This window comes from Solanum stenotomum, chromosome 10 (assembly GCF_019186545.1).
Source record: "Solanum stenotomum isolate F172 chromosome 10, ASM1918654v1, whole genome shotgun sequence".
Classification (NCBI taxonomy): Eukaryota; Viridiplantae; Streptophyta; class Magnoliopsida; order Solanales; family Solanaceae; genus Solanum; species Solanum stenotomum.
Window position 1 is genome coordinate 38,458,778 of NC_064291.1, and position 72,089 is coordinate 38,530,866.

Below are 72,089 nucleotides of genomic sequence, written 5' to 3' on the forward strand. Positions count from 1 at the left end.
TTATTGTTGTGGGCCTCGAAAAATACCCCTGACGCGCCTGAATTGTGTCTCAATCACGCGTCATGCTAGGTTGGATTCGTGTGTTTTTTTGTTTAAGAATTGGATAGTTGAAGTGCCTACTTGTGCATTTTGAAAGTTAGAGGTCATACTTAAAATTCGAAGTCAAGTTTAGGGTCCAATTTATGTATTATGCCAATTAAAAATCTATCAAGCTATTACATTCCATAGAATTAACTTTAGCAAAACAAATTTAGTATCTTGCCGCATGTTGTTGTTGATAATTTTCTGACGAAATTAGTATCAAGAGACACACTTTTCTCAATTAAGAAGTACTAAAGGAGAGCAAACAACTTCATGTTACAGATTGAGAGGGATTAGGAATGAAGAAAGAAGAGAAAGCAACGCATTCATTTGCATTAAATAATAAATAAATGTGTGGGTCATGCGGTTACTTAAAATATTTGAATTTTAAATTTACAATAAAAGGATGTGGGGTTGCATGAAGTGGAGTTAGTGGAGAAACGTAGCAGTTAGTTGGGCTTTTTTTAAAGCGCTAAAAACTGCTCTAAAGTGAATTAATAATTATTTTTGTGTTTATTTTTTAAAATAACTAATATATTATTATTATTATTTAAATAATACTTTAAACTATTATTCTTAGTATTACAAATTTCAAATTTTATATTAATTTTGCAAATTCTGTTTTTTTTTAATGATGCCAACTTATTTCTTAGAATTCTCAAATGTATCGTAGTGATTTTTTTTGGTTGAATTTTAAAATTAATAAATTACCATAAATTTTTAAAATTTTATTTTATTTTAAATTTTAGTAATTTATTATTTAATTCTATTACATGTAATTAATAAGTTTAATTGAAATTGTCCTTCAAATTCTGCACTACTAACGCGGTGCATTTTTTTTTTTAATTTTAATTTTATATTTTAAAATTAATAATCACACTTTTAAAAAAAAATTAGTAATTTATTATTTAATCCTATTACATTTAAATAATAATATAGTTTATTATTTTTAGGTTGTTTGAATAAAAATAAATTATGTTAATAATTTATCAATTCTAACCTTCCAGATGAACTATTTGATATCATAAGACCAAATAACATGTTGAAACATTTTATATATGTTTTATTCAAATTAAAAGATTCAAAATATTATTTATTGTATTAGTTTGTGTAAAATATAATAGAAAATTGATATAAAGGTATAAATAATCTTAATTAGTACAACCACTATATTAGATTTAATCAATGTATGTAGAGGATATATTAAATTTTAATTTGAATATATCATAAAACATATAGATATAAAGGAGGGGCTATTTATTTGAATTTTATCCAACAAAAGCATATTACGTGTAATTATAGTTATCTTTGAATTCAAATTTAAAAAGTTAAAAATTGAAAATTAAAAACTTATCGTATACTTTAAAATCGAAATTTTCAACTTAATTTAATGTTGTTATATAATATTGTGAATAGTCTTAAATTTGCTAAATGACTTATAATAGTGATATTGTTCAAGATAGAATTTAGCGCTAGCTAGATATAGATAAATATTATTTATCTTAAATTCAAAAGTTTAAATTTTATTTCTCATAAAATTATTTTCCAATTTTAAAATTTGATTATCCTTTAAACGTAATATTATGAAAACACAACTTAATGCCTTGTATGTTTATGATAGTGATAGAGATTATCATTTTATAATTTTTGCTATGACAATTCCTCATTTTTCTTGTGTTAAGGTTGAAAACCTGCAAAAATAAATAAATAAATAAATAAATAATAATAATAAACATAGAAGACATTAAATTATGTTTATCATAACATTATACTTGGATTATTATTATTGTTATTATTATTATTATTATTAGTTCTATTTTTTAGATTATGGGTTATATCTTATTAAAAAATATTTATTTTAAAAAGCAAATAAAAAAATTTGAAATAAAACTTAAAATATTAAATAATATTTAAATGATAAATTTTAAAAGAAACTTCCATACTTGGGTTTTTTTAAATAAATAATTTTAATTTAAAAGTTTTTCAATTTGGTTAGAAGTAGGAGTGTAATAGAAAGTTTTAAAACTCCCTATTTAGTTGGGTAATTATTTTTTTTTTTCAAAATAAAAATTAAAACACCTTTTTTTTCCATACGTGGTTTTGTTTTTTTTTTTAAATAAATAATTTTAATTTCAAAGTTTTTCAATTTGTTTAGAAGTGGGACTGTGGGAGTGTAATGGGAAGTTTTAAAACTTCCTACTTAGTTGGATAATTATTATTTTTTTCAAAATAAAGATTAAAACGACATATTTAGTTGGCTTTTTAAAAATAAATAAATAAATAAATAAATAAATATATATAGATATAGATATTATAATTATTATAATTATTAGTATAGATTATTATTAATTATTAGTTCAATTTTTTTGATCAATAAAAGGTAGAACATAGAGATTATAAGTTGTTTTTTTCTTTCAAATATTTATTTTAAAATGTAAATAAAATAAATTGATATAAAACTTCAAAATTAAATATATTATTTAAATGATGAAGTTTAAATGAAACATCCATGCGAGGGTTTAAATTTTAATTTAGATGTCATTTTTAAATAATAAAATTAAATTAATTTTTAAATGTAATTAGATTTAATAATTTAAATTAAGTTATTTCAAAGGATAATACTTGATAGTTCCACAAAATTAGGCTCAAAAACTAAATTTCAGATGCATAACTTCCGTGTGTTTTTTTATTTTTATTTCTTATATTTTCAAAGTTTAAATTTTTTATTTTAAACTTGAAAACCACAAAAAATTAGCATTTCTATTATGAAATTTAATTTAAATATTTCCGTTTAAAAAAAATAAATATAGGATTCGAAATTTTATGGTAGGATTCGAAATTTTATAACATATTATTTAGTGAAAAAATTTACACTTTTTACAAATTGATTAAAAAAATTGTTCAGAAATAGCAAGGTAGTGGAGGTTTTAAAACTACCTATTTAAATTTAATTATCAACATAATTAATTTAAATTAAGAATAAAAATTGAAAAATTGAATTATAATTGTTTTTAAATTCAAAATTCTAACGGAATATATAAATAGAAAATAAAGAAAAAAGAAGAGAAAAAAACTACGTTTCAATATCTAAAAAAGAGGTGCTTTCAAGGATAAAGATAGGATTAGTTACTTATGTTTTAAAATTTAAATTTTAAATTAATTATTTAGACAATTTTGATAATATTTTATATAATTAGCATAAACAAAAAATTTAAATATTCGCTTATTTTTCTCCCTACACAACTCATCACCCACGTTTCCAAAATTATTGTTTTTAGAGTTTTATTATATATAATATAAATATATAAAATAATAGATTGGAGAACAATAATTAAAAAGATGAGTAGATGTAATATTTAATATTTTTTAAATCCGACAATTTAAGAATTTATGTGGTGCTAACATATTTAATTTTATATTCAATATTTAATTTTATATAAATATATTTTAATTCTTAAATCATTGCACTCTTATATGTGTACATGCAATATATTTTAAAAACCTAAATTATAGCATCATTACTTGTCAATGCAATTATCTACCAGATATTTTGTCGTAATATAATTTACATAACAATAGGCTAAATTGATTTGTTTTTTAAAATTTATTTAAATGTAAACATAAATTTGTTATTCCAAAACTTTAGCAGAGCATTATTGGGATAGTTATATATGTATTTTTTTTAAACGTGAGAATTCTTTTTTTAAATGGTACAATTATTTAATAGAGAAATTTGCACATGATCACTTCTTTACCTGATATATGAAAATGAGTAATAGGAAATGAATTTGCATTTACCATCACAATCGAAAAGAAAAGTCAAAGCCGAAATTGAGAAGATCTTCATCATTCTCAAGAATTATCGGCAAAAACACTTGATTTTGAGATTAACCATTCATTCTTGTCTTTTTTATGTGGAAACAACCTTCCAAAATTCAAATGGTCAGTACTGATGTAAAACTAAATCATCCCTTCGAGAATCTCAGATAAAATTGATGCAAAACTAATCAGTAATCACAAATTCTTGAACATAACAATAAAATAAAATACAAATTAAATTAATGAATAAAAATAAGAATTGAAATTTTATCTTCACATAGAAATAACACTATCTACAAATAATTCAATAAGAAATAATGATCAATTATACTATATGAACAATTATTTGGATGATAATTACATAAAAATTCAACCAATCACCACAAAATAAAAAGCAAAAAAAAAACGTGAGAAAAAAATGTCCGTGAGAAAAGGGAATGGGGAAGTAGGAGGAGTGGTGGTTTCCAACGCTGCTCTGTCATTTTGATTTTATAAGCATTTAAAATTAAAAATAAAACGGTCATAAATCACTATTAAAACTGCCTTATTTTAACTCTCATAAATATATTATCTTTTAATGAAGTTAAAATCAAATTCATAATTCAAACCACATAACTGTTATTTATTTTCAAATTAATTATCTAATTTTAATTAGTTACCTTTATTTTAGGAATCACTACTGCCCTTTTTGTAACTCAAAATTTAAAAGATAACAATATTTATCTAAAGTTTAAACTGATCCCACTAATTTTATACTAAATAAAATTTTAAATTAATTTAGTTAATTTAATTATAAATTTAAGTTTAATTCTTTAAAATTGAGACGTTGTAAAATTTTGATTTTGTCCATAATATGTATTTTTTTATTTTTAGAAAACGTGGGAAGTTAGACTTTTTTTTTTAAAAAAAATAACTCAAAATCGTGTTTTCAATTTTTTTTCCTTTTTCGTTTGTAATTTTTCATTTTCATTTTTATTTTCGGATTTTAATTATAAATTCAGATTATTATTATAAAATACACTATTCAGTTGGATGTTTTTTTTAAAAAAATTATACTATTAGAACTATTATTATTATTATTATTATTATTGTTATTTATTAAATAGATACTTTTTATTAATAAATTTAATTATTTTTTTTCAAACTCAAAATTCAAGAATAACACGTTTTTTTTTAAAAAAAAACAATTTTTATTAAGTGAAAAACTCTAACTTATCTTCTAAAATAGTAACTTATTTTCTTTAAAAAAACAAATTAATTATATTGAATTAATTGATAATTTAAAAGTTAAAAAGTAGAGATTAATTGTGACGCTGATACGTAAGCGCTATCACCGTATATATATAAATCTTGTTTTTTATTTTATATTATCTTCTTCTTTTTTTAAAATAACTTTAAATTTAATTTAACTCTTTAAAATTTCCAAGTGGTAAAAGTTGGATTTTGTCCTAGTATATATTTTTTTCTTTTTGAATAACGCAGGAAGTTATACAATTAGTTTGTTAGAATTGGTGTAGTTAACGTAAACAGATTTTAAAAACTGTTTTTAATTTATGTTTTATTTTTGAACTTTTTTGTTTTTTAAAATTGTTTTTTATTTAATATATCTATAAATTTTGTGGTGTTGACACATATGCGTTTTTTCCTCTCCTATTATATATATATATATATATAGATAGATTATTTTTATTAATATTATAATATAATTATATATTTAATTGTTTTTTTGAAAACTGAAAATGAAAACTATAACATGTCTTTTAAAGAAACTGAACCCTTTTTTTAATTTAGAAAAACTAACAATTTCAATTGGGGTAAAATAACTTTAACTGATCTTTTAAAACAACAACTTTTTTTTAATATTGAATTAATTCTATTTAATTAATTGATAATTTAAAAGTTAAAATTAGAGATTAAATGTGGTGTTGACATGTAAGCGCTATCACCTCCCCTATTATAATATAATATATATATAGATTTAGATTATTTTTATTAATATTATAATATAATTATATATTTAATTGTTTTTTAAAAAAAAAAACTGAAAATGAAAGACTATAACATGTCTTTTAAAGAAACTGAAACGTTTTTTTAATTTAGAAAAACTAACAATTTCAATTGGGGTAAAAAAGCTTTAACTGATCGTTTAAAACAGTAACTTTTTTTATTTGATTAAAATATTGACTTAATTCTATTTAATTAATTGATAATTTAAAAGTTAAAATTAGAGATTAATTGTAGTGTTGACACGTAGGCGCTATCACCTCTCCTATTATATTTATATATATATATATAGATAGATAGATAGATAACTTTTTTTCTTTGATTAAAATATTGAATTAATTCTATTTAATTAATTGATAATTTAAAAGTTAAAATTAGAGATTAATTGGGGTGTTAACACGTAGGCGCTATCACCTCTCCTTTTATATATATATATAGATTATCATTTGGTCAATGACCTTTCAATATCTTATATAGTTATATAACTGTTTTATTGGGATAATTTTTTTATTAAATAAGTTGTTTCATCATGCAGATATTTTATTAATTTAATTCAGAAACATGATCCAAGAACTAACAAATTTAAATATATTAATATAGTTTAGGACTTGGTTACGAACCAGTCATATAAGCACATTAAAATAGGAGCCAGCGGCCATTTAATAGATTATGAAGGAATTGACCATCAACAATATAAATTCCATAATCCAATAATCATATGCGAATTTGTGCTCTCTAATTTCAAAATCTTTAAAGCGTTTTTACATTGAACTTATTATATTGTTATAACTTTGGAGTCCAAATTTACTACTTATTTGTTATAATTTTAGTAAAGTTATGTGTGTTCCGTACGTACTAAAAAGTTTTTTATCTAGATTTTCATTTTTCTGATTGTCTCATTGGCATCTTTTGACATAAAGTTAGAGGTGCGTGCTCTAGAGATAATAACATTATGACAATCCTTTTCCTTTCTTCTACCAATATGGGAGAAATACTTTTCATTTTCAAAGATTTTCCATTTAAAATAACTTTTCATTTTTTACCCAAATTTGTTTCCCACATTTCCCAATTTCTCATTCATACTTTGCTAAAACCCAACTGGTTGGTCATTATATTTATTTAATCATATACTTGTAGTATCGTCCATCACTGAATCTTGCGCATAGCAAAATCTTAACTACATTGAGCTACCTTTTTCGTCATTCCATTAATTTTATTTTTTATCGAAAATTAGTCCAAATTAAAGACCCACCCTCTGATCTACTGGCTACCTCTTGTAATCTTAACATTTCTTATGGTTAAAAATATATAATATTAAACTAGCTAGGTTATTTAATTTTTTATTTTCTTGTGATAAATTATATTTTGAATGATAAAAAGAAATTATAATATCCCAGGACGGTGCTTTAATTTGTGTTGATTATTTGTGCTAGTTTTTACAACACAAACAAAACTTACAGGAATATGATAACTACTAAAAAAACATTGCCATCACTAATAAGCGACGAATTTTAGTGTTTAGCTACAAAATTTATCCGTCGCTAAATTCAATTTTTTTTAGAAGCGACGCTATATTGCAATTGTAGAGTTTGTTGAAGTAATATAATTTCTGTATCTCGGATAATTGTGAAGGGAATAAATTCGTAAGGAAACATAATCATTTGTTGGGTCTGAACACAAGGATTAAGTAATGTATTGAAATGTTACTTCAGGCATACGGGTCTGAAATTGGGACTATCTAGTATATTGTTTCTATTATGCGATTAAGAGATATTTTATATACGTAAAGTTTGACAATTCCCAACTTCAAACTTGTATAATTAAAATTTTGAACTAGAGAGTGAAAGATTAATGTAGTTTTTATTATGACATCGATCTATAGTACTTATTTATAAGAAATATACTTTATTGTACATGGATATGTGGTGAATAAGTAATAATTGATGTGATGGAGTCATCTGTCGTCAACCATTGATGAAGAAAAAAACAGAAAAGAGCTTTAACATTTATTTTTACTGAAATGGTTATTTTCTTTAAGTATGATGGCTAAATATTAAAGGGAAAATTGTATATAATAGCAACCTATTAATTCAAATTAAATATTATAACTATAGTTTGATTTAATTGTATCCCATAGCAAACTGTTGCTATTTCGCCTCTCTCCTGGTGAATCTCGCTCGCCACTCTCGCTTTTACACAAACCCAAATGTATAAAATGTGTTTGTGTTTGTATATAGCGAGAGAAAATTGTGTATATACATATATTTTCGTTCCCCTTTCGCCACTCTCCCAGTTCTCGCTCGCTCACTCGCCTCTCTCACTTTATACAAAAATGCAAATGTATAAAATGTGTTTGTATTTGTATAAACCGAGACAAAATTATATTTATACATATATTTCCGTTCCCCTCTTCCAGATCTCGCTTGCTCACTCGCCTCTCTCACTTTATACAAATATAAATGTATAGGTTGCGTTTGTGTTTGTATAAAACGAGATAAAATTGTATATACAAATACAAATGTATATATTTTCGTCCTATACACTTATGATTATACAAATACGATCTTCCCCTGCCCAGTTTTCTTTTTTCTTTCTCTCTCTTTCTCGCTTTATACAAACACAGATTATACAATTGATCATTTGTATATGTATACCAAAGCAGATTATATAACTGCTTTCTTTTGTATATGTATAGTGAAATTATACAACTGCTTTCTTTTGTATATGTATAGCGAAATATACATATTTATGTTTGTTATGGAGCGCAATTATGCAAACTATAGCTATAACATACAAATATGATTTTTATGTTTGCTAAAATTGTTCTATATTAAATAGTGACCCAAAAACTGGCCAGCCCACGGTTACACTTAGCAATCCATTCATTTGTGGGCCTTCTAGTTGGAAGTGATCCAAATCGAGTTATCCATTGGGCCAAAGTGAACAAAAATTCAACTTTAGAACAACCTTTCAAATCAAAATTCATATATCATAATTCATAGTTCGAAAATATTTGTAAGTCTAATCACTTCGGAATACTTCCATAGTGGCGTATGCAAGATTTTTAGTAAGCGATGTGCTGCTCATGTCATGCGCCCAACCAACAGGCCAATATTAGTTATTTGTTCATGTATTATGATTTATTTTAATAGTAGTAGTGTTTTGTTTTATTCAGGTTATTTATATATGTAATTTTAAAAAAATAAACAATGTCGGCTGACACGTCTTGGTATAAGGTGGGTCCTCCCCTGGACTTCCATATATATATGAATGAAGTTTATGCACGTATAACTAATTTCAAACAAAGGCACATATGATTAAACTTCAGCCATTTTTTCCCTAAACTGAACAGACCAATTGGAATACAAGATATTTTGGCTATCAATTGGAAGAGTTATAAATAAGGAAAGCTACATATTTGGTTGGCTGGCCAAAATAATTACATTCGCCTAGCCAACTATATATATATATATATAAAAGGATACACTATTTGTATCAAAATTGTATATTATGTGTATATCATACAATAATATACAAAGAATATATACATTTGCTAGGGTTTTAATTTATAGTTTGATTGTAGGACCATCATATGTTCTTCCTACACAACAAACTGGTCATCATTTCGGTCTTCAAGCCAAGCATACGATCTTATCTCATCTTCATTTCTTTATTAACATCTGCATGCAGATCCATTCACAAATTAATATAAGTAAAAATCAATTTATTGTGGTACATATCTATTCGAAAAATTATATTATTTCATACCGGAAAAACTTATGTGATCATACGAGTAATGTTGATAATATGTACAATGACGGCCTAAAACACCAAGTAGGATACATGGTGTTATGGCCTTGAAGCAATGCATATTTCCTCCTGATTCTGGAAACAGGACTGAAGATTTGCATGGTGCAGTGAAGTCTGCATGCGTCAACATGTACTTTTGCCAGCCTCATCCTAGATTCTTGTTGCCCGCGATCTAGCTATAAAGGACATACTTTTTAAACTTATCGTTTTAAACATGTCATGTGAATAACAAAATGGAAAAAAGACGGATTAGAATATACATATACAACTAGCTAGCTATAATAAATGGTAGTAATATTAAAGCAACTAACTAATTGGATACATAATTAAATTTTTAGTGCTGATAGTACTGTAAACATTATTTATACTAATACTATGAGTATATATAAAAATCGACGCATGCTCTATTAATTAGTGCCAATTGTATGCACTAAGTCCACCTTCAATTGTCAGGTTGCGTTTTTTCAAAAGTCAATTTGACTAGTTAAATTAGATTACAGTAATTCGATATTTTAAACAAAAACTGTAGATGTTCAAAAACGATAGAAAAGTACTATAAATTGCAATTTTTTGTATATCAATATGATGAAGAGATACATCGTAAAATATTAGTTATAAGAACACTCTAAAAATGAAAACCATGACAATTAAATGTGGACGGAGGGAGGGAGTAGTATAAATAACTTAATTATCATGTTAATTAATTCTATATATGTAAAACTAAAGATTTTTCTTACAATGATTGGTGATTGTGCACCCAATCATATGACGTGGCGTGCATGGTTCCTACTAGAAGCTTGCTGAACACATCATGCCTGGATGATTATGAAGAGGAATTACTCCTGAAGGTGGCAAACAGAAGATCCCAATCTACACTTGAAAAAATGAGTTCAAACTAACTAATTAAATTTCTTCCCAACACCAACAAACGTTTTTTAATTAATTTAATTAAAATAGTGTGAAGGATAAAAAATACACCTAAAATCTCTCAATTTTTTGAGTTTCATCCCTGAACAAGCTCGTGTTTGCGAGTATATATCTTACCTGAACTATCACGGAATATTTATTGATACAGTACCTCTCCACTATTAGTAGTTCACTTTTCCCATGTGAAATATTAATAATGATATTTTATGTAGGAAAAGAGAAAGCTGATAATTGAGGTATGTTTCGATAAATGATTGATAATAATTTAGGTAATTAGAAAAGTAAAACATATGATAATTAGCATAGAAAACTCAAAAAATTCAAGTACTAGATGAATTTTTGGCGTTTCGACTCGTTAAAATTAGTACGAAAATTTGTTGCATTCGTGAATCTTAATGTAGGTAACAAGAGGAGCTTCCACCGTTCCAGGAGGATTTGTACTCGAAAATTCCAAGCTTGGTGCTGTAAACTTGAAACCTTTTGGTTCCAAACTATCTGCCATACGTTATAAAATAATAACACAAAGTTATGTATAATTAGGCAAATATAACAAACTTTCGTCACTCAAGGTTATCTGTTATATCATACGACGTCTTTGACTAATTGCTTATGAATTAATTTCATAAAGTTATAAACTAAATCATTCACATAACGAAGTATATATATGTGTTCACATCTCGAAAAGAAATAAGAAAACAAGAAGGAAATATAATGAAGAGGTAATTGAGAGATTAAAACTGAAAATATAAAATTAGTACTGGAATATTTTTACTTTATAATGTTCGGTTTTGAAGTAATAAGACTCATCTTCCATAATATATTTTAAATAAATATGTCATGAGTAAGCAATTTAGTAGAGATATATACAAACCGACACAATCTGGCGTGAGGATAAAGTTTATTTAGGTGTATGTAACAAGCTTCATTAGCTGATTAATTAATAAATTAATTAAGCCACGTAGTGAGATTTAAAATTTTTGAAAGAGAGTACGTACGTAGTCAACAAATAGAGGAAATTAATGGCTCCTAAATTCCAAACACTTGTAATAAATCATCACTTGGTAAAATGTCACATCAATATCCAATTAAAATAAATGAAAAGAACAAGACAAGAAAAAGAAAAAGAATAATAGATTCAAAACTTAAACTTCAGAAAAAGAATAATAGATTCAAAACTTATGGAAATGTATATTTAACTCATCCATACTTCTCTTTTTTGTCAAGCGGAGCCGGTATTACGAGTTTGAGGGTACTAAATTTCCTTCCTTTTTCTTAACATTGAATTGTCAATCAATTTTGTTAGGGGTACACAACTTATTACTTAGTTTTTTAGTAAAAATATAGAGTCTACAGAAAAGCTATTGGGTTCGTTCGAACCCATGAACCCCACCTAGCTCTGCCCTTAGTCTTGTTAATATTCATAGAGTTTGAACTCGAAATACAAATTAAGATAAATAATTGCAATATTAAGAGGTTGAAATTTTAAAACTTTTTATGTATGTTTATTTTGATTTTTTGAAGTGAAATCTTGACTATGATCTCAAATAAGTAAAATCAAACATAGGTACTAAATGTTGAAATTTTAAAACTTTTTTATATATGATTATTTTAAATTCTCTCAAAGTGAAAATTCTGACTACGACACGAGCGAGTAAAATTAGAGATAGATACGTACCTAATAAGGAGGTTAATCGTTGGATGTCATGAGGAGGAGGAACATAGAAGAATTATGTCCTGATACACTTTTTTTACTTAGCAAAATCCTCCCAATATTCATGCAGGAAAATTAATTAGCACACAGAGAGAACTCAACAAAATTAAATTTGAGAACTAGTCTTCTAATTTACTGTAAATTAATCTTGATGAGGCATCGGTCTATATATATATATTTGGGGACTGGTGAAGATAGGTACGTAGCAGCCAGTTGGTGGGGATGTTGTTTGATAGCCGTAAAACTAGGATGATTTTATAATGACTTTTTCGCTCTTAATTTATATGATACTAAAATTATCTATAGACGGATTAGAAAACAATTTTAAAATTAAGTTTTTTTTTACCATAAAAAATAAAGAATAATACTTTTTAAAAAGAAAAATATATTGGGGGAGACAGATTTAATTTTACGTTATTACTCAACTAATTGTGGAAGTCAAAGGTTACTAAAACCATTACTATGTACTACAAGAGGGAGGAGACAGTGGATTTTTATCAATTTGGAATGGTCTCTCCAATTATTCTGAGACAAGTTTCATGACTAGTTTTAACGGCTTTCGCACACCATTGTGACAAAAAAAATTATATACGTATTATTCTAGAAATTCATCTGAAGCCAACCCTTTAATTGTAACGCTTATTCTTGTACAATCATTACTCCAAGTGAAAAATGAGTTTTTGATGCTCAAAATTCAATTGTGCTGTATCCACTTGTGTATTTCTTTGAATTATTATCAGACCTTATGGCCATAAACCATAGTCTATAGCCATATTATTTGTTAATTCAGTTTATTTTTCCAATCTCCCTTGTGTGTCGTGCTTTTTTCAAACGTCATAGACGGATTAATACGTACGTACGCACATACAAATGTTAATGCGTTTACATTTGCCCTCTTGTCTGCATATTTTATTAAATAAAAATCTGCCAACTACTATCACTTATCTTTCTTGGCAATTTGCCAGATCTTACAAAGCATTTACTAATTTTTATGAGACTTCCAAGTAATGAATCTTACTAAGGTCTTAGACATTTTCACTCCCAATAATATCCCAATGCCCCAATTCCATTTAAAGTCACTGGTATTGCAATAATAAAATAAAATAAAATAAAATCCAGATATCCCCCGAGGACCAAAATAAATCAGATTGAACTGGCTCTGGCTTAGTTTTAAACTATTACTACAAGCTAACTTCCATAGCAAAAATTTTCTTCATCACTACTGCTCTTTGTGAAATCAGCCAAATCATAGGGGAGGGGAAAGGAAAAGGAAATGTCCACCAGATAAGTAGATTTGGCGTTGCATCAAAAGCCTTCTGTAAGCGCAAAAACTCTGCCTGCCAAAGGCGGAGGTATTGCAGAAATAGCCTCCTCAATAACCTGATAAGTGAATTTTTTTTGTTAGAATGGTATAAAAGCAATGAAACAAGATGGTCCTAGAATTAGATACTTCCCCTACTGGGGGGGAAGATCGATTAATTGGTAAACCTTAAGAACATGAAATGGTAGGAAGCCACACTTTCCTAACACACAAATGATGATAGGGTTCCAAAATGATGTACAGAAGCACTAATGTTGTAAAAATATGATAAAAATTACTAAATTGCATGTTACTAATTGGTTTTTGGGAGAATGAAAATAGTCCACAAGTAGATAGTTACGAACAACACAGTGAAGACAGACATAAGAAATTAAACACGGTTGAATTCCATTTCTATCCTATTTACCAACTTTCCACAAACCAGAATAGTACAGAGAGTAAAAATTTGAGACTATGCCATCCCGTGAACGAGAAAATATTGCTGGACTGCTTAGGGAAGCTCAACCAGAGTAGTTTCTAGAAGTTCTGAATCTACGACACTTGGTTAGATTTGGTGACAGCTTGGTGTGTGCATCAAGAGAGAGAGAGAATCAAACTTACATCCAACTGATAGCGGGCCGAAAAGTGGATTAAAAGGATGGCTTTGTTCTGAAACATGTCTGCGAAATTGATAATCTGGTAGGATGTCATCAACGCATAAAGAAAAGTATATCAGACTTCTAATAATTTTATAGCACATTCAGGATTTTATTTTTCTATCTTCCAGTAAAATATTGAGGTTAATCAAAAGAGATTATCAGGAATTAATGCAAAAAGAATCACCTCAGACAGATGAGTATGTCCATATTCTCTTGCATTATCTGCTGTCGTTTTGTCCTCCACATAAGTGCTCTGGAGAAGAATCACAAGGAAGAACTTAAATCTCTGGAACCAGTAATGTTGAAAAGGCAAATTGAACTAAAGATCTCCCCACTGCCAATTCTACTGTACCAGCTATGATGTTATTTACATAAAAGTAAACACAAGTAACGATGCTCTCCAAGCGTAAGTTATTACTAAGAGAGTAATAGGCTAATTAGTTAATCCAATTGTGTCGTTGTCATAAGGATAAGTGATCATACTAGACGGCAACTTTGTTAACTCCATAAGTTGATGAATTCATGTTGTTGATATTGTTGGATTATACAAAAATGCATAGGAGACCTCCTAAAAATTAACTCAGGAAAGTGTCATAAGTTGAAGATGACACGATAGGCAGTAAGGATGTTAAAAATCAAACAGTGGTCCTCAAGGCCTTATGTCATGCTCCTTGGAGTGTTTGGTAAAATTTAAGAAAGATACTGGAGTCATTGGATGTCCAGATAGTATATATTAGATAGACCAGAAGTAGAAGAGCCACATAAACCTCATTCTGAAAATATTCTTTCAAGGGAGGAAAAAATGGCTACAACGAGTCGTGGAAATTGAGCGTCATGTTTCAGACGAGGTACATTTTTGGCAGGTGTTGAAATCAGGGAATTTACCTCCATTATGAGGATTTTTGCCCTCAAAACATCAATATTTTTGGGATCCTTAATGAAGTCTGACATGGTATCACCTGTAAATGCAATTTCAGGTGCTGTTGAAGTGTTCGTGATCTGTCAAAACCAAAGAATCTTTGTCATACTGATATTGTGATACATAAGATATGCAGGAAGTTTGTTGCAGATGCATTCTTGTGCAAGATTATATAAAGGCAGCACAGATGCAGGGTGCACCTGTGTCAAAAAGAAATTGATCAATGTAAAAGCACCCCTTGGGTTGGAATTTAAACCAACATTAAGAAACAAATGCAATCAGATAAATTCCTAACCAACTATGATATCATGACAGACCTCCACACCTGATAACTTTAACTTCTTAATCTCATCTCCTGGAAGGCCAACATATTCTTGCTTAAGTTTCTGCTTGATTGAATATACTATATAACCCTGTACCATAAAAACCAGGTGATTAAAACCTCAAATAGACACCAGTAATATAAGAAGAGATCAAAATGCAAAGGTCCTAACATCCGACTGTAGCAGTTGCTTCCTCTCGTAGAAAGTACAAAGCACATTTTTTGGATCGAATCCACTTAATACCGGCAAAAAAGAAGAATGGGCAGGGAAAATAAGCAATTGAAACTCAGAGCATTAAGGAAAGTACTCAACCTGGCTAGGAATGACATGATAAGTCTTAAATGCTCTAACTTTAAGATCCTTCCTCAAGTAGAATTCTTCTCCTGTGTATGCACAAACACATATTCACTTAAATTGTGAAATTAGAGCTAACTCCAACTTTGTAATAACTAATTAGGAGAGCTATATAATCAATACAAGAAGATTTTTACCCACATCCAACCCAATCAAAGTATGGTTCAGTTCTGAGTGATCCATAGCTCGGTGAGCTTCAAAAAGCTTCTCTATACTTTCTTTGATTACTTTTGGTACAATAATAGTAGGAGGTCTCATTCTGTAAAGGGAACGAGTCGCAACATACATAGGTAGTCCTCCTATGTGGTCCATGTGGCCATGAGAGATGAAAAGGAACTGCTGAGAGATGGCACGCTGAGGACACTTGCCAATATCAAAGGCTAAGTTAAGCGAGGGAACTATTATGCACGTCTCATGACCTGCTATTGATATCCCTTCTAGCGAGTATCCTTCAATCTGCAAGCCCCTTTCCCTCTTCTGGCTACTGTTACCCCTCCGATTTGAGTTGATCGATTCAGAATATTTTGTTGTTTTAACATCCATTTTGCATAACACTGATGGACTTCAACTCTGGAAGAGATTAGAACAGAGGGGAGGATAAAATAAGACTTTAGGACACTCTACACTTCCTTTTTTAGTTAATGATACAAGTAAAATGTAAATATTAGTAATGAAAGCCATTCAGTACGAAACTAGTACTGAAACATTACAAAGTAAAGGAATCCTTTATATCTATAAGGATTCCAGAATATAAAAAATAGCATCAGTCTCATTAGAAAACTCAGCATTGCATAACACTTTTAGGACACTATACACTTTCTCACAATTAATATTCTCCCTAGACAAAAATTCACTTCTACAGAATATGTGAGATATTAACTATCAACTTGTCTAATACACTCATCTTAGCTCAAACGTCCATTAGGGTAGATTAACTTGGATTTAAGAGGCATTTGAGATCAAATAAATATTAAGATGACTAAAAATTACACCTGGAATTTATGTAATCAGAATTATTTGGTAAATGACTTAAAATTCAACATTTCCACCCATGTCCCTAATACAATGATAAATAGACTCATAATTCTACTTTCTTAAACTATGTATCAAATCAAAACCAGACAAACAAATTGAAACGGTCAAACGGATTGTGAACAATTATACAAACTTCAACATTTGTTTAATACAATTCTACACATAAAAATAAATTACTTGTGATACTCATCATTAAGCTCAATTAAATATTACTCCTAGTTTTTTACCAATTTACAAGAACAAAAAAATCATGAAGTACCAAACTGCTTGAATAAATAGAATCGATATTAATCATTAGAAAGAGATGAGGGTAGAGCCTTACAGTATACAGTGACGAGGGACGAAGGAGAAGCTTTGAATGTAAGTTGGTTGCCGCAGGTTGATTTGAGGTGTTTTTCCGGTAAGGATTTCCCGGCGAGGGTAGGTGAGGGTAGAGCCTTATAGTATACATTGACGAGGGACGAAGGAGAAGCTTTGAATGTAAGTTGGTTGCTGCAGGTTGATTTGAGGTGTTTTTCCGGTAAGGATTTCCCAGCGAGAGTATGGGACTAGGGCAGAGGTCTCTAATGCGGAGGATGAAGAGGGGTTTGGGTTTTTGAGGGTAGGTGATGGTAACATTAGCACCTCAACTCAAGCTTATGGATGAACTCTATCAAATTGCATAAAACTTTGAAGCTAGCTTAAAACATGAACCCATGATAAAAGTTTGTTTACTTTACAGAATATTGAGTCAAAAATGCATTATATTTGAATAAATTACTACTAAAGGGTGCTACTTCTTCAAAAGAGAAAAGGTCAACAGAGCTAAATAACAAACAAATTGATATCATATTTACTATATTCATTCTTAGTGTCTTGCTTTAGTGCATTAAATACCAAACAAGTAATTGATTGGTTTCTAGACACTTCCCCACAGGTATTTACACAGTCCCACAAGAGAGTTATTCTACCATGTCCGAGTTTATTACCCAAATTTGTAAATTGGAGAATATGACACTGGTGCGGCATCAAAAGTGAGGCCGTGCAACTAAGTAAATTAAGTATTGATAGATCAATCAATCTTTGCCAACATCATACCCTCCAAGTAAAAAAAACACTAAAATCTATGTGGGTTGCATGTGACTGTCTAAGAAGGAACATAATGTTTGAAACTCCAACACAAAGTGATGGGAAAGGTGTATGCACCCCAAAGTATAATCAAGTCCTAACTCAACCACCTGACGAAAATGACTCAAAACGCGAATTTAAGCTTAAGAGGAAAAAAGGGCAGCCCTGTGTAAGGTTCGGGGAAGGGCAGCAACCCAAGAGGTGTGATGTAGACAGCCTAAACTAATTCAAGCATTAGTGGTTGCTTCTACGGCTCAAACTTGTGACCTATGGATCACACAGAGACAACTTTAGCGTTGCTCCAAGGAGCAAAGGAAACCATTAAAAAGAAATTACGACCATAAGTTGAAGATATAATACTGAAATGATTGGAGATTAGTGCAACAAATTTCAAAAATCATGTTCTAACTGAGATAGAGAGGACATCCCAAACATCTTAATGAGCATACTTACTATGAAAATCAAACGATAAGTCCACTACTATAACCAACAAAAATTGAGAGAACTTTGAAGAAACATAATGAATAAAAAATACATGTATGGTTCAACCCTGAAACTGAATCAACCGATAATGCTCTATCCGCATCCATAATCGAATTCGAGGAAACCTCCCTCGTACAACACTTATAGCCATACTCCCTGCAATTACCTCTATCATGACATACTCCTCCATTTCTCCCAATTCCACCACCTAATGAATTTCTCCTCCTCAAAATAGGTACTTGAATTCCCAAAAAATGAACCACTCTTCCATCCTTCTCACTATAAACAAGACACTTATGAAACAACACCCTTTCCAGGACCTAGCAAGAAAAGCTAAAATTCAAAAATATAATTTACTATGATAGGTTCAAAATTCCAACAACATTTGCCCATCTCTGATGATGCCTATGTTTCTCTGTATAGGTGTCGACTCAAAGAACAAGGGAAGGGAAGGAGAAAAATGAGGTTTCAGCTCGGTTTTAGGTTTGGCCGATTCAAACTCAAAAACATGTGCAGGGAATCGGAGGATAGCATTGAAGCAGTCACAATTATTTGGGTCTTTCATTTCCCAACTTTGGTTTTTACTGTTTGCTTCACTAATTAATTTTCCGATGGGTTTTATTTTTGTCATCGTGTTTCTGTATTTCACTGTTAATTTCATGCTATGCATTTTTGTTTTCAATTGAAACTATAGGCAAGCAAGATAAAACTCAGAAATACAAACAACTAAGCTCCAAAATCCAGCAAAGTTCAAAGTCAAGACAAGAGGAGTTAAAGAAGACGGAAAAGAAAGCCAAAATCGAAGAAATCCAAACCCACCATACAAAGAAAGCACCAAATATTGCATCCACCAAGCCAAAATCGAAGAAACCCAAACCCAATACAAAGGAAGCATCAAATATTGCAGCATCAAAATGAATTCAAGTGTAAATTATGCTAACCTGGACACAACTATGAAGGAGAAGAGAAGAAGAGGAGAGAGCAGATGGAGATGGCCGATGGTTAACAAGGGGGGAGGCGTTAGAATTGATGCAGAAAAGGGAAAGGACAGAAATAGCCTTCAACTTCAGTGTTTTTATGGAAAAGCACACGCGTTGACGGAGAAGCGTGTGCTATTCCCTCTCCTTATATAGTTAATGAAGCGTCGCAACAATTAAAGCTGTTAAAATGGGCCAGCTCAACCCTATCCCACCCAAGCCTCGCGGGCCAAAGAATTTGATAAGTTGGGACGAGCCGGCTCTTCATTTCAAAGGGCTGTAAAATGGTCAACTCAGTCCAACCCCAGAAGGGTTAAGGGCTGGGGCGGGCTGACCCTTTATTTTTTTATGTCAAATCAATGTCACAAACAGTAACATTGTTTTAATAATTCTAAATAAAATCTAGCAATAAATATTTAAAGAAACAAATAATAATCTCTTAAGTAAATAATATCTGAAAAATAAACTAGTAAACCAAAGAACACTTCTGACTAAAACTTTAGTTAGCAATACATAATTACTTTAAGTATTTTGTTAAATGAAATCAAGAAACTAATTAATTATTCAAGCCATAAAACATTTTATCAGATATAATATAAATAGTGTTTACTATCCAAGTTTTATATTCAAAACTAAATAATAAAGAAATTCATGAGGTAAGCTCCTTAGAAAAACTCCACAAACACTTATTTAGGTTTTCTAGTTTTTTATTCTTATTTTTTTAATGTTTATTTTAATTAAAATTAAATAATTTGGCCCATGGGCCGACCCCGACCCGGCCCCGATCAAGCCTCAAGGGCTAAGGGCCTAAAAGGGTTGGGCTTATAAGCCCCAATTTTAAACGGGCTTGTAAAATCCTATCCCAACCCTACCCCAATAACAGGTTGGGTTGGGCCGGCCCCATGGGCTAAGCCCTTTTTGACGGCTCTAGCAAGAATGAAGAGAATAGAAATTAGGGCTAATAGGTAATGAAATCGGGTTAATGGGTCTTTATTTTACTAAATGGGTCGAATAGAATACTAAAGAGAAAGTAAATTTTTAATTATAATAAAAATATATACACAAGAATAGTTCAAGAAGAAAATTAATGAAGGTTTTGTTTTAGGTCTCCAAAAATTTGAGGCCTCATTAATAGTGAACTTTTATGAAAAAATATTAAAATTTTGATTAAATTAAAAATTAAAAAATTAAAAAAAATTGTCTTCTCTATAAATTAGATAATATTTTAAAATTTAAAATTAAAACATTAACATCTTCATATTATTAAATAAAGTTTTATACAAATATTATTCAACCGATTGCATTGCAAATAGATGATGAATAAAATTATTATTATGAACAAATAAAAATAAAAATAAAAATTCAAGCATATAATATAAAAAAAAAGCAAGAAAATACTAACATGATGTGGAGATTCGAGATGCCGAATAATGATGATTGATGAACAAGAACCGAAAGAAAATTGAAGAAGCTCACAACTGTACAAGGATAGGAGTCAACACTATTTTTATTTAGCTATAATTCTAATTGATGAAGGACTCAAAGGTTTTGAGTTTTATTTTAATTTTAAAAATAAAAAAGAGTAATTAGATTTTGAATGAATTAGAGTGGGTCAGTAGATTTTTAATGAACTGTTTTGAATTTAAAACAAAAAATTAATAAATTTGAGAAAAGAAAAAAATGAAACGTGAAAAAAACAAAAAAAATGCTAATTTTAAAAAAATTAATAAATTTAAGAAAAGAAAAAAAATGAAACGTGAAAAAAACATAAAACAAATGCACCCTATTGAGGATCGACCTCATGACGTGGAGGTTAGCATGCAACGAGAGCTAGGAGCATTCTTTTGTAAGGGGTGTCCTTTTAACACTTTTAACTTTAGTTTTTTTTTTTTTTAAATAGGTATATTTCGTAAATAATTTCAACGAAGCCCTGTCACGTGACACACCTTCGATATACTTAAATTCGCCCATGTCTTCGGTCCTACCAAAATACAACTATCTAAGGTGTTTCTTAAGAAAATAACACAAACAGTGATATGATTAATGACACTAAAATATTCAAAATAATAATAATAATAATAATAATAATAATAATAATGAAATCGTGTAAAACAAATATTGCAAATTAACAAGTCATAACGAAAATGATCATAATTTAAAAGTACTAAATCATGCTAAAAAAGTTTAATAAATTTTAGTTACATGACTAAATATTAAAGGAAATTAAAATTAAATAATTAAAATTAAATTATATATTTTAATTGTCTAAACCAATGTAAAACTAAAGATCAAATATTCAATATTAAATTAGGTGACTAATCTACGCGAATTCAGCAAAGCATATCACTTATAGCCATTGAAAGCCCGTTGTGCACTATAGTTAATGCCAATGATTTGATTCAGTAATTTCCATCAAAATTTAGAAATGCAAACAAAATAACAAATAAGTGGTTATTCTACATAATATTACAAGTTAACAGAATATGAATCTCTTATAACACTCAATTCAAAGAGACAAATTAATCAATCTCATCTGGTGTTGAGTGATTTACTTTAATCTTAGCTTCTTTTATATTTTCTCTTTTACAAAATAAAAATGTTATTTTGTTTTTCCATGTTTTTCTACTGTAGTTTATAACGCTTGATTTTTTTTTAAAATTCTTTTTAGGCTTGAAATTTTACATGCCCATAAATAAGAGATGAATATATCATATTAATAGCAGTGTTGATCTAAGTTAGAGTATATTCTTTAATATGTTCACCTAGTCAATTACACAAATTTTTTTATGCAGCTTTAATTTTAAAAGAAATGGTAACGGACACTTGAGGCATTATAACATCATATTCAATTTCGAGTATTATTAATTAATTCCAATTGTTGAAATAATCAGAGATTATGAAATCTTGATTCTTGAACAACAAAGATTAAATTGTTTTATGTAGTTCAACATTCTATTCAAATAATTTTAAATAAATAACAGTAGTACTATATCAAACAACTTTTTATCTCTCTGAATTTCCACATGTTCGCTTTCTTTGTCAGGATTAGAAGTGGATGATAGTAAGCAATCTGCTTATGTCCATCAACATTAGTATATTGAATGCAATTTAAATTCAAATTTAAGTTACTACAAGCTATATAATAAAATTCAATCCTGATTAATATACTCTAAAATAAGAGCCCTGAAATTTTCCAGAATTCTTGGCTTTCTTAGCCAACGCCTTAGCCTGACCGTCTTGCCTCACCTCTTCCATTTTTTCACAAAGTCCGCCACTTCATTGAAGCTTCATTCTGCAGAAGTCATGTGAACAAACAATACTTGTAGCTCAGAATTCAACCCCCTAACAAATAGATGAACCCTCTCCTCTTCAATAGTCACCAACTGCGTAGCATATCTGGACAAAGTATGGAAGTTGGCCTCATAAGCAGCCACAGACATCCCACCTTGCTTCAAAGCCATAAACTCATCTTTCTTATGATCTCTCAAAGTTCGGGGCACATATTTCTCTAAAAACAGAGCATGAAACTTATTCCAAGTGAGTGGAGGTAAAGTCGAAGATCTGCATTCGACATAAGCTCTCCACCACTGCTTGGCCTCACCTTGAAGTTGAAATGACAAGAACTCAACCTCGTGCTGATGAACAATCCCAACTTGTGAAGCCTCTCATAGTAATCAATAATAAATTCATAAGCGTCCTTACTCTCGGACCAAGAAACACATGAGGCTTGAGCTTCAAACACGTAGTCAACATTTCATGCTCATTACCAGTCATAACAGATTCCAACAAAGGACAGAAGAAAACATCATTACCTCTAGTTCCACTCACCCCGGGGACAGCACTAGCTATAGAAGGATTAGTGGGAGCTTGAGTTGCTTGAACAGAGGGAAGCACTCCAGGACCAACTAACCCTTTCAAGAACGTCATGATCTGTTGTGCTAACACTGGATCCAAGGGAGGAACGCCGGTAGTTTCAGCCGGTACCTCTTCCCCTTGTCCAATTTCCTCAACATCTTCAACCTCAACACCCCCATCTATCTCTTTGTGGTGCGCAAGAGGGTTCTAATTTATAGTAGCATTATCAACCGGAGCTCCATCTCCAACTAGTGCTACTCTTCCACGACCTCTACCTCTAGCTCTTCATCTACCCTGCCTCGACCGCAATCTCTCGCTGCAGAGCCTTGAACTGGAACATTGATGGGAGGGACGAAACAAACACCGTTGAATCTTATATTAACCGTCTGGGGGGCAGAAGAGCGAAGGAGTTTAGATACCAATTTGTATCACCCAGATACCAATTAGACCCAATTTATAGCACGAAAGGAGACAAGAGAAAAATAGAGAGATTTTCTAAAGTCCTATAGCCCCTCGAAGAAAAGTAAAGAAATCTCCGTACCATTCTGCGAGACTCTGTTAGACTCGTTTCGGTACATCGAAATCAACGAACCTAGGCTCTGATACCAACTTTGTCATGACCCAGACCATCATGAGTGGCACACACACTTAACCTCCGGTGGGAGAACCGAAACTACAACCCAAACCAAACAACTACACAAGAATTAACACAATTACTAAAATAAAATGAAGTTCCCATAAACTTCAACAAGAATTCTAAAGAACTAACTAAACAAATGCAGAAGAAAACAACCTAGAACCTAAAAGTCAATATACCGAAACCACTAAACAAAGTAACAAGGCCTAAACGAGAAAGGTCACAACCCCAACTAATAAACTAAACATCTAAAAAACTAGTCTAAGTCCGAAATGTGGACAGAGACTCAAGAGAAACCAAAGAAGCCCGGAAGATGCTAGCTCACCGTTGAATTCGAAAGAAACGATCACATATCTTCTAATCGAGGTCTGTCAATAGCCGTCGGAAGATGCCCTGTACTCAACAAAAATAAAAGCAAGTGCAGAATCAGTACACAACCATCGTGTACTGGTAAGATCACACGGCTATCCCACTAAGTGCAACATAAATAAGTCATCACAATAATATAATCATGGAATATACCGAATATAACAATATTGTATATCATATGCTCAACAATATACAATTATCACAAGTAGTTGATCCTCTCACGAAACCTAAACCAAATTTTTTAGCAAATCAGAAAGTGGTATCCGATCCAATAGTTATGCCGGAACGTGGCAATTGATCCCATATTTATGCTGGAACATGGCAAACGATCCCAATTAGTTATGCCAGAACGTGGCAACCGATCTCATCAACACACCACAATCACATTCACAAGTATGTTCTCAATAATCATACAATCAAGGAGTGATTCATGACATATAGCCATTCATCTATCTCATTTACAACAACTGTGATCAACAATGGAGCATCCACATACATACATGCATCATAATGAAAAAATAACAAGAATACATCACACAATCATAGAATCACAACCCTACCTCGAAACAAGCTTAAAACACTAAGAAACTTGATCTTTCCCTTTCCGAATTTGTTGCGCTTGTTCGTAGTCTACAAACAATCAATATAATACGAGAAACAATAAGCAATCACTAATTATCCAGATTACTAACAATTCTACAAACCCTAAATCATCCCATGATCTCAATAGGGTTGTTTTCATCATGAATTCTAAGATCAAAACCCTTCCCCATCGATAATAACCCAAGATAATAGGTTATACGGATCGAAAAATGGATTCAGAGAGTTAAAATCTTACCTTTCGCCTTAAGAATGGTGAAAAACATTCAAAAAATTATATGTGGTCGTCTCCTAGCTCTCAAAGTCAAAAAGTACAGAATAAATACGTTTTGCGGTTTTATTAACGACTTAAGTAGCGTCGAACCCACCATAACGGCACATATCCCGCCCTAGCGGTCCTGCCAAAGCGGCCAAAAGTCCTGCCAAAATGGCTTGCACGAAACAGAGAGCTAGATCCAAAATTGCAAGATTCCCATTTCGCAACACACCCTCGTCTATTGACACTCAGAAAAATACCAATTATGCCAAGATAATTTCCAGGAGTTCTACTTGCCCGAATTCAATTCTGTAAAGTCGTACAGATTTCTTAACGAGTTATCTATCCCCTCATATAATCAAAATCACAAAAAACACCCGCAATTTCTACCAAATTTCCCCACACCTTAAAAACTTCGATTTTGTCCAAATTTGGACTAGGTTGGGGAATTGAAGTTACCACAAAAAAAGTTTTTCGACCCAAAATCTTTTCCCATTGGCTTTTCTATAACAACGGAATCGATTGTTACACTACATATAATCCTAAGATTGTTGGTATAATACCCCAGAAATTTTTTTGAGTTGAGACTCGAACCGTTCTTCGTAGTGAGTGAGATTTTTGCAAGGAATTTAAAATTTCTTGAGTATTAAGGTCACTAGAGATAGCACCTGAAGTTTCAAGAAGAACTTAAGAGAGTTCATTCATGTCATTCCTAAGAGTTTCTTAAGTTTTTGGTTAACTTCAAACAACCATCCTAGTCCTCTTTCCAACTCCATCGAATTTGCTTAATTTCAAGTTCTGAATAAAAAGTTATGACTAATTTACTAACGACGCGGAGCCAATACGAACCTCACTGCCTAGTGAAAAATCATTCCGACTCCCAGCTCGTTTTAATTATTTCTTAAAGGGTATTTTAGTCCTAAAAACCCTTAGGAGGTTATCTAAATTGCCCTAGACGAGTAGAAAATCAGTTTTCTTAAATCAAACCCTCTCATTCACTCAAAAGATTCTACGCTCAATAAAATCAAGAAACACTAAGGCTAGGGTTCATCTTTCAAGACCTTCCTTCGAGTTCTTCAAGAAGATGATTCTTTCAAGTATGTAAGCTTTCATAGTGTTGGGTTTGTTCACCCTCACTCCAATCATGTTTAATTCTCTATTTGAATTCGTTTTTGAGATTGAATTATTAAGTTCTTGAGAAATTCTGGAGTTTTAGCCAATATTGATAATCTTATTAAGTTCTTGAGGTTTGTGCTTCGTTCTTTGATAATGAAGTTCTCATTGAGTACTAGAGGTGAGGATTTGCGAATAAGATGAGTTAATTGATAGTTCCTTGTGTGGGTTTTGCTGAAGTTGTTTTGGGTTAAAAGAAGTCGTGAAATTTGACCTTAGAATTGTAGTAGGTGTGAGTTGATTCGAGTTTGAGAGAGAAAGCAAAGATCGGGCAAAAATATGTGCCCAGCTCCGCATCGGAGAGGTATTTTAAACATTCAGTCCCCCGAAAAGTAACCTTCCTCTCCGCATAGTGGAGAGGATACGGAGTCCACTGTCCCAAAATTTATATTTGCGATCAAAGATTTAATTCCATCTCCGCGTCGCGCCAGTGTTCTTTAATTTGGGTATTCTCTTGTTCTTATGATCAACTATCTTAACCCTTCTAAAACATTGAGAGGTACTAAATTTCGAAGCATAATCCTTGAATCCATAATTTAAATTCAAGGTAGAGTTAAGGGTTACGTTTTGAGAATTCATTCGAACATTCTAAGAAAGTCCCTTTGATCCCTTTTGAAGAGTCTTCTACAATTTCTAGTAATTTGTTTCAAGGCTTGAGTAAGTGAGTAAGAGGTTGAGGAAAATGTGTTCATGAGTCTACTTTGTCATCATGAGATCTTTCCTATAATGAACCATAACTCTTGAATTCATAAATCACATTCAAGAGAGAGTTAAGAGGAGAGTTCAAGAAAGCCTTTGAGTTCAACTGTGAATCCTTTGAGATCAACTATCGAATTAAACTAAGTTTTGAGGAAATAAGTCAGAGAATAAGAAGAGTCATATACATGCGTTCTATATTTTTTTGTAGACCATCGAGTTGAGTTGTTTCATGCCCATAATTCTGCATGAACTTCGTAAGTTGAGCATCCTTCAGAGAAGTGGTATCTTCAAGTTCTAAGACTTTAAGTGTTGAGTTCCTAATCCCTTTTGAGAAGTTTCTTTGAGTCATTGAGTTGAACATTTCATTCCCATAATCCCGCATGAACACTATAAGTCGAACAATCTTAAGATGAGTAGTATCATTGAAGTTCTTAAGTTCTATCTATGGTTACTGAAAACCTTGCATTGAGTCGTTCACGTCCATAATTCGGCATGAACCATATATTAAAAGGGCTTTTACAAATATTGTAACTTTGTTTTAAGACTTAAGCTTTGAAGTTGAGTAAAGCGTAATAGTAAAGTTTATTTTCGTTAAAATGTTATATGGGAACTAAGTTTTCCCAAGAGTAAATGTTTTCACATTTAAGATGAGAGAAAACTGAGATTTTCGAAAGAGTTTTGAGCAAGAAAGGGAACATCGATTCCAAGAGAGCTTTTAAGCTAAGTTTTGAGTAATTATCTCAAACCAAAGAAAGAGTTTTGTTTTTACAAACACATGAGCTAAGTATATTTTGGGAGTAGTATTGAGCACCGATATGGGGATGCAAGTTCATATTAATTCATGTCTCCATAAACCAGGTGGCCATCATGGGTAGAAAAGAGTCATACTTTTTAGATGATTCCTTAGTGCTTTTAAGCATAGACAAATGGATCCACTTAGTGAGTTAGATCCTATACCCCCGACAAGGTATATGACGGTCCTTGGTAGCGTGAGGTAAGACGTTGTATCACCACTTAGGCTTATAGTGGTGGTTGTCGGTTAGAGAAACTCCCACAACAACTATTTTACTTTATTATATAAGCAAAATTGAGTTTGTTATTGCATTTTCTTTAATGAACAAAGTTGTTTTTACTATTTTATAAAGCTTTCCATATATTGCATGTATATTGTTGCTTTATATTGAGATGAGTATCCAGAGTTGAGTACCCAGAGTCGAATAACATATCTTTGAGTTGAGTATCTTATCTATGAGTTGAGTAAGTTTGAGTAGTTTTGAGTATCTTTGAGTATTCCTTGAGTTGAGTAAGTTTGAGAAGAGGTAAGTATGTTTCCTTTTTATCAAGTTCAAGCTTATGTTTATGTTTTAGAATTCCCCTTACATGCTCGTACATTCCACGTACTGAGCCATTTGACCTGCATCTTTTCATGATGCCGACACAGGTATTTAGGATCATCAACAGGAGATTCGTTGATACATTCGAGAGTTCGAGTTAGCTATGGTGAGCCTCCTTGTTTTCGAAGGATTTCATTTTCAGTTTAGTCAGGATGTCGTGGGTCTTGTCTCGATTTCCATCTTTACCAGTTAGAGGCTTCATAGATAGTCAGTATAGTTGAGAAGTCTGTATTATTCATTTATTTTATTAAATGTTTTAAAGACTTAAGTTGCCTATTTTATGGCGAGTTGGATATATTATTTTTATTCTAAGTTGTTCATTTGAGTTAAAGTTTTGAAAAGTTGAGTTTATTGAATTTTATTCGATTTTAAGCTTTTGCATGCTTAAGTTAGTCTTTCATTTGTAGTTAGTCAGGATGAGGGTTTGCTTGGGGACTAGCAATGGTTTTTGAGTGTCGGCCACATCGGTGTAGACTCGGGTCGTGACAAACTTAGTATCAGAGCATAGAGTTCAAGTGTCCTAGATGTCTATGAAGCCGTGTCAAGTAGGATCTTATTTATGGTTGTGAGGCCCCCACTTCTATAAATGAGGGACTGCATACATTTAAGAAAAGTTTTCCTTCTTTCATACTCTTAATCGTGCAATAGAGCTAAATCATAGAGATTTATTAATACTCATGCGTTTCTCATATTCATTCGACTACCCTTTATACTAAAGGTGGTGGAAAAGTAAAGTCAAAGATCCTTATGGATGAGTTGTTCTTAGCAAAAGTCTTGAGAAAGTCATGAGACTCCAAAGGGGCTTGAGAGAAGCCCAAGAGTAAGTTAAGTGTAAAGTTTCAGAGTAATGCCCTCATATTCATGTGAATCTTGCATTGAGCTAAAAGCGAGTTGTACTCTTTTCCCTAAGCCTTGTTTCAGTTGCGATCCTTATGAAGAGGTACGTTTAGAGCTTGGATAAGATTTTCACATGAAAAGGGTAACATGAATGACGAGATCATGAACAATAGTAGTGAAAGTGCCCAGAGTTAGAGGAAAGTATGCAGAGGTTTAGTAATCCTAGAAAGAGAGATAGTGATGAGGCAAGCTATGTTATTATAGTCATACACCTAGTAAGATGTTGATGAAGATTTTCCCTTATAGGTAGACTAAGAAGTTATGAGTTGTGAAGATTCCATCATAGGAGGTAGAGTGTGTTTTAACTAGAAATGGGCTATGATGATGTGTCATTGTGTTGGTGATGACCAAGTGTAAGTGGTGAATAGAAGAGCTAGAGTATTCATGATGTGATAGTTCTAAGCTAGGCTTATGATCTTAAGGGAAAGCTCGTAATATTCAAAGTGTTATAGAACTAATTAGGCATTGATGTATAGTGAACGAGTGAATAGTACTCAAGTTGTGAAGGGAAATGTGATAGTAAATTATAAGTATGAATACTAAGAGGTGAGGATTGACTATTTGTCATGAATTTTTAGTGGGAGAGTGACTATTAACTTTGCATCAAGTAGTTGTAAGTTAGTATAGTAAGCGAACAATCATATTGATATTCGGGTTTAGTCATAAATATTAAGCTTGAATTCGAGATAAGTGTCATGATCAAAAGAATGAAAACATGAGGGTGATGATGTTAGTCTTGATATTTGATCTAGAAGACTTGACATAGAGTAGGTGAGGAATTGAGGTGATTAGCTGCAATAGTATGAGTGGTACAAGTGAGAGACCCTAACCTTTAGTTAAGGGCAGTGCAGTGTGGTTAAGTCACAAAAGTAACAAGAGCATTAACAGGTGTACCAAGGTGGTATGTTACCAGATGAGGTTCCAATTAAGTTATAATTTTCCATGTGTGCCTAGATAGCATAATTGAGTTGTCAATGCGGAATGGGTGCTTTCAAGTATTAGCTTTAGACCATAAGGGGAGATGATAGTATGAGGAATCAAGTCAAGTGTTGAGAATTTCTTAAGGAGTTGGTTAGTTGGAGTCCATGGAGTTGTTAGAGTACTAAGCTTGAATGTGGTGTTATTAAACTTTAGATGGTTCCTTATGTGATCCCAATGTGGTGGTAAAGAGTAATAGTTTTGGGATGAGAGTCCTTATAGAGAGGTATAGAACCCGAACATAAGGATTTGGGTTAAGCTTGAATATAGTAAGAGCATACCATTAGACTCAAACCTTAGTAAGAGTAACCCCGTTCTATACCTAGTGCAGTCATCATTCGAGGACGAATGATCCCAAGGGGGAGATATTGTAACACCCCAGAAAATTTTTGAGCTAAGACTCGAACCGTTCTTCGTAGTGAGTGAGATTTTTACAAGGAATTTAAAATTTCTTGAGTATTAAGGTCACTAGAGGTAGCACCTTAAGTTTCAAGAAGAACTTAAGAGAGTTCATTCAAGTCATTCCTAAGTTTTTCTTAAGTTTTCAAACGACCATAACTCCTAGTATAAGATGAGTTAGGTGAGAAGCAAGATAAAAAATTAAAGCCCTTCTAGTCCTCTTTCCAACTCCACCGAGTTTGCTCAATTCTGAGCTTTGAGTAAAAGTTTATGACTGATTTACTAATGACGCGCAAACCTGGCAACAGCTCCGCGATGGTTTCGGACCTCACTGCCTGGTGAAAAATCATTCCGACTCCCAGCTCATTTTAATTATTTCTTAAAGGGTATTTTAGTCCTAAAAACCCTTAGGAGGTCATCTAAATTGCCCTAAACGAGAAAACAGTTTGCTTAAATCATTCCCTCTCATTCACTCAAAAGATTCTACGCTCAATAAAATCAAGAAACGCTAAGGCTAGGGTTCATCTTTCAAGATTTTCCTTCAAGTTCTTCAAGAAGATGATTCTTTCAGGTATGTAAGCTTTCATAGTGTTGGGTTTGTTCGCCCTCATGCCAATCATGTTTAATTCTATCCTTGAATTCGTTTTTAAGATTGAATTATTAAGTTCTTGAGCAATTCTGGAGTTTTAGCCAATATTGATAATCTTATTAAGTTCTTGAGGTTTGTGCTTCGTTCTTTGATAATGAAGTTCTCATTGAGTACTAGAGGCGAGGGTTTGCGAATAAGATGAGTTTATTGATAGTTCCTTGTGTGGGTTTAGCTGAAATTGTTTTGGGTTAAAAGAATTCATGAAATTTGACCTTAGAATTGCAGTAGGTGTGAGTTGATTCGAGTTTGAGAGAGAAAGCAAAGATCGGGCAAAAATATGTGCCTAGTTCTGCGTCGCAGAGGTGTTTTAAACATTCAGTCCCCCGAAAAGTACCCCCCTCTCCGCGTCGCGGAGAGGATACGGAGTCCACTGTCCCAAAAATATATTTTTGCGATCAAAGATTTAATTCTATCTCTGCGCCAGTATTCTTTAATTTGGGTCTTCTCCCGTTCTTGTGATCAACTATCTTAACCCTCCTAAAACATTGAGAGGTCCTACATTTCGAAGCATAATCCTTGAATCCATAATTTAAATTCAAGGTAGAGTTAAGGGTTACGTTTTGAGAATTCATTCGAACATTCTAAGAAAGTCCCTTTGATCCCTTTTGAAGAGTCTTCTACAATTTCTAGTAATTTGTTTCAAGGCTTGAGTAAGTGAGTAAGAGGTTGAGGAAAATGTGTTCATGAGTCTACTTTGTCATCATGAGATCTTTCCTATAATGAACCATAACTCTTGAATTCATAAATCACAATCAAGAGAGAGTTAAGAGTAGAGTTCAAGAAAGCCTTTGAGTTCAACTGTGAATCCTTTGAGATCAACTATCGAATTAAACTAAGTTTTGAGGAAATAAGTTAGAGAATAAGAAGAGTCGTATACATGAGTTACATATTGTTATGTAGACCATCGAATCGAGTTGTTTCATGCCCATAATTCCGCATGAACTTCATAAGTTGAGCATCCTTCAGAGAAGTGGTATCTTCAAGTTCTAAGCCTTTAAGTGTTGAGTTCCTAATCCCTTTTGAGAAGTATCTTTGAGTCCTTGAGTTGAACATTTCATTCCCATAATCCCGCATGAACACTATAAGTCGAACAGTCTTAAGCTGAGTAATATCATTGAAGTTCTTCAATTTCAAGTATTGAGTTCTATCTATGGTTACTGAAAACCTAGCATTGAGTCGTTCACGTCCATAATTCGGCATGAACCATATTTTATAGTCTTTTACAAATATTGTAACTTTGTTTTAAGACTTAAGCTTTGAAGTTGAGTAAAACGTAAGAGTAAAGTTCATTTTCTTTAAAATGTTATATGGGAATGTTCCTAAGAGTAAATGTTTTCACATTTAAGATGAGAGGAAATTGAGATTTCCAAAAGAGTTTTGAGCAAGAAAGGGAACATCGATTCTAAGAAAGCTTTTAAGCTAAGTTTTGAGTAATTATCTCAAACCAAAGAAAGAGTTTTGTTTTGACAAACACATGAGCTAAGTATATTTTAGGAGTAGTATTGAGCACCTATATGGGGATGCGAGTTCATATTAACTCAAGTCTCCATAAACCATGTAGCCATCATGGGTAGAAAAGTGTCATACTTTTTAGATGATTCCTTAGTGCTTTTTAGCATAAACTAGTGGATCCACTTAGTGAGTTAGGTTCTATACTCTCGGCAAGGTATAGGACGGTCCTTGGCAGCGTGAGGTAAGACATTGTATCACCACTTAGACTCATAGTGGTGGTTGTCGGTTAGAGAAACTCCTACAAAAACTATATTACTTTATTATATAAGTAAAGTTGAGTTTGTTATTGCATTTTCTTTAACGAACTAAGTTGTTTTTATTGTTTTATAAAGCTTTCCATAAATTGCATGTATATTGTTGCTTTATATTGGGTTGAGTATCCAGAGTTGAGTACCCAAAGTCGAATTCATATCTTTGAGTTGAGTATCTTATCTATGAGTTGAGTAGCTCTGAGTTAAGTAAGTTTGAGTAGTTTTGAGTATCATTGAGTATTCCTTGAGTTGAGTAAGTTTGAGAAGAGGTAAATATGTTTCCTTTTTATCAAGTTCAAGCTTATGTTTATGTTTTAGAATTCCCCTTACATGCTCGTACATTCCACGTACTAAGCCATTTGGCCTGCATCTTTTCATAATGCAGACACAAGTATTCAGGATCATTAACAGGAGATTCATTGATACATTCGGGAGTTCAAGTTAGTTATGGTGAGCCTCCTTATTTTCGGAGGATTTCATTTACTTTTCAGTTTAGTCAGGATGTCATAGGTCTTGTCCTGACTTCCATCTTTACCAGTTAGAGGCATCATAGATAGTCAGTATAGTTGAGAAGTCTGTATTATTCATTTATTTTATTAAATGTTTTAAAGACTTAAGTTGCCTATTTTATGGCGAGTTGGATATATTATTTTTATTCTAAGTTCCTCATTTGAGTTAAAGTTTTGAAAAGTTGAGTTTATTGAATTTTATTCGATTTTAAGCTTTTGCATGCTTAAGTTAGTCTTCTGCTTGTAGTCAGCCAGGATGAGGGTTCGCTTAGGGACCAACAATGGTTCTTTAGTGCCGGTCACGTCCAGGGTGTAGACTCGGGTCGTGACAGTTGCTGACCATCTTAACTACCAAGTTAACAAGTAAGTTCCCTCTCATTTCTTCCTTTTTATTTTATTTTTCCTGTGCCATAGACCATAGTATTTTTTCAGAATTCATTCCATGTGAAAAATTGTGTAGGTAGGAACTCTTCATTCATTGGACAATTTCTCGTGTTATTATTTACGTGAATTCAAGTTTGCGTTGATTGCCTCCCTTTATTATATATTGGGCTAAGGGCGGATCTCTAAACTAAAAGTTCTAGTTAAAACATGCAATCTCTAGATCCCTTATAAATGACAACCTTAAAAAACACTAATTTAGTTAATTTAAAAACACATCTTAAAAATACTAATTTAAGTGTATTTTCAATACTAAATTACAAAATAAAAACACATCTAAATTAGCTATTTTAAAATCACATGCTAGTAAATATATTTTATTTAATTTTGAATGTTTTTAAGGTTGTCAATAATTCTAAAATGAAACTAATAATTTACATCGAGTCTATGAGTGATTAAATGGTTCAATTTTCACATATTACGTTATTCGTGGGCCTACCCTAGCAAATATATTTTATTTATTTTTGAATGTTTTATTTATTAAAAAGGAAAAAAGAATAGAGAATGGTTGTATTTGTATTGTGGCGTACTTTTTGTGACCCACATGCTATATGCTCCCAATTTCTCCTATATAAATAACCTTTCCTGCGCTTCATGTACTTCCTTGGAAGGCGCAAGACGTCTGCGTCTTACAAGACGCAAGGCGGCTGAGCCTTGTAAGGCGACATCATATTTCGCGTCTTGCGGCTGTCATTTTAATTTAGACGATGTTAATTCAACTGTTATAATGTTGCCTTTTTGGTTAAGTCAATCCAATATCAAAGGCTAAGTTAAGCAAGGGAACTATTATGCACGTCTCATGACCTGCTATTGATATCCCTTCTAGCATCCTTCAATCTGCAAGTACCTTTCCCTCTTCTGGCTACTGTTACCCCTCCGATTTGAGTTGATCGATTTAGAATCTTTTGTTGTTTTATCCTCCATTTTGTGTAACACTGATGGACTTCAACTCTGGAAGAGATTAGAAGATGGGAGGATAAAATAAGACTTTAGAAGGACACTATACACTTCCTTTTTTATTTAATGATATAACTTAACTGTAAATTTTAATAATGAAAGCCATTCAGTACCAAGCTAGTACTGAAATATTACAAAGTAAAGGAATCCTTTATATCTACAAGGATTCCAGAAAATAAAAAATAGCATCAGATTCATTAGAAAACACAGCATTGCACACCACTTTTATGACACTATACACTAGTGTTTTGGACGGCGAGAGGCGACAAGGGCCTGCCTCACCATGCGGCGAGGTGCTTGCCTTTTTGAATCGCGGCGTCAATTAATACCAAAATTTAAAAATATTTAATTGCATACATAAATATCCAAAATCTCAATAACAATAACATATATTAGCAAATTAATATATGTTATGGGGTATCTGATGCCATTGAATTCACTGTTTATGGAGTATGGACAAATAAATACTATATTTATTAGTATTAAAACTAAATTAAGTTGCATTGTTGCAAAGAAATAATTATAGAAGATTTTTTTTTAAAATGTAGGTAATGGGCAGTGGCTTCAGTTCTTCTTCATAAATTAGACTTCACAATAAAAAATAGAGGGACTGAGAGAGTACTAAAAACAGAGCAAAAGAAGAAGAGAGATTGATTTGAGAAAAGAAGAGAAGAGAGAAGTCACGACTCATGTAAGAGAAGAGAGAACTCGTAGCAGCAACAGCCGCGACTCACATCCAGTCAAACTTGCAGTAGCAGCAGTCGTCGCGAACTCTAATTGCAGTCGAGGTATTGATTTCAAGTTTCCAGTCGCGAAATGAGAAGGAGCAGTCGCGATATCAAGTTTGAAAAAATACCCAAAAAAACCCTAATTTGGTTATTTGGCTTTTAATTATTAATATTCAGACTTTTAAAAATAATAATAAAAAAGGTGACGCCTATTGCATCACCATTCCACGTCACCAAGTCACCTTGGCTCGCCTTTTTTACCTCGCCATGACTCGCCAAAAATAGGCGCAAACCCTTGCTACGCCACGATGCGCTCGCCTTTAAGAACACTGCTATACACTTTCTAACACTTCTACAGAATATGTGAAATATTAACTATCAAGTTGTATAATACACTCATCTTAACTCAAAGGTCCATTAGGGTAGATTAACTTGGATTTTAAGAGGCATTTGAGATCAAGTAAATATCAAGATGAATAGAAATTAAACCTGGATTTTTGGTAATCAGAATTATTTGGTAAATGACTTAACATAACCGCCCACCCATGTCACTAATACAATGATAAAATAGATTCAATTTTTATTTTTTTTACTTAATTAAACTTGTTTCAAGTCAAAATTAGACAAACAAATTGAAATGGAATGTGAACAATTATACAAACTTCAGCATTTGTTTAACTACAATTCTACACATAAAAAATGAATTACTTGTGATACTCATCCTTAAGCTCAATTAAACATTACTCCTAGTTTCCTACCAATTTACAAGAACAAAAAAATCACGAAGTATCAAACTGCTTGAATAAATAGAATCGATATTAATCATTTGAAAGAGGTGAGGGTAGAGCCTTACAGTATACAGTGACGAGGGAAGAAGGAGAATCTTTGAATGTAAGTTGGTTGCCGCAGGTTGATTTGAGGTGTTTTTCCGGTAAGGATTTCCGGCAAGTGTATGGGATTAGGGTAGAGATCTCCAATGCATAGGAAGAAGAGGGGTTTGGGTTTTTGAGGGGTGGATTTGATTAAAATTACTAAATTGATCCCTTATGTTTGAGGTAGGTTTAAAATAGTTCCTTAAATATATTTTTGAACGGTTTTAGTCCTTTAGTTACAAAAAGAAAAATGTTTTTGGTCTCAGTCAAATATTTAACGAACTCTAACTATTAAATTTAACGAAATTATATAAAAAAAAATGTTAAAGAGAAAAGTTGCACATAACCAACATTGACAAAATGCATTAAACCAAATTATCTTGAGTCACTTGAAAAGTTTATCGAGTATTTCTTTCAATTCGATGTTGAATTCTAAGAAACTGATCATATTTGATTTGATTTCAAATATAATAGTCTCTCTCATAGATTTTTTATTAACGCTATCTCCAATCCACCTCTGTTTTACTCTTTATTCTCTATATTTGGAGAGTAAAATAGAGAATGCCCTCTCCAACCCCCTCCATATTACTCTCTATACTCCATTTATAGAGAGGTGAATATTCACACTCTCTATTTTACTTTTTGAATATTTTATTATTATTTTTATTACTTTCTAATTAACATATTATTTTACATATAATGTCATTAATTAAATATCTAATATTCATACTTCTTTTTAAATGTAATATAATATTTAAAAAAATATATTATTTAATATATACTAGTTTCATCCCGAATTAATAGTATTTTAATTTTTTCTAATTTTCGTCGACAATATAGTTTGATTTTATTATTAATTTTCACTATAAAGAATACACAAAATTAAAATGATAAGATGAATTTTTTAATTTAAAAATACAACACATAATATGATAATTTAAATACGAGATAACAATAAAATACATAACATAATAATTAAAATACAATACATAACATAGTAATTAATTCGCGATGAAACAAGAATCATGTCGAAAAGATGTTGAACGTGCATTCGGAGTTTTGCAATTTTTGCAGGACCGTCACGTTTTTGAAGAAAGGAAATGCTACATGATATAATGACTACATGTATTATACTGCTCAACATGATAATTGAGGATGAACGTGATCTTAATGCACCAATTCAAGATGTCGTAGATGCTCCAACTCCAACGAAAAAAATGGAGGTAGATGAGAATCTCCGATTTGAACAACTTTTAGCTAGACATAAAAAAACTAAGGACAAAATGTTCATTTTGAACTTCGTAATGCACTAATAGAGCATTTATGGGAGTAACGTAATAATTTCAAAAATTATGTAATGTTTATGTAATTGTATTTCACTTTTATTTGAATTTGTCCATTAATTNTGTCAATTAATTTGTATATTATAATATTTTCTTGCAATTTATGTTATTTAAAATTTAGAATAAAATATAATTTTATATTAAATAAAAATATTGAAAAAATAAAATTTTATATCACATGAAAACTATATAAAGTAATACTGGGAAAAAGAAATAAAAGATTTATATTATAAGATAAGAAAAGAAGGATGAGATAGAAATAATAATATAGTATTGAGGAGAGAGAAAAATGATTCTTTTTAAAGAGTAAAATAGAAAATTAAGTTGAAGTTGGTTGTCTAAAAAAATAGAGAAATCTATATTTGGAGAGTAAAATAGAGTGTAGGATTGGAGAAGCCCGCTTATTCTTAGCCTATAAAAAGAGTGGAGAAAAGATAGTAGTTCTAATACCCTTCATGTGAAATAAAATACATCGTCACAAATTTAGAAGGCGACATAATATCTCATTATTAAACAGAAAGTGGTTCTCCATTTTTCCCTCACAACTTCTTAATTTACTTCCTCTATTCTTGCCTCATAAGTGTGGAGGATATTAAGCTGCTCTATCCAGTTTTATGACAAATCATTCACCCTTTTTCACTAAAAAAAGAAAAATAAAAATAAAAATATTATAGAGAGATAAAATATATCAATTAGGGAAACACAATTTGTACGTATGATTATAAAAAATGGGAATGACAAAACGTAATTTGATTTTGTTCTTTGTTTGGTTGTTCTAGTTGTTACCATTGAGGCACATATTAAGGAGTTTGATGAGGTGTGGAAGAAGCGAGCCCAGCAAGCAAAGAAGGCCGCTCGACATGCCTATAATCCTAATCCTAGGATTGTTGTTGACCATCTTAACTACCAAGTTAACAAGTAAGTTCCATCTCATTTCTTCCATTTTATTTTATTTCTTATTTTTCCTGTGCCATAGACCATAGTATTTTTCAGAATTCATTCCATGTGAAAAATCGTGTCTTCATTCATTGGACAATATCTCGTATGATTATTTACGTGAATTCAAGTTCGTGTTTGTTACCCCTCCAATTTGAGTTGATCGATTTAGAATCTTTTGTTGCTTTATCCTCCATTTTGCGTAACACTGATGGACTTCAACTCTAGAAGAGACCAGAACAGAGGGGAGGATAAAATAAGACTTTAGAGGGACACTATACACTTCCTTTTTATTTAATGATATAACTTAAATGTAAATTTTAATAATGAAAGCCATTCAGTACCAAGCTAGTACTGAAATATTACAAAGTAAGGAATCCTTTATATCTACAAGGATTTCAGAAAATAAAAAATAGCATCAATCTCATTATAAAACACAACATTGCGCAACACTTTTAGGACACTATACACTTTCTAACACTTCTACAGAATATGTGAGATATTAACTATCAAGTTGTCTAATACACTCATCTTAACTCAAAGGTCCATTAGGGTAGATTGACTTGGACTTAAGAGGCATTTGAGATCGAGTAATAAAACCTGGATTTTTGGTAATAAGAATTATTTGGTAAATGACTTAACATAACACTTCCACCCATGTCACTAATACAACGATAAAATAGATTCAATTTTTATTTTTTTACTTACTTAAACTTGTGTCAAGTTAAAATTAGACAATTTTTTTTTACTTAAACTTGTGTCAAGTCAAAATCACACAAACAAATTGAAACGGAGTGTGAACAATTATACAAACTTCAGCATTATTTTAATATAATTCTACACATAAAAAATAAATTATTTTGTGATACTCATCATTAATCTCAATTAAATATTACTCCTAATTTCCTACCAATTTATACGAACAAAAAAATCATGAAGTATCAAACTGCTTGAATAAAAAGAATCGATATTAATCATTAGAAAGAAATGAGGGTAGAGCCTTACAGTATACAATGACGAGGGGCGAAGGAGAATCTTTGAATGTAAGTTGGTTGCTGCAGGTTGATTTGAGGTGTTTTTCCGGTGAGGATTTTCGGCCCAGAGTATGGGACAAGGGCAGAGATCTCTAATGCGGAGGAAGAAGAGGGGTTTGGGTTTTTGAGGGGGTGATTTTGATTAAAACTACTAAATTGATCCCTTATGTTTGAGGTAGGTTTAAAACAGTTCCTTAAATATATTTTTGAACTGTTTTAGTCCTTTAGTTACAAAAAGAAGAATGTTTTTGGTCTCAGACAAATATTTAACAAACTCTAACTATTAAATTTAACGAAATTATAAAAAAAAATGTGAAAGAGAAAAGTCGCACATAACCAACATTGACAAAATGCATCAAAACCAAAGTATCTTGAGTCACTTGAAAAGTTGATCGAGTATTTCTTTCAATTCGATGTTGAATTCTAAGGAGCTGATCATATTTGATTTGATTTCAAATGTAATAGTCTCTCTCATGGATTTTTTATTAACGCTAGTCTTTTTTTTTACCCCCTCCCTAGGAGCTCCGACCCCTTTTGCTCCCTTGGTGACTCAAACTCGCAACCTTCAGGTTGGAAGTAAGGGGTACTCACCATCCGAGCAACTCACTCTCGTCTATTAACGCTAGTTAGTTGGCTTATTCTTAGCCTATAAAAAGGGTGGAGAAAAGATAGTAGTTCTAATACCCTTTCATGTGAAATAAATACATCGTCACAAATTTAGAAGGCGATATAATAACTCATTATTAATCAGAAAGTGGTTCTCCACTCTTCCCTCACAACTTCTTAATTTACTTCCTCTATTCCTGCCTTATAACTATGAAGGACATTAAGCTGAACTCTATCCATTTTTATGACAAATCATTCACCTTCTCACTAAAAAAAGAAGAATAAGAATATTAAAGAGAGATAAAATGTATCAATTAGGGAAACACAATTTGTACGTATGATTATCAACAATGGGATTAACAAAGCGTAATTTGTTTTTATTCTTTGTTTTGGTTGTTCTAGTTGTTAGCATCGAGGCACATATTAAGGAGTTTGATGAGGTGTGGAAGAAGCGATCCCAGCAACCAAAGAATGCCGCTCGACATGCCTATAATCCTAATCCTAAGATTGTTGTTGACCATCTTAACTACCAAGTTAACAAGTAACTTCCCTTTCATTTCTTTCTTTTTATTTTATTTCTTATTTTCCCTGTGCCATAGACCATAGTATTTTTTCAGAATTCATTCCATGTGAAAAATTGCGTAGGTAGGAACTCCTCATTCATTGGACAATTTCTTGTATGATTATTTACGTGAATTCAAGTTCGCGTTGATTGCCTCCCTTTATTATTTATTGGGCTAAGGGCGGACCTCTAACCTAAAAGTTCTAGTTAAAACAAAGGATCTTTAGATGTCATATAATTGTCTGTTTCCGCTTGTACTTGTTTATACGGCTACATATACTGATGGAAATAAGTTAGGTCCAAGATCTATTTTTTCGACATGATATCAAAGTACGTAGGACCAACCAATTGTCGTTTCACCCAATGTTAGGCCTCCATATTATCTTGTTCACACTCAAGTTGTCAAGTATTGGCGTGCAAAGGTGTTACTAGTCCCACATGATTGGAGAATGGATGACAATTTGTCTCCTTATATGATTTTGGACATTACTCACAAGTTGAGGCATATATAGTAAGAAAGTTAAACTCAAAGTTCATATCTTTATCACCCTTTTCATTTTACTATTTGGAGACAGGTAGGAAATTAAGCGCACAAGTTGAATGCCACATTTTAGTCCAATAGGAAGAGTCCAGTATTATTATATTTTATATACGACAAATTATATACATATTTAATTAACTGACTCTAAATTTTGAATTTGCTTCTGTTGTTTGTAGTTTTGATGATTTGACAAAATATGGGACCTTGTAAAGGGACTTGATCCTTGTGCAAATATACACATAACCGCCAGTCTGTAAAAAGTACAATTGGTTGGTGCACAGTCTCCAACAGTGGTAGAAACCTCGGCCAATGGCATGGCCTCGAAAGTTGTGACTATTATTCATAAAGATTATGTTCAATAGTTATAACCTTAGTTTTTGCAACTTGAACTCTCTCAAGAACTCTTGCAAAGGGTAACACTCAAGTGATGAAATATCCAAAGAGCAATAGGGACCTGATAGAGCTGGAAGCTATCTAGTTGTCGTCGGATTATATCTTCAGCTCTTACATTGTAAATCTGTTCCAAGCTTATAAATGATTCAGATCTTGTGTCAGTTCGTGAAAGTCTAAATCAGTTAAGACTAACTGGTTTAGTAAACAACATTGTTTACTGCTTAGTCAAAATTCTAAGTCATCTAATAAATAGTTGATTTAGTGGGCATTGTGATATCTGCTTAGTTTGAATTCTAAGTTGTCTAGTGGTGATAGCTTAGTGGACAGTGTGGTATATACTTAGGCTCAGTAAGTAATAGAGTTATTACTTAGTTGTGAGATTAATAACTTCTTCTCACATTGGCTGTAATTGTGGTTCACTTTTGCTTAAAGAGATTAGTGAAAACAATTGAAAATCCCGTGAGACAGGTCGTGATTTTATTCCCTTGAGCAAGAAAGTTTCCACTTAAATATTTGTGTTGTGTTTTCTTTACTGTTTTCTTCTCTTTACTGTTTTTGCTAAGTCCGTTGACTGACAGTGGACACACACATTCTATCAATTGGTATTAGAGCATGTGCTCTCTAGATATATAGTTAACACCACGAGAGATACTCCTGCAACAGAATGGCTGCTCTAGTGAACCTAGAAGAAGGACAATCATCTACAAGACTACCTCGATTCTATGGCCAATTCTATAGCTGGTGGAAACAAGAATGCACAATTATTTAATGGCGGAAGACAGTGAGTTATGAGATATAGTATTAGATGGGCCTTTCATTCCAACCACTGAGGTGAAAGATGGTGAAATCACAAAAGTCGTTCCAAAGACTCGTCAATAGTACAACGAGATGGATAGAAAGAAGATTGAGAAAAATTACAGAGCCAAGAAACTTCTTGTGTGTGGAATCGGTGCTGATGAATACAATTGCATCTCTGTGTGCGAATCAACAAAGGAGATATGGGACTATCTGAGGATTGTTCATGAGGGCACAAAGCAGGTGAAGGAATCGAAGGTAGACACGCTGACTACCCAATACGAGAACTTCACAATGAAGGAAGGGGAAACCATCCATGACATGCATACAAAATTCTCCTCCATAACCAAAGAACTAAGATGCTTGGGAGAACCAATCAGTTCTAGTAAGCAAGTCAGGAAGGTTCTTCAAATTCTTCCCAAGTCATGGGCAAGTAAAGTAGATGCTATTACTGAAGCCAAGGACCTGAAGGTTCTGACCATGGATTCTCTTATCGGAATCTTCAGACTCATGAGATGAATCAAAATCAAGACAACTCAAAGAAGGAACCTAAGAAAGACAAGTCTCTAGTTCTCAAAATCTCATCAGGTGAAATCTCAAGTGAAGAGGATAACATGGCCTATCTCACCAAAAGATTTCAAAAAATTGTGAGAAAGCATGAAGGTTTTTGAAAAGGAGGGAACCCCATCCTACTGCAGTTGCGAGTGACTCATGTCATAAGTATGGAAAGGCAGGACACTTTATAAGAGACTACCCAATGCTTAAAGCAGAAACCAAAGAGTATCACAGAACTAGAGGTGAAAGAGACAAGAGGAGGGACCTGGTACCTGAGAAGCATGTGAGAAAAGCGATTGCAAATTATGTGGTGAAGAAGGCTCTTGCAGCCTGGGGAGACTCTTCAAGCGAGTCAGGAGAATCAGAATGCCCTGACGATGCCTTCATGTTGGTGGTTCAAGATGACGCCAACATATTTGATGGACTGTTTACCCTCATGGAAAAATCAGACAATGAAGACGATGAAGAAAAGGTAACTTTTCTTGACCTTAAACAAAACTTGAATACTTACTTTGTTAGAAGGTTGAGAAATCTAGCTGAAGTTTTGATTGACTTTGTTCTAGAGTTAACGGCTAAAAGGGACTCTATGAACAACAGTATAAATTGTCTTAGTGAAGAAAAGATAGTGATGATAGTCCACATATCTATTATTGAGGAAAAAGGATAGTTCTAGAAGCAGAAAATCTGGAACTCAAAGAACAATTGAGCTTAATGAATGAGAAATCTGGGAAAAGGAAGGGGGAGGCCACTAGCCTGCAAATAGAGCTAGAGGCTAGTCTAAACAATGCTGAGACCAGAATTTCTTTAGCCCTGGAAAGAAATGATCAGATGGAGAGGGACCTAGTCCGGCTTGAAGAAGAACTTTAAACTTCTCTAAAATGGACCAGCTCCACCAAACTCCTTTCCAACATCACCAGTCAAAGCAACTACAACAGAAAGGGGTTGGATAGCATTAACATTAATCCTCCATACAATCTTATGTATCTGTGTTAGATAACCTATTATTTCTTCACTGTGGTCGCAATGGTCATCTAAAAGGGGACTGCCCTGCCTGGAAGGCCTCACAAGGAAAATTTTCAGTCTACTCTAGACATAGGATGAATCATGAAGGGAAACCATTTCACACTTCCAAGTTGTTCAACAAGAAAAGAACTAACTTGCTTCATTCGGTAAAAACCATTCTTATTACGCCCTTATCGGCATACTAGGAACTCAGATTAAAGTGGGTTCCCAAGTCTAATACTTGATCCTTATTGTAGGGGAATGAAGGAAGTAGCAGTCAGTACTGGTTCATGCATAGCGGATGCTAAAAACACATGACTGGAAACACCAAAAACTTTCTCTTACTCAAGGCAGTTCAAGGTGGAGGTGTCTCTTTTGGTGATGGAAAGAAAGGGTATATTCTTGGACTTAGAAGGATTGGGAAATCTCTTGAAGACTCGATTGAAAATGTTTACTGTGTGAGTGAGTTAAAATACAGTCTTCTGAGTGTTTGTTAGATATGCGATAAGGGAAATGAGGTCAAGTTCTTATCAGATAAATGCATAGTCACCAGCTTGTCTACTAAGAAGGTGATCATGATGGCCAGAAGGAGAAAAAATATATATATGGCAGACCTGAAGACTGCTCGTGGAGACGATCTGACATGCCTTAGTGCTCAAAGTAAAAATACCAACTTACAACATAGGAGACTAGGTCATGTGAGCTTTTCTCTGTTGAACAAACTTGTCTCTGGGACCTGGTCCAAGGCCTGCCTAAACTAAAGTTCAGTGAAAACAAAGTGTGTGATTCATGTGTCAAAGGAAAAAAAATCAGATCCTAAGTTTATACACATGGATTCATGTGGCCTTGTGAAAATCCAAAGTCAAAGCGGCAAGAAGTACATTCTTGTCATTGTGGATGATTATGCAAGATTCACGTGGACTATGTTTCTCAAGTCAAAATGCGAGACTGCTGAGGTACTGATGATATTCTTTAAGATGATTCAAACAAAGCTCAACTGTGTGATCGTAGGGATTAGGTCCGACCATGAAACTGAGTTTGAAAATATGAAGCTTGACATCTTCTATGCGGACAATGGTATTCATCACAACTTCTCAGCACCCAAAACACCTCAACAAAATGGTGTTGTTAAAAGGAAGAATAAAACTCTAGTAGACATTGCCAGAACCATGCTCATCGAGTCAAATCTTCCTTAAAACTTTTGGGCTGAAGCAGTTAACACTACATGTTACGTGACCAACAGGTGCTTGATCAGATCGCTACAGAATAAAACCCCTTATGAATTACTCAACAACAAAAAACCCAAGCTAAGTTATCTAAAGGTCTTTGGTTGCAAGTGTTTTGTGCTAAACAATGAAAAAGATGATCTGGGAAAGTTTGACCCTAGAAGTGATGAAGGTGTGTTTGTAGGATACTCATCCTCCAGTAAAGCTTACAGAATCTTCAATTGAAGAACACTATGCATTGAGGAGAGTATTCATGTGCTTTTTGATGAAGGTGATGATCTGAAGAACTTGGAGTTGAAGGATGATGATGATTTTGAAGAGCTGTTCAAAATTCAGAAAAATGAAGCCAATGATCTAGAAGCTGAAGAAAGTCAAAAGTTCGATGACGCTAGTCCTGACCTATTAGAGAAGATGAATGAAGATGACCAGTCCACCATGGGACCTGGTCCATCCCGTACTGCAGATCAGGAGAGAACTCATTCTCCTGAGGATGATGTTTCTAAAGATGAATGAGAACGGATGGATCATCCTCAACCTATAAGTTCTTAATGAGGATGGAAGCATAAATCGTCTCATCCCCTTGAGAATCTTATTTCCCTCTTAAATTCTGGAATGCAAACCAGACCCAAGACTAGAAATCTGGTTACATTCTCCGCATTCATTTCAACCATTGAGCCAAAGAATGTTAAGGAGGCCCTGAGAGATGCTGACTGGGTAAATTTAATGCAAGAGGAACTTCATCAGTTTGAGAGGAGCAAAGTATGGTACCTGGTCCCATACCTGCAGACAGAACTATCATAGGGACAAGATGGGTATTCTGAAACAAACTTGATGAAAATGGCATTATTACGAGGAACAAGTCCTGACTGGTCGTTCAAGGTTATAACCAAGAGGAAGACATCGATTATGATGAAACCTTTGCCCCAGTTTCCATGATGGAAACCATCAGAATTCTCATAGCCTTTGCAGTCTTTATGAGATTCAAGCTCTTCCAAATGGATGTTAAAAGTGCCTTCTTGAATGAAGATCTGAAGGAAGAAGTGTATGTGAAACAGCCACCCGGATTTGAGGATGCTGACTGCCTAAACCATGTGTTCAAACTCAACAAGGCCCTATACGGTTTAAAACAATCCCCTAGAGCTTGGTATGAAAGGCTGTCCACATTTCTTCTTAAGAATGGATTCAAAAGGGGGAAGAAAGACAACACCTTGTTCCTAATGAAAAGGGAAAAAGAACTACTAATCATCCAGGTGTATGTGGATGATATCATTTTTAGGGCTAGCTCTGAATGTCTGTGTGAGGAATTTGCTACTCTAATGGGGGAATGAATTCTAGATGAGCATGATGGGAGAGCTAATTTTTTTCCTGGGACTATAGATCAAACAAACCTCAAGCGACACTTCAATTTGTCAAGAGAAATATGTAAATGAGCTGCTAAAGAAGTTTCATATGGTTGATTCTAAGCCTATTGATACTCACATGGTACAAACTCAAAGATGGGAGCATATGATGCAAATCCACTAGTGAATCAAACCATGTACTGAGGTATTATCGAATCGCTATTATATCTAACAACAAGTAGACCTGACATTGTCCTCAGTGTAGGAATGTGTGCAAGATTTCAAGCATGTCTTAGGGAATCACATTTGAAAGAAGCCAAGAGAATTTTGAGGTATCTCAAGAAGATAAGGGACATGGTCCTCTTCTATCCGGCAGGTGACTCTTTTGAACTGGTAGGGTATGCAGATGCTGATTTTACAGGATATCAAGTTGACAAGAAGAGCAATTCTGGAATGACGCACTTCCTTGGATCCTCACTCATCTCTTGGGGAACCAAGAAACAAAATTCAGTAGCTCTTTCCACAGCCGAGGCTGAATATATAACTGTTGCTTCTTGTTGTGCACAATTACTATGGATCAAACAACAACTTGATGATTTTGAAGTGCACATTCAAACTATTTCTCTCATGTGTCACAATACCAGTGCAGTTAACATGGGAAAAATCCAGTCCAGTACAAGAGAACAAAGCCCATTGATGTCAGACATCACTTCTTGAGAGACAATATTGAAAAGGGGAATATCAACATGCAATATTGCACAACTGAAGATCAGATTGCAGATTGTTTCATGAAGGCCCTCAGCAAGGATCAATTTGAGATTAATAGGATGAAGCTGGGAATGATAAGCCTGCACTAGCTGAACTTTATCCTAAGGCAACAAATCCTCCCTTGGCTATGATCAGGAGGGCAGGTATCCTCATTACATGTAATAAGCTGCTTGAGTAAGATCAACTATGTACCTATTGCAGGTATACACTCATGGAAATCACAGGAACAAAGAATGGTCCGAACCATTCAAGAATCAAATTCCATCTGCAGATAGGGACCTGGTCCTTGTCAAGGTTAGCTCTCTCTACATCTTATTTAAACTGTTGATTGAGAACCGTTGAGATTGCCACGTGTCAGCCATCGGCCATTCTGACCGTTGTCCCATCGCTTTAAGTCCAAGTGACACATCTACTCAAGGGACCTGACACATCGCTTCATTTCTATTTAACACCCCCCTTCACTCCATCTCCTCTCACTTTAAATTATCTCTCTCAAAGCTCTTCATCAACCACCCTAGGTATTCTCTCCTTTTCCAGTGCTTTTTTTCTCTCCTCTCTAACATGTCTCAGTCACCATCTTCTTCTAAGAAAACGCTGGATTCCTTGAACGAAATAGACCTTGTAGTATTCTATTCATCGTCAAATTCTCTCCCTTCATCGAAGGTGTTGACCATCTCTCTGGTCAATACTGCAGAAGCCAATCCTCTTGTTCCCCTATATCCTGTCGATTTTAACAACCTTACCCCTTCACATCAACCTGGTCCCTATTCAACTATGTTATCTGACCAGATGTTTGAAGGTGATCTTCCTGTGAGTAAGTCTTCTGAGTCAAACATTGTTGCTGCTAGTGAAAGCCTAGTTATTGAAAGTCTGGAAAAAATGAAAGGAGATGTAACTAATGAGAAAGGTGGATGCTTTGTGGATGAAATACTCCGAGATTCTGCACCAGTGTTTGATCAGACTCCAGAGGTCGGTGGCTATCCATCTTCTGATTCTACTGACATCGATGACGATAATGTTCCTTTGAAGTGGTCCTTGCAAAGAAGAATGGTTCTTGTGACCACAAAGGGAAAGGAAAAGGTCACTGAGGAAACCCCTAGAAGGAGGCCCTTACCAGAGCCATCTCCCAAAGCTTATGGGGGATGCTATGAAGTCAAGTGAAACAACTACAACAGAGAATCAAAAGAAAAGAAAGTCTGGTGATATGGTTTTTGAGATGCCTACTGATGGTGTGGTGGATGTGTCCTTTGAATCTTCTGAGCACGAAGATATGGAAAAGGACTCCCCCAAGGGTAATGCTGGCAAATAATAAGGGGGACAAGTGAGGAAGGTCCGTAAAAGCAAATCTAAAGCAGCTGTGATCATGAAAGATGACCCTACTGAGGAAAAGGGAAACGATACACAAAAGAAGAGGGATTCATCCAAAAGGAAGAGGCAAAATTCTTCTGGTCTTAAACAAGTGTCTGCACAGAGACCGGGTCCCAAACAAAATAAGGATAACTACGCAGCAAACAAGCAATCTATTGTCAACAATCTGCATCTACAGAAGGTTCTAGGAGGACGGGTATTTGATCTTGCCATTATTACCAAGCCTGGAATGAATTCTCTGTATGATCTGGTGGAGATTCAATCTTGGACTCACTTGTTCACGCTCAAATCTTCTGTTTTACATGAGGAGGAGATTTGAGAGTTCTATTATAATGTAGAATTTGATGAGTATGGAAGACTCAATACCAGAGTAGGAGGTTAAAGTTTATACTTGGATGAAGAACTGTTGGGACAGATACTAGAGGTAAGCAGAGAAGGGATCGGGTCCGTAGTTGGTAAATCTTGTACCAAGGAGTTTGTGAAAGAATGTTCCAAACTTCCTGACATGCGCCGTGCTGGAGTTCAAAAAAAACTCATGAAAGGAGAATACCAGTTTTTATTCGAATTCGTCAACAAAGTAATGCTTCCTCGGACATAAAAGAGGACAGTTGCCTCTGCAACTGATCTATTCATCATGGAATCACTCTATAAGTTCGAACCCTTAAACCTCTCAGCCCTAATGATGGAGCACATGTACAAAACAGTAATCGAACACAATGGCAAGCTGGTATGAGGTATGGTTATTTCTTGGCCAAAGTGTTCCACCATCTTGCAATTCTGTGGGAAAAGGTAAAATTGGAACGGCTAAACAATCCTTCACTCTAACTACTCTGGTGGAATGTGAGTGCATTGAAGGGAAGACAGGTCCATTAAGAAAGATATCTTAGTTGGTCATGGAGCAAGATCAGTTGAAACACCAGCTGGAGGAATGATTGCACGTGTAAGCACTAAAGATGCAGAGATTGCTATGTTGAAGGCTGAAGTACAAAAAGCAAGGTCTGATGGACCTGGTACTGTAGAGGTCTAGGAGCTACAAAGGAAGAATGATGCGCTCCTGGCTCAGAATGCTGCCTTACAAGAGAAATTGATTAAGGATAATGATGAAACAAATGCTAGGCTTACTCTTGTCATTAGGTCCCTCTCCCATCAGCCTCCTTCTTCATAGTCCCTCTCCGTTTCCTTCTGTGTTTTTTTTGTGGACAGTGTCCAGGGTTCTCATTTTCAGTTTAAATATAATGTATTGACTACTGATTTTTGTGCAATGAAGTTGATTCCTGTTTAATTGTGACTAATTTCTGTCTATACCTGGTTTTATGTTCATGATTGTGTTGCCCTTGGCTATGGTCTTACTTTGCAAACTTACTTGTTATGCTAGTTTACTGTACTTCTTTTTTATGATGCCAAAGGGGGGAAATATTTGGTTGCTTAGGTTGGAAAGGGAAAGGGGAAAGGCAGGTTGTTGTTGTTGATAGGGGGAATGAAAATTCAAGGCATATTGACAGAGGGAATAGACGAATGAATGCAATTGTGTAAAGGTTGTCATTTGTCATCATAAAAAAAAGGGGAAATATTATTTGCAGTTTTGATGATTTGACAAACAATGGGACCTTGTAAATGGACCCGATCCTTGTGCAAATATACACACAACTGTCAGGCTATAAAAAGTACAATTGGTTGGTGCATAATCTCCAGCAGTGACAGAAACCTCGGCCAATGGCATGGCCTCGAAAGTTGCGATTCTTATTCATAAAGATTATGTTCAATAGTCATAACCTTAGTATTTTCAACTTGAACGCTCTCAAGAACTCTTGCAAAGGCTAACACTCAAGTGAAGAAATATCCAAAGAGCAACTGGGACATGATAGAGCTGGAACCTGTTTAGTTGTCCTAGGATTATATCTTCAGTTCTTACATTGTAAATCTATTCCTAGCTTATAAAGGATTTAGATCTTGTGTCAGTTCGTGAAAGTCTAAATCAGTTAAGACTAACTGGTTTAGTGGGCAACATTATTTGCTGCTTAGTCAAAATTCTAAGTCATCTAAGAAATAGTTGATTTAGTGGGCAGTGTGGTATCTGCTTAGTTTGAATTCTAATTTGTCTAGTGGTGATAGCTTAGTGGGCAGTGTGGTATCTGCTTAGGCTCAGTAAGTAATAGAGTTATTACTTAGTTGTGAGATTAATAACTTCTTCTCACGTTGGCTGTAATTGTGGTTCACTTTTGCTTAAAGAGATTAGTGAAAACAGTTGAAAATCCTGAGACAGGTCGTGGTTTTACTCCCTTGAGAAAGGAGGTTTCCACGTAAACTGTTTGTGCTGTGTTTTCTTTACTGTTTTCTTCTCTTTACTGTTTTTGCTAAGTCAAGGGACCTGGTCCGTTGACTGATAGTGGACACACGTATTCTATCAGCTTTTAACAGTGTTGTACGAGGTAGCAAAAGCAGAAGAAGGGACCTGCATATGTACAACGGAAAATGCTACTGTTTTCTTCTCTTTACTGTTTTTGCTAGGTCAAGGGACCTGGTCCGTTGACTGACAGTGGACACACGCATTCTATCAGCTTCTAAAAGTGTTGTATGAGGTAGCTAAAGTAAAAGAAGGGACCTGCACATGTACAACGGAAAATGCATGGCTACTAATCCTATCGACAAGTGTTGGAGGTGTGACCCAAACTAGGCTCAAAACCACATGAGACTAACAGATTGTGTCCTTGGCTTTGGCTGCAAGACGACGGGAGGCAAAGGTGGAAAAATCTATGTAGTAATGGACAATTTAGACAACAAATTGGTTGATCCTAAGCCGGACACATTGCGCCACATTGTCATACAACTGGAGCCCCTTTGGATTATATTTGCTAAGAACATGGTAATAAGGCTTAACCAGGAGCTTATCATGACAAACAACAAGACGATTGATGCTCGAGGAAGGCAAGTACACATTTCTCATGGTGGTGGCCTTATGTTACAGTTCGTACACAATGTGATTAGTAGTAAGCTTCACATTCATGATATTAAGGCTGGTAGTGGTGGGTTAATTAGAGACTCCGTCAGTCATTATGGTTATCGATCAAAAAGTGATGGTGATGGAGTTTCAATCTTTGGATCAACAAATATTTGGATCGATCACATTTCTATTTCCAATTGTCAGGATGGTCTCATTGATGCTGTGGAGGGTTCCATTGCCATTACCATTTCCAATTGCCATTTCACCAAACATAATGATGTAAATCATCTCCATATTCCAACTCCCAAGTCCTATCTACTTGACTTTGTTTTTTCTAATCAAAATGAAACACAAAAGTTTTTTTTTTTTGCTAAAATTTTGCAGATCATGTTGTTTGGTGCCAGTGATACAGCCTTAGGGAATTCTGTTATGCAAATAACACTTGCATTCAATCACTTTGGGCACGGTTTGACGTAGAGGATGCCGAGAGTTAGATGGGGATTTGTTCATGCTATCAACAATGATTACACACATTGGCTAATGTATGCTATTGGAGGAAGCATGCATACCACCATCCTTAGCCAGAGGAGTCATTTTATCGCTCCTCCAAATCCTAATGCCAAAGAGGTAAACACGAAAAAACATTTATTTTTTCTCACTAACTCGCCAAAACAACACAACGGAACACGTCTAATAGATGACTGACGTATCACGTATGCCCAATTTTCTTCCTTTGTTTAGGTGACCAAAAGGGACTATGCACCCGAGAATGTGTGGAAGAATTGGGTGTGAAGATCACAGGGAGATCTAATGATGAATGGGGCATTCTTCGTAGAATCTGGAGATCCAAAACATGCATTCTTGAAAGGTCCTGATATGATCACCTCCAAGCTGGGATCATTCGTGAGCAGCCTGATGCGATTTTCAGGCTCTCTCAAATGCATTGAGGGAGAATGAGTGAGTATTGTACATTGGCTTCTATAAGTTCTTCAACAATTTTGTTTTACGTGTATTAATATAGTAGAGAAATATTAATTAAATATGTTTTACTAGTTGCGCTGATTAGTTTCCCTGACCACGGACATTCAAGGGGGAGTTGCTCGAATGGTAAGCACGTCTCACTTCACTTTCATCCCAAAGTGGTGAGATCGAATCACAAGGGAGCAAAAAGAGTGGGAGCTTGTAGGGAGGGATAAAATAAAATAAAAACGTTGATTAGAGACATTGTTTTATTACAACATTGTCCTCAGCTTCTATACATATACATGTAACGGTTTTGTGACAGTTAAAATCCCCAATCAAGCCTTGGATGTTTTTGTTATTGATGAGTAAAAAGTTAGAGGTTGCTTCCTTTATTAGTATCGTGTGTAACTAATTCATAAATATGAAGCTCCCAGAATAAGCATCTAAAAATGAACAAATTTACATGTTGAAATATAAAGTTAATTGAGAGAATTCCTCAGCATAAATAAACTCACCAAAGAAACAAGTGGGGATGAATGGAAAACCTGCAATCTCTCTATGCCTCTGTGGACGCTTCATTGCAAAAAGTTCCTATACAACTCCCTAAATAATCGAGATAAAAGAGAGGCAAAATTTGCTGTGAAGTACCTCAAATTTACATTTAAGATTGCACAGAATGCTGAGAAACTAAATAATACCTACACAATAGTCATTGCCATGAAGTATATTCATCAAGGTCTCAAGTCAATAATAAGTCTTATGGAGTTCAACTAGGAGAAGGGTTAAGCGTAAAACAAATTACGGAACATTCTCAAAATACATAATATAAAATGAAAGGAATACAGATCAATACAGGGTTGGAGTGACCCAAATTGGTGGACAAACATGACCGAGGGACACACGGTTATAGTGAGGCTCAAAGCTGTGCCATTTGCTAAACTAAAAACACCCATATCCAAGCCGCTCCCTTCTACTTAAGAGATATATTATAAACTCCAGCAGCAGACACCTTAGTACATTACAAAACAAACTGATATGCCAAATTTATAGAACAAAAGAGCAAAAGCCCTGGAGGCCAAAAATATACAGAGCAGAAATTCAACAGCTCTACAGAGTAAAAGCCCAAGAAGCCAAATCGCTTATTAATAACTAAAATGGATCGGACCATTGGATTTCCAATTAATCAAAGAAAAAGTCAGGCAATTAATAACTGGTTATAATAGCACAATGGCTATAACTAACTTAGAGACCAGTTCTAATAGATTCAGAAAGCTACACTGTGCATTATATAAATCTTAATGTAGCCGAACTTATCATTTGCTAACTTATCTTGAAATTGGGAAGCAACTCTCACAAACCACGACTTTTAAGAGAAAGATAAAATTTACAGACACCATAGACGAATGATACAATTTGTTCTAAGAAAATCAATCAAAAAAGAAGCTGTATTTTACATTTGAGATTGCAAGGAATGCTGAAAAGCCAAATAACACCTACACTACAGTCATAGCCATGATGCATATTCATAAAGTTCACAAAGCAACAATAAGTCTTATGTGAGCCAGTTTCTTATCTTGAAGAAGTATGAATATAGTGATAAGAAGTTACACAGTACCAAGCCACTTCAATAGGCTTGGTACTATCACCCATTTATTATGCAAAACAAACATCATCTTCAAGCATCATACGTAGATTAGGATAGACGGTAGAGCATGAACATCAGATGACTTGTTCTCTCCCTTTATTTCTTCTTTTCTGCTAACCAATTTCAGTTCCGAACTTATTATAAATCTAAACATATACATAAATATAAATATATAACTTACGGTGCTCAACAAGAAAAAAGGGTTTTGCATAAAAATAAATTATGAAACATTCTCCAAATACAAATACATAATATAAAATAAAAAAGGAAGCAATACAGGGTTGGAGTGACCCAAATTGGTGGACAAACACAACTGAGAGAAACACCGTTGTAGTGAGCCTCGAAGCTGCCATTTGCTATGTTATAAACACCCATATCCCTGCCACCCCCTTCTTCATAGAAGAGGTATGATTCCACAAAATAATCAGTATAATAAATATGATTGTGCTTGACTCCTGGAAATTGAGAAGCCTGTATTGAGATATATGCATTAGCAGCCAAAAAAAGAGCTGTGTCCCTTACTTGCTTGGTTTCCCTCAATTCTCCAGCGGCTAAATCGACCTGAAAAACTCCAAAATTTGTTGTCTCATAAGTTTCCTTACCATCATTGGGATACATTGGTGTTAATGAAATCCTCATGTTGCTATCTTCCCTGATTGGCGCTCTACTTTGTACACCGTATCGCATAATTACAAATAATGATCCCATTGATTCTAGGATATAAAACTCGTATCCCTTGTGTTGAGGTGGTAAGATGGCTACTATTTGAGTGTGAGTGGGACTAGAACCAATCATAGACTAACACACGACCACACCAATCAACTGCATACATTTTTTCAGTATAATAGACCAGATCACGATGTATGTGTTTATAGGGAGAGTTTCTGTTGTCAATCCTGGTCCGTCTCAAATCTCATGGCCTTCAAAAATGGAAGAATTTCATATTTCCATCAATCAATCACAGCGAGAATGTAGTTCGATGTATGAGAAGGACTAGCTGATAAAACTGCTTTGTGAAAAAAAAGTCCATGGATAGCCTCCCTCATGGTCTTCATAATCTTTGGTGGTATTTGGATGGGGCAATTCGATCTCAACACCCGAGAAGGGATGTAGCAGGCTTGTTTCACTCTCATATTTCTCGATTGTGATTAGCCATCCCATAGACTCTAGACATCGTTTTCCCATGGCTTTCAAAATCCTCTTGTTTAAAATCATGCCATTGTAGAGGCTGAAGAATTTTCGACAGGAATTGTCTTTATCCTCCTGATCCTCTGGTAACATCAACCACGGAATTCTAGGCAGGTCACTGTTGAAATTGTCCTTTGTGGCAGCACATTGCCAAGATTTACAGACGGCCGCAAAATTATGATACCAATTTGGGTTCAACAGCCACGTAATACTTCAATCACATGGAAGATACCACGTCATTGCTGAGCTGGAAGGTCACACACCATTAGCATGACTACTATTTTGGCGGGAAAAGTAGTTAGAATCAGTTCCTATGTTCATTTCTAGTATTCATTGTATTTTTCTTTGTATTTTCCTTTAATTCTGATTAAGTAGTATTAATAGGAATGGATAGTACTTGTAAGGCATAATTTGAATGTGATAACTCAATATAATTTTCGTTTCCCCTCTCATTCTCTCTCAATTTCTCCCCTGTTCTTCATCTTTCTCTTAATTCTTCTTCTTTCTTCTTCTTATCTGCATTTCACTCTCTTGATACCTTCATTTTGGTATCAATTGGTATTAAAGCCAGGTTAATCATAAGCAATGGGACCACGAAAAAATACTGAAACCATTCCTGAAGTAATTGAATACAATGTCCAGGAGCAATTTGAGGATTTGGCAGCTCAACAGTTGGACCTACGATCTATTATGGATGAGCGACATCAGAAATTGAGGTTGGACATGGATCGTAGAAAAGTAGAGCTGATGCGATTAGTCCAATCATTGAAGGACTATGCTGATGCGATGCGATTGCACCAGCAAGCCAAGGAGAGAGGTGCGGCTTAGAGTTCAAGTGAACTGCTACCAACTGTTGGTCATGGAATTTTGGGCCCTAATTCATTTCATGCTGGTAACCATCGTAATCACAATTTACTTTTTTCTCGTTTCAATGGAGAAAATCTGAAAACATGGTTGTATCGGATAGATTAGTATTTTGCTGTAGATGAAACTCCTGTAATCATAGGTTAAGGCTGGTAGCCATGAACTTGGAAGATGAGGCTTTAGCTTAGCATAAAGCTTACTTGCGGTGTAGAGATCCACCTCATGTAATTGGGTGGGATGAGTACTTGAGGGCAATAACTAAAACTTTTGGGGATGATTTTGCTGATCCTATGCTTGAACTTAAGCAACTAAGACAAACTAGAACTGTAAGGGAATTCCAATTTGCATTTAGTAGGCTTTTAACACAGTGTAATCTCACTACTGCCCAAGCCATTTCCTGTTTCTTAGGTGGATTGAAGGATGAGTTGGTAGGGACTATACTGATGCATGAACCACAAACCTTGTCTAAGGTGTTTAGGTTGGCAAGATTAACGGAAGCTACTGAGCTAGCTAATGCTAGATCTTAAAATAGAGCATCGGGACTACAAAGAGGAGTTGTTAAGAAGCAACATCAGGAGACACTTGTTACAAGGACACAACCTATCAATTATAATAAGGGGACTCGATTGACTTTGCCATCTTCTACTGGAGGCAGACCTAGGAGAACTATCTCCCCAGATGAAATACAGGCAAAAAGGGCTCATGGGTTGTGTAATTTTTGCGATGAGAAGTACATCATTGGTCATAAATGTAATCTTCCTAAACAATTATTTGTTTTAGAGATGGACAGTATCGAGTTAGAAGATCTAGTACCTGAACTGGAATCTCCAGTTAATGATAACACGTATGGGGAAGCTGAAACCATAGTCGATGGTGCTAATCCTTTGATTTCATTGTGTGCCCTTGCTGGAATTCAGGGTGCTCAAACTATTCATGTGAAGGGATATAGTGGTAAGAGACTAGTTCAGATATTACTTGATGGAGTTAGTACACACAATTTTATTGACAAAGATTGTGTGAAAAGGTTGGGATGTATCGTTGTTCCTACTCCCACGAAATATGTGAGTCTTGGCAACAATGCTAATGAGACCACAACTGGATTAGTTAAGGACTTTGGGTGGATGCTGCAGGGCATTATTTATCAGTCGGATTTAATAGTGTTCCCTATTGGTCGATATGATATTGTTCTCAGAGCATTGTGGATGAAGACATTGGGTCCAGTGACCATGGACTTTACAGAACTTGCTATGTCCTGCAATCACCAAGGAAAGAAACATGTACTTAAGGGGGTGCATGAAGATGGTAGGTTGGCCAGTTCCAAAGCTGTGAACAAGTTATCAAGAGATGAGGTTGAATTATTCATGTTACAAATGTTGCCAATTATGAATGGGGAAATCGTTGTGGGACAGAACTTTGCCCTACAGTTATTGAAGGAGGAAACCATAGCATCTGAAATTGGTGTTTTACTTGATCAATATCATAAGGTATTTTCTGAACCTACAATCTTACCTCCTCTAAGGGGTCTATTTGATCATAAGATCCCTCTACAAAATGGAGCCAAACCTGTCAATAGCAGACCTTACAGATACTCAACTATGAAGAAGGATATTATAGAAAAGTTGGTCAATGATATGTTCCAACAAGGTGTTATTCAATATAGTAGCATCCCCTTCTCTTCTCCAGTGGTGGTTATGGGCAAAAAGGATGGCACATAGAGATTGTGTGTAGACTATAGAGAGCATAATCAGTGCACGATAAAGGACAAGTTCCCTATACTTATTATTGATGATCTTCTGGATGAGCTGATAGGAGTAAGAGTATTTTCTTAGGTGGATCTGAGATCTGGTTATCACCAGATTAGGATGGTAGTTGATGATGTCCCTAAAACTGCTTTCAAAACTCATCTTGGTCATTATGAGTTCCTCGTTATGCCTTTTGGCTTAACTAATGCACCTTCTACATTCCAATGTTTAATGAATCACATTTTCCAGCAACATTTAAGGAAATTTGTATTAGTGTTTTTTGATGACATTCTGATTTATAGCAGGTCATTACAAGATCATGTCCACCATTTGAAATCAGTTTTTGACCTTATGATCCACCATCAGTTGTTGGCGAAGCAATTAAAGTGTGTGTTTGGGGTTTCAAAGGTCGAATACTTGAGGCATTTTATTTCCTATGAAGGGGTTTCCACTGATCAATGGAAGATCCAGGCTGTTCAGAGTTTGCCTGTTCCTCGTACCCTCAAACAATTAAGGGTTTTTTTTAGGTCTGGCAGGTTATTAGAGAAAGTTTATTCAGGGATATGGAATCATTAGTAGACCTCTCACTGAGTTGCTGAAAAAGATAATTTCATATGGTCCGACAGTGCTTTTCAAGCTTTTATAGAGTTGAAATCAGCATTGGTTGCTGCAGCTGTTCTTGCTCTACCTGATTACTCTATTCCATTTGTTGTTGAAACAAATGCTAGTGGTAATGGCATTGGTGTTGTCCTTATGCAAAATAACCACCCTATTGCTTACATTAGCAAGGGTTTATTTGCATGCCATGCTGCTCTATCTGTGTATGAAAAGGAATTATTTGCCTTGGTATTTGTTGTCACCAAGTGGGCCCACTACTTACTTGGTCAACACTTCATTGTTAAAACTGATCACAAAGCCTTGAAGTATCTATTGGAGCAAAAGCTACATACAGATTCTCAGATTAGGTGGTTGGCTAAACTGTTGCCTTTTGACTTTGAAATTCAGTATAAAAAGGGTAAGGAAAACCTGGTTGCAGATGCTTTATCTAGGATCCAAGGTGCAGAACTTATGTCCATGATGATATCTTCAGTCTAAGCTGATTTATGGGATGAGATCAAAGCTAGTTGGACTACGGATCCTGCATTACAAGTCCTTATTCAATCCTTGCAGGTGCAACCTCGTAAGCATTTCACTTGGCTTAATGCACAACTGAGATGAAAAGGGAAATTAGTTGTTGCTGATGATGCTTCCCTTAGAACCAAAATCTTATCACTATGGCACTCTACTCCTGCTAGTGGGCATTCATGCATTGATGCCACTACTAGGAAGGTCATGGCCTATTTCTATTGGAAGGGTATTCGATCAGATATAGCTAATTTTGTACACAAGTGTGATGTGTGCCAGAGGAACAAGTGTGATACATCAGGTTATCTTGGTCTACTCCAACCCTTGCCTATACCTGCTTTGCCATGGATGGATATATGTATGGACTTTATTGAAGGACTCCCTAGATCTAACGACAAAACTATTATTTGGGTAATCGTTGATAGATTAACCAAAACTGGTCATTTCATTGCCTTATCACATCCCTATAGTGTGCAATCTCTTGTTCCTATCTTCTTGGATAACATTTTCAAGTTGCATGGTTTCCCTGCAACTATAACCAGTGATAGGGCTCCTATATTCATTAGAAACTTTTGGAAAGCATTTTTAAATGCTCAGTGGGTGTCCCTGCAGACTTCTATAGCTTATCATCCTCAGACTGATGGCCAAACTGAGGTTCTGAATAGGTGTCTTGAAACCTATCTCAGATGTTTTTGTATTGATGCTCCTGCTGATTGGGTTTCTTATCTAGCCTTAGCTGAGTGGTGGTACAACTCTAACCCACATTTTGGTATTCACTCTTCTCCTTTTGAATTGTTACATGGCTATCCTCTTCCCTTACATCTTCCATACTTTCCTGGTGACTCTGATTTTGCTGCTGTTGAGGATTTTATGCTCAACAGACAATTTAAACTTGAGTTGGCTAAGTTTCATTTACATCGAGCCCAACAAAGGATATGTGCACAGGTCAACACTCATAGGTCTGATAGGCATTTCCAGGTTGGTGATTGGGTTTATGTTAAACTTCAACCTTATAGACAATCTTCCTTGTCTATTTTTCCATATCACAAGCTCACTTCTTGATTTTTTTGTCCATATCCCATTGTGGAGAAGATAGGTGTTGTGTGCATACAAACTCCTCCTCCCTCCTGAAGTGCAAATCCATCTTACTTTTCATATTTCTCAGCTTAAATTATGTCATGAACTTCCCAGTACTATAGTACACCCTCCCATCGTTGACTTATCTAGTCCTCATTGCCCTGAGCCTGAATATATCTTGGAGTGCCAAATGGTGAAGCATGGTAATAAGGCGGTTGCTAAGTGGCTTATTCAGTGGTCTGGCCTTGAATCTTATGCTACTTGGGAATTGGCTTCTACATTACAAATTCGGTTTCCTTCTATCACCCTTGTGGACAAGGGTGCTGTTTCACAGGGGGGTATTGATACCAATTTGGGTTCAACAACCACGTAATACTTCAATCACATAGCAGATACCACATCATTGCTGAGCTGGAAGGTCACACACCATTAGCATGACTACTATTTTGGTGGGAAAAATAGTTAGAGTCAGTTCCTATGTTCATTTCTAGTATTCATTGTATTTTTCTTTGTATTTTCCTTTAATTCTGATTAAATAGTATTAATAGGAGTGGATAGTACTTGTGAGGCATAATTTGAATGTGATAGCTCAATATAATTTTCATTTCCCCTCTCATTCTCTCTCAATTTCTCCCCTGTTCTTCATCCTTCTCTTAATTCTTCTTCTTCTTATCTGAATATCACTCTCTTGATACCTTTATTTTGGTATCAAATTAAGGTAGTCCTCAATCAAATTTACACATTTAACTATTAGAACCAACAGATCATATTGAAGCTCAGACCAATTCGAAATACTTGTGCTTAATATCGGGAATCCTCTCAGGTTTTTTTGTTTTGGTTGAAGAATCCTCTCACATTAAAGATACGCAAACCCTATAACAAGCCGTATATATAATTAAGAGAGATATCCTAATTCCTTTTAACTTTCTTAAACTCTGTGTCAATTCAAAACATATAAACTTCAACATTTGTGTAATACAATTTTCTACACATAAATAATGAATTGTTTGTGATACTAATCATTGAGCTCAATTAAATATTACTCCTAGTTTCCTACCAGTTTGCAAGAAAATAGAAAGAGCCTTATAGTATCCAGTGGCGAGGGACAAAGGACACGCTTTTAATGTAAGTTGGTTTCCGCCGGTTGATTAGAGGAGTTTTTCCGATGAGGATCCCGGTGAAAGTATGGAATTAGGGCAAAGGTTTCTAATCGGGAAGGGAGAAGACGGGTTTGGGTTTTTGAGGGGTGGATTTAAATTAATAAATAATATCTACCAAATAAAACTATTTAAATGGTTTGGTAAAATTTCAAATAAAATTAGGATGATATAAACTGTGTTTTGTAAATTAGGTTGTAAAATCCTACTCAATACTCCCTCTTTCTGCTCCGTTATCTAGTTTGGTAGTTTTTTGTTACTAAATCTATCTAATTTCTCCCAAAATTACTTTTTTTTTTTAAATAAAAATGTTGTTCATCTCTTTTTATTTTACTCTGTTCATCTTTTTTTCTTAACCCCATATTCTTAGCACCTGCTTTTTTAACCACACCCTGAGATACACAGTCCTTTCGGTTCCCTGACCATGGAGGACTTTCAACTTCCCTAGGACTTTACAGGTTAATCCATCGGGGTTACTAAGAAGGTAAGGAACTAACTATTTACTAAGAGTAATTTAAACAGTATATGAGCAACATAGTAATAAACATCATATTATATAGTCATAATAATAGTAATAATACAAATTAACTGTACATGATATTTAACATAGGGAGAAAACTACTAAGATCTAGAAAGCTTATAACTACTTACATGATAAAGATCGGAAAGAGGTTTCCCTTTCGGGAGTCCCCGAGTGACCTTGCAGCTACTTTAAAATAAATATTCACACTCTTTGTACACAAACACTCACTCTTTTTTTTTTTTTTTAAAAGTAAATATGTAAAACTTAAAACTTTGAGAAACTCTCAAACTAATTTCTGTAATATGCTCTGTTTGCTTTGTTCTTCACTCTATCTTTCTTCTAGCAAATGGTCTTTTATTTATAGCTGAGGATCCAAATCTTAAATTTGGATTTTAAATTTCGAATAAGCTTTCTTCACCTGCCGGGTGCTCTTTGGGCCCCATCGTCACATGACTTTTGAAAAGTTTTTAAAAAATAATTATCCTCCTTTTGTCTTCTTTTGGGTAGTGGAGTCTTCTTTATAGTAGTGGCTTGTGATGCCATTGCTTACATATTCTTTTTTGTCTTTTCTCTTGGTCGTCACTGCTTGCGTACGCTCTATGTGTCTAGGTTGTGTAGTGCAACGGAGTCGAAACTCATTCCTGAGTCATCGTCTTCATTTGGGTCTTGAGCAAATTGGTCTAGAGATGGATTGTATTCGTCACTTCTACTTCCCGAATCTTCAGGATTAGAATTTACTGATTCTGGCTCTGGATTTGGGTAATCCTGTATAACTTCTTTAATCTTCTCGCTGAGTAACTTGTGAAGAGAACTTTGTATTAATTTTTAAATCTTTTTGTCTTTTTTTTCTTTTTAAAAGAAAACCTTTAGTTTTCCTACTTGTCTCTGCCCCTGTAGTATTTTTGAAACGTGCTGGTAAAATTCTCACACTTTTTGGCAAAGTGTCAGCCATTAACGGATTTGATAAGTCTTTACCCGTTACCGTTTGAACGGTACTAGCTGTACCTTTAGCCAATACAATAGCTCTTTCTACATTTTTTGGGGAATACCCGTATTATCCATTTTGGAATGAGATGTAAAACTCTTTTGTTTGTCTGATTCTTGTAATGGTATGGTCTGGTTGATATCAAATTGCAAAATCTTTATTCTTTCTTGCAGGATATGAATATGTTGGGTTAATTTTTCTTTTTCCTTTTCAAGTCTGTCAATATTTTGATTATGTCTCCTAAAACCTTCTGTCATTGACGAACAATGATCACAAAATATGATTTTGTCCGTGTGTTTCTTGATGTTTTATTGTATGAACAGATTTGTGGTTTGTCTTAATGATGGACTTATGAAATAGCTTGGTCCCAAATTTCCTCTTGCATAGTCTAGGGCTTCGTTTAGATCATCGAATCCTTTGAAGAGGGGAGTGGGGAAGTTTTTTATAGAACTTATTGCTTCTGTCCATGTCTGAAAAATGCCTGCTAGTCTTCCTTGAACTACCACATAGAATTTAAACTTCTTCTTTTCATTTTTCTCAGTAAAATAATGGCTTAATGAATTTAACACTGAAATGAAATAGTTGTTGTATCTTGGTATCTTGTTGTAGGCTATCCACAGATTATCTATCAAGCATCGTTGCTATCTATTTTTGTCTCTGGTTTTACTCGGAAACTTAGGTTAGATGGTGGATAGAATATCAAATTATGTTTTCCAAAATATAGTCTTTCTATGCTTGGGGTGTTTAGTCTGGCTTCTTCCAATTTTGTCTGAGGTTTAAACAAAGTGTTTATCAATAGAGTCTGTAAATATAAGTCTTTGTCTTTTTGGCTTGTAGCGCTGCTTGAGCTGGAAGCTCTTGCTTTGTCTTTTCATGTATTCATACCGAAACAAAATAGTTAGTATTAATAAGCCTGCTAAGTTGATCTACTAAAGAATTATCCTTGCCTTTTATATGTTCTGGAGTAATATTGTAGCGTCTAGAAAATTTAACCATCGTCTTTTACTACTACTTTTTCCATTTATCTTTTGGTGAAACTTTACAATGGCTTCACAATCAGTTCGTACTAAAATTTCTTTTTTATTTATAATGTATAATTTAAAACTGTTTAATCCTTAAATTACCACTAGTATCTCTGCATCTATACTGCTCATATTCCCTTTTTCTCTGTATTTTCCACTTTGATAAGTGCATATCTTTTCATATTTTTTGTCTTCATAGTTGTTTTTCTTTGTTTTTAAAACCGCTCCCCATCCTTCTAAACTTCCATCTGTTTCCACTATTGGATAATCTGTTTCTAATGGGAGAGATAGGTCTAGTATGTTTTTAACCATTTGTTTTAATTTCTGAACTAATTTTATGTCTTCAGTATTGAAAGTTTTTTGTCCATGTATTCTAGTTTTTGAGTATAGAGGTCCTGCTACTTTGCCTAAGTCTTTTATGAAGTTTCTTGCATAATTTAGGATTCCTAAAAATTTTTGTAAGTTCTTAGTGTTGTCTAATTTATCTGGCATATCTAAAACCTTTTTGGCTATATGAGGTTGTAATTTTATTTTACCATTTTCAATTTCTACTCTTAAGAAATTTATGAGACTTTTGCATAACTCCATCTTTTTCTTACTAATGATTATCCCATTGTCTACGAATAGTTTAAATACTATTTTTAAATGTCCTAAGTGTTCTTTAATAGTATGACTAAATATTAGAATATCATCTACGTATACTATAATAGAATTTTTATATTCCCTAAAAATATTATCCATTTTTCTTTGGAAAACTGGAGGGGTTGTCTTTAGTCCAAATGACATTCCTAACCATTCGAAGTGTCCTTTTGGACAAGTAAAATCAGTCCATTCTATATTGTCTTCATGCATTTTAACTTGTCAATATCCAGATTTACAATCAAACTTGCTAAATATTTTTCTTCTTTGTATTTGATTTATTAGTTCTGATTTGTCTGGTAGTTTATAGCCATCCATTTTGATATTGTCATTAAGTCTCTTATAATTTATTACCATTCTAGCCCTTCCTCTTACTATTTCGCTATGATTTCTTACCATAAATGTTGTTGACCTATGTCTTGAAGTTGATCTTCTTATTACCCCTAATTTTAATAATTCTTTTATCTGATCTTCGAATTCTTTCAGGTCTTCGTTCGTTGATTCTATCGATGCAGTTTTAACATTGTATTCAGGGTTGATGATGTCAAGTCTGCAAGTTATGTGATTGGCTTCCCAGTGCTTCAGGGGTCTTCTCCAATTATCTCTAACTTGTCTAGTATAGAAATTACTTCATCTAAGTCTTTCTGATTTTTTATTACTCCTATATGTTGTAAACCTCTTTTGAAATTGTAAAGTTTTGTATTTATTTCTATTAAATTATAACTTTTTTCTATAGGTGTATCTGAGAGGCTTATTTCTAATAGTTCTATTTCTTCAATTTTTTCTTCTTTATTTATAATGTGTATCTTAGTACAAGTGCATTCTTCTCCTTTCTTGCATTTCGAGGTATTTGTATTAAGCTTATTTTTAAGATATCTAGATCTTGTTGGAATGGATTCAGTTGTTATTACGGTTTGGGTAGTATTTTTAGAGAAGATTACTCTGTCTCTCGTAAGGAGACAACTGCCATTATTATGTAATAGGAAGTCTAATCCTAAGACAAAGTCCACTCTAATATTTAATCTCTAACCCATATTTTTTCTAACTTGTACGTGGGTTTATAAAAGTCTGCACATGTGTTTAAAAAATTTATTTGTGCATTACTAACATAATGCTTATATACATTTGAAGATCCATCCATTTGCATGGCGCTTTGTGGTTTTGAAAATTCTTTTATTACATCTAAAGGCACTATTCCTCTATTTATTATACTTTTTGTGCATCCTGAGTCTACTAGAACTAGGGTTTCTATTTCACAGTCCTGAATCCTTATTCTAGTTAGTATTTGTATGGTATTAATTTTCTTGTCTTCATTACAAATCAGTCCTTCAAATGACTTGTCGTCTTCTTTTTCATTTAAAAGTTCTATTTCTAATTCTGGAGTTATAATCTGGCTGGGTTCTTCTTTTTGGTTGGTTTCTTCTACTTTCTTTTTCCTTTTTTCTAGTCTACTTATTCTTTCCTCTAAACTATCAATTCATTCTTCTAAGGATTTTAATGTCTGTTCTTTTGTGCTTACATTTGCTTCTATTATTTTAATATTGAAATTTTTTTCAATGCACCTAATGCAACCTTCTATGTAACAATTCATGCATTTAGCTCTTCTGTCTTTACTTGGATATCCTGTGCAATTAAAGCATCGTTGACTATCTAATCCTTTTCCCTTACGAAATTGGTGATCACATTGTATATTAACAAAAGTATAACCTTTAATATTTAAATCTAGCTTCTCTAATCCTATTTCATTTATTAAAGTTCCTTCTTCTGAATCAGATGAGTCTTGTTTTCTTCCTTCTATGACATTTATGCTTATTACTGAATATATTCTTTCATTATCTGACATATATTCATCTACATTTATCAGGGTTTCTTGGAAATCTTCTATGAGCTGAACATTTCGTGTTCTACTGTTATTTCTACCTGGACAAGTATTAGCTAGATGTTCTTCACTTCCACATGTAAAACAAGGTAGCCTATTTTTGTAAATTATGTTATTATTATGTTTTCTTACGTGTCTATCTTTATTTAGGTAAGGCTTTCTTGCCGTAGATCTTCTTAGATAATACGTTTTCTTAGGTTTGTACTCTTGGTTATTTTGATATGTCCTTTTGTATTTTCTTTTTGGTGTACTTTGATCATAACTTTGTGTTGTATATATATTTTTACAAAAACCAGTCTCGTTTTATTTTAATTATTTTTGTATTTGTATATTCGTACATTTCTCCTGTAATATTTCCATAACATGTTGTATTTTATGTCCTATGGACCAATTTACATTTGGATTTTGTATTACTCCCTCTCTTTTGTTCCATCTTTCTTCTATTTCTCTTCCTAAGGCTCCAGGGAGTTTGTTAAAACGCTTTTTTCCTAAACTTTGATCAAATGCATTGCCACTTATGGCACAATAGTAAAAATAGTCTTTTAAGAAATTTTTTATATGGCTCTAATTAGTTATACTAAGTTTTTCTAATTTTATTAGCGCATTCTTTTGTAATACTACTAATCCGCTATTTGGGTCTTCTCCTGCTATTAAGCTATGTATTTTATTAGTAAAATTATACGGGTTTGGTCCCATGTTTACTAGTTCTTGGAATTCGTGAGGGTAAACTACTTTGTATGCTTTCCATACTCCTTTAATTGACTCTCCTAGAAAAGTCTCCATGTATCTATACATAGTTTCTGCATCTGTTTCACTATAATGGTGTATATAGTCTGCTACTACTATTTCTTTCCATACATCTATTACTGAATTTCATAATTGAGGGTTGAGCTGCTATATTTAATATTTTTCCTCTATCTCCTCTATCTTGGAGTTTGATAGGGGCTTCTATTGGCATTCTTATTCCTATGGGTCTGACCATTTCTGGTTTGATTGCCGGATTCTGTCTAAAGACTCTATGTCGGGGCAAGTTACCTATAGTATATTCTACTTGTGGTACTTGAGTTGTCTTTTGGAACGGGCTTGAACTTGTAGAAGCAGTTTCCATAAATTCTTTTATACTACGTGTTGTTTCATTATCGCTTTCCTCTTGTGCATCTTCTTCTTGTCTATACCCATAATTTGTCTGTTCTGAATTTACATTCTTTAAAGTGTTGTTCTACTATAGCAAATTCGATTTCTCCTAATTTACAATTTTTACATTTAAATAAAGTAATTTTTATTCAATTCGTGTATTTCTTTGACCTTTGCTATTGATATATCTACTTCATAGTTTTCTTCTTTTATAATTTGAATATTCATTCCTTCCATATTTATGGTTGTTTCGTTGTCATCTAAATCTTCATTTTTTTTTGTCTATATATCTGTAGTCGGTGAATCGAATTGAGGTATGTCCTTTATTATTAGTATATGTAAGGTGGTCATTGGGTCTTAATACTTCTTTTTTACAAAATTTTTCTAGATTCCATTCTCTACCCGCATATTTTTCTGAGTCTATCTTTAAAGGTTTCATTAATTTTATCCCTTTATTTCTCATTAATCCTACTGCATTATCTATTTTAATTTTGAACTTTGAACTGCTATTAGTGGCTAGTTTTCCAATGAAGCCAACACATACTAGCAGATTATTTCCACAATTCATTTCTTCGTAACCTTTGGTCTGAATTCCTATTTTTATATATTTTCCAAATTCATTTGAATTTATCATGAAGTTTGGACTACAGTAAAATATTTCTCCATTATTGGTCATATCTACTTCTATTAAACCTATTATGGATCTTTTTGATTCTATCATCGTATAATGTAATTAGTACTTTAGTACCTAGTTTTTTTCTAGTTAATCCTTTAAGTCCAATTACTACCAGTCCCATATGCATGAGATCCATTCGTTTTTTTTGTATTCTTTCATAGATTCTTTGCTAATTAAGCTTATATTTTCACTATCATTTTCTGATATACACAACTGTTCTTCTCTATAATGTCTATATAAGTGTGCTGTTGAAGAAAATAGTCCTATATTATACAATACATGTGGATTTAGTAGTCTTAATTTGTTTTGTTGGAAGGTTTCTATATCTTTGTCTACGTCTATTATTTCATCTAATTGTTGACTGCTACTAGGTCTGGATGAATTCATTATTCTAGTTAGCATATTGTTTCCTAGTCTATCTTGAGAGAAACTGGCCCTTTGTCTTTCTTGGGAACTTCTATTTATCTTTGAAAAAATGTCCATGACTTATCCTTTTTTGTTATTCTTGGTTTATCCTTTTGTGGAGTTATTTCTGTCTTCTTGAGTTGTTCTATTAAAGCCTGTATGTCGTTATCTTGTTTTGTCTTTTCTTTAGGATTTTTAGCTTCTAATAGTATATCTAATTTTATTTATTTATTTTGGTTATGTTTATGTTCTAGCTTTTTATTTAATTCTAATAATGCAAAGATTATTAGATTGTTTTGTTTTATTTCTATTAGGTTTGTTTTTCCTGGTGGATTATAATCTGATAAACCTTCAGGATTAGCTTGGAATTGGGCTGCTCTTTTTAGAACTTCTTGGTAGAAAGGGTCGTTCATAAAAGAGTCAAGTCTTTTAATTTAATTAGCTCTTTTTTAATTTCTTTAGTTTCTTGATGAAGATATTCTTAGTTGGTTATTTATTACTTCTAGTGGACTATTATCAAGTGTATTATTTCTTGCGAGTATTTGCACTTATGAATTTATATCTAATTGTTGATTCTTGAGAAATTCGAAATTTCGTTCTATGGTTTCTAATGATTTGTTATGTTTATTTTGCAAAGTTTCTACCGTTTCTATTAGGTTTAGTATTTTTTCTTCTTTCAGCTGAATGTGTTCTGCTAAATTTATTATTAGATTTGTAATAGTATTTAAGTGATGATGATCGCTATATAAGATATGGTCTCCTTCTGTAAAGTTACACTTAATTACTGATCCAAATTTTAGTCTTCGATATTTCTTTTCTGAAATAACTTCTAAGTCTAAATATTCCAACTTATTTATACTTCCTATTTTATTATTTCTAGGCTAAATACAAGGTTTTACTTTTACTGTCGTATTGTTCTAGCCTATTTTTTTTGGATATAATGGTGAATTCTAGCTCCTATTGTAGGTAATTGTAAATCTATCTGTTTAATTTCTTGGTTTATTGAATTTATTTCTTGTGTTGAAAGTATGTCTGAATATAGTTTTAATTGTTCTAAATATAGATGTCTTTGCTCTATTAAGAAGTCGTATATATCTGAATAATTTTGTCTTATTCTTAAAATATACCAATGATATTCTTGGTCAATTATTATCTGTCTTTCATAGGATCGATGCCTTCTTTTATATATTCTTGCTGGCATATATATATATAGTTCCATTCATTGAACAAATTAGTCCTTAAAAAAATGAAGTAGAATCATCTCAATTGATTAAAGACAAGGAGAGAGAATTGCTCTAATTAGTAAACAACTTTAAAATTTATAATTCTAAAGAGTAAAAATAAATTAATTTTTTATCATTAATAATTTACACTTACTGTTAATTATTCTTAAAAGTAAAAAAGAATTACTCCCTCCACCACTTTCCGTTAAGTTTTTCTAAAAATAAATGTCCAGAAACTAAAATATAATTTACTATTTTATACCTATTTTACCCTTATCATCAGGAACTTCACATTATTTCCAACATTAATGACTCAAATTAGAAGTGCTATAACATAATTATACTTTTATTTATTGTTTTTAAGATTTTTTTCTAGTCAGACGTGGTAAATAAATAAAAAGTGCTAATTACATAGTATCACGTTTACTAATTGCATGCATATACTTTATTTTAATTCGAAAATCTATTGAAAATAGTTTATCTACGTTAACGAGGTAAGGTTTTAAATGCTCCACCCTCTTCAAATCTCACTTGTAATAAAATTTTACGAAATTAAAATTTTAAAAAAAAGAAATTATACAGAAATTGTTACAAAAAAAAATAGAAAAGAAATGTCCACATTGTGCTAGTTCCGTCCATGATGAGAAAACATGGGGCTTGATATAATCAATGGTCTAAAGTCAAATAATTACTGAAATACACGTCTTATGTTTTTCTTATTTTCAATATCCCCTTCTATTTCTAAAAACCTCTAAAATCCCTTATTTCTATCCTAATGTATTTAATGTATCCGAGCTACATATTAATGTATCTGAGCCACCAGTATTTAATGTATCTGAGCTATATATTATGTATCCGATTTAATAAGAGAGGGGCCCTAATATTTTATTTTATTTATCATATATATTTTTATTTAAAATCTATATTTCTAACTTTTTTTTAGATGTGATGTTATTAGTTACTGTTTTAGAATTGATTTGTATTAATAATTCCTTTTCAACTAATAATATAGCTAATTCATTCAATCTCTCTCGAGACATTGTTGATCTTAAATAAGATTTAATCAATATTAGTTTCGAAAAACTGCTTTGGGCTAAGGTAATGGTTACAAAAACTGTTAATATTATTCTATAAGCAATATATGTATTTTGAAAAAAATCAAGTCTTTTTATTTGATTGAGTACTAGATCATTATCTTCCATTTGTATTGTTTCTCATACACTATAAATTCGAAAAAAAAATAATTTAAACCATTTATATCAGAATAACTATTATGTGTTCAAGGGACTTTGAGATTTCATTATCAATATTTTCATCAAACTGTTTCTTACGAAATTCAGGTGCTATATTCATCTCATATACAATTTACTTAGTAGAAATCATACCACTCATAGTACATATATATATATATATTATTTTATTTTTATTATTATTATTTTTTTTTTGAAAAATAACACTTATAAGTAAAAAAATAAAATAAAATGGAGGCCCCTAAAAATATGGGGGCCCAAGCGATGACTTTAGTGGCCTAGGGATTGAGACGGCCCTGAATACCATTTCCAATTAATTTAATATTAACATTTTGAAAATTCTTGTATAGTGATATGGAAATGCATTCAATCTTCTTATCATATCATCAAAAAAGATATTTTAATACCTTAAGTTACAATTAGTTTTAATTCTTTTGCAAAACACTTGTTATAACCACAAGAAAATTACTACGTGCATTACTAAGTTACAATTAATA

General features: G+C 33.3%; 1 protein-coding gene and 2 pseudogenes across 4 annotated transcripts; 1 reads left to right on the forward strand and 2 right to left on the reverse strand.

The window, feature by feature from the left end:
- Window positions 1-9,470: 9,470 nt before the first annotated feature.
- On the reverse strand, window positions 9,471-12,418 carry LOC125841712 (plant cysteine oxidase 1-like; annotated as a pseudogene).
- A 1,165-nt stretch (window positions 12,419-13,583) lies between these two features.
- On the reverse strand, window positions 13,584-36,756 carry LOC125841710 (nuclear ribonuclease Z-like). 4 transcript variants are annotated; one of them, XM_049520880.1, is made up of 9 exons: window positions 36,667-36,756; window positions 34,976-35,079; window positions 16,045-16,373; window positions 15,866-15,936; window positions 15,548-15,643; window positions 15,197-15,310; window positions 14,496-14,564; window positions 14,274-14,348; window positions 13,584-13,732 (listed from the first exon to the last, which is right to left on the reverse strand). In XM_049520880.1, exons 2-9 carry the CDS (start codon window positions 35,050-35,052, stop codon window positions 13,658-13,660), a joined length of 906 nt encoding a protein of 301 aa, XP_049376837.1. In that variant the 5' UTR covers window positions 35,053-35,079; window positions 36,667-36,756; the 3' UTR covers window positions 13,584-13,657. The 4 variants fall into 4 exon arrangements, with proteins under 4 accessions (XP_049376837.1, XP_049376835.1, XP_049376839.1 ...); XM_049520878.1 differs by lacking the exons at window positions 34,976-35,079; window positions 36,667-36,756 and adding an exon at window positions 19,474-19,616 and having other exon boundaries at window positions 16,045-16,477; XM_049520882.1 differs by lacking the exons at window positions 34,976-35,079; window positions 36,667-36,756 and adding an exon at window positions 19,352-19,374 and having other exon boundaries at window positions 16,045-16,477.
- Window positions 36,757-37,696: 940 nt separating this feature from the next.
- On the forward strand, window positions 37,697-53,052 carry LOC125842955 (pectate lyase-like; annotated as a pseudogene).
- Window positions 53,053-72,089: the final 19,037 nt, after the last annotated feature.

What these genes read in the sequence shown, in the direction of transcription:
- LOC125841710 (XM_049520880.1), bottom strand. Translation starts at nt 35,052, where the DNA reads ATGGAGGATAAAACAACAAAAGATTCTAAATCGATCAACTCAAATCGG. An exon ending in TAAAGTTATCAGGTGTGGAG is followed by an intron (nt 15,311 to 15,547) that starts GTCTGTCATGAT and finishes TGGTTTTGACAG; the next exon opens with ATCACGAACACTTCAACAGC. An exon ending in CAAAAATCCTCATAATGGAG is followed by an intron (nt 14,565 to 15,196) that starts GTAAATTCCCTG and finishes ATTCTTCTCCAG; the next exon opens with AGCACTTATGTGGAGGACAA.